Source organism: Athene noctua, chromosome 9 (assembly GCF_965140245.1).
Source record: "Athene noctua chromosome 9, bAthNoc1.hap1.1, whole genome shotgun sequence".
NCBI lineage: Eukaryota > Metazoa > Chordata > Aves > Strigiformes > Strigidae > Athene > Athene noctua.
In genome coordinates, this window is record NC_134045.1 from 13,028,168 (window position 1) to 13,088,069 (window position 59,902).

A 59,902-nucleotide genomic window follows, 5' to 3' on the forward strand; every position below is an offset into this window, starting at 1 on the left:
AAAGAAAATCCTGTGTAACAACAACAAAAAAATCTTCTCTAGAAACATATCAATCTGTAAGCAAACACAATTCAGAATAGTCAAGCCAGGTATGAATGGCAGACAGTTCTTACAGTAGCTGAATTCAGCCTTACCAAAATAAAAGATAAAGCCAAGTAGTGCAAAACCAAAATTTGGTAAACCAAATTGTGAAGCCTTATTGGCTTTAGCCACGTATGTTAAACCATGCAATTACCAAAGGCTATATACACAACCTCCAAAAAACACCAAAGAAACATCTTCTACTTATGAGAAAATTTTTTTTCTTTTTTGCATATCTCTGAACTAGACTAATAATTACAGTCCATGGGACTGTCTTTCCAGTAGCCATTCTCTGCCCTGCCACTGCTTTTCTCCCTCTAAAACTAGTCTCTATTTTCCTTTTAAGCTCTTGACTGCTGCCACACTTGCAACACCAGAGGCAGATATTACCATCATCTACTGAATCAGATTTGTCACACTAAATAAACACAATGATGGAATTTAGGGCCCCATAAACACCAGCCTAAGAAGGAGCAGAGAAGCCACCAGCAGATTGCATTTCCCAATACAGCCATTGCAACCACAAGCTATGTCAAGGAACTAAAAATGAAGAATTTCCCCTACAGACAATGAAGAAATAAGCCTTTGCGCACTCAGATCTGCTCCCTTCAGGCAAGGAGTCTATTCAAATTTCTACCCCACAAATCCATGAAACCATTCAAAGTGCCTTTTCTGCTCTCTCTCATATGCCAGGTCACTAATCTAGTCTCAGCAGACTCTTCTCAAAACTCAGCCTTACTCACCTCTTCTTCAGGAAGCACCCTTTCCAAAGCACCCCAAGCTTGCCCACAGAAAGACCAGGAAGCTATTTTTAGTTTTCTGCCTTTACAGAGACCCCATCCCATCTTTCTCAGCCAGGCACCTGCCACAGCTTTTAGAACCTTCCAGCAGCCCCTGCCTAATCAGGGGGTAACACCCAAAAGACCACACTTGAGGAAAGGCTCGGTAGCTGCTCTCCTAGCTAAACTTTAAGAGACGAAGCTCTAATTAAACACAGCTGAGCTTTTTATCTGCCTGCTGCAAGTGGTGTCTAGCTAGGGCCTCAGGGCTTCTGCACCACTCAAGTACACTTTGCTCCTGTGAGTCACTTTAGGCCTAGCATAGCAACTAGTGCTTTTTTTAAGATCTCAGAAATGGAGCGAAACACAAAAACGGAGCAGATGGGCACCAACGCTATTTATAACTATCGAAGCCTTAGCAATATGGCCCTGAAGAAAAATATATTGGTGCTTGAGGTTAGGCAGCAGGTTGGTGTGTAGGTGCCCCTTGCCCCATGAACTTGAGTGATGTACCTCAGGAACAAGGAGAAACAGCGCCAGGCGAGGGCTCCGGGAAGCACTCACACAGGCGCTGGCACTTCAGGCTTCGAAATGACGGGAGGGGGAAGCTGAGGTTCCTGTTTTCACGCGCAACTCTCTGCCGGATGCTGGTCCAAACCCAGACGGGAGCCCTGTCCGGGCCACCGGCCGCCAGCCCCCGGTCCCGGTCCCTCAGAGCCGCTCCCGCCTCCCCCGGCGGCACGGGCGCCCCCTGCCGCGCCGAGCCGAAACTGGGTCAGGCGCCCGAAGTGGGCCGAGGGGGCGGGGCCGGGCCGCCGCCGGCGCAGGGGGCGGGCGGGCTCCTCCCGCGTCGCGGCGTGGTGACGCCAGGCGTCTGCGCGTGACGTCGCGGCGGCTTTCGTCCTGCTCCCGGTCTCGCCCTCGCCGCCCCTCGGCCCGTTTCGGCCCGCGCCCGCCGCCCGCTGCCGCCATGGCGAACGTGGCCGACACGAAGCTCTACGACATTCTGGGGGTGCCGCCCGGGGCCTCCGACAACGAGCTCAAGAAGGTGCGGGGGAGGGGCGGCGGCGGCCGGCGCCCGGGGAGACCGGGCGGTAGCGCTGTGGGGGAGGGGCCGCGCGCGCCGCCGGGCAGGGCCGCGCGGGGCGGCTGAGGCGGGGGGCGGGCGGTCCCGGGGCCGGCGGGAGGCGAGGGGAGCGGAGCGGAGGGAAAGCCCCGGGGCGCGGGCAGCGTGGCCTGAAGGCGGCAGCCTGCCCGGCCGCGCGGCTGAGGCCTGCGGGGGGGGGGGGGGGGGGGGCGGTGCGGGAAGGTTCGGCGCTGGGTGAAAGCGTCCGGTGCCGCCTTAGCCCCCGGTGTAGGCCGCGCCGCGGAGCCGCTGGGGCCTGGCGGGCGGGCGCCGGCGGAGAGGGGTAGGCCGCGGGCAGGCCCCGGGGAAGAAAGCGGAGGGGGGCCGGCGGGAAGGGGGGAGCGGCGGGGCCCGGCCGTGCTCCCCGCGTTCCTGCCCCGGCGCCGCCGGGTCTCGTCGGCTCCGGGCGCCGCCGGGACTCTGCTCGTCTCGGCCCCGCAGCGCCGCGTCCCTCCCGCGCGGCAGAGCGGTATTCGCAGCCGGTTTCGGCTTTTTGGCTGTAAGTCCTCGTGAAAGACTAGTAGATTCTGGCTGGAGCCATTGTCTGCCCCACGTGTGGGCCTCAGTAAGGTTTCGTTTTCCTCATGTATGTGATCCCTCACAGGCCGAAAGCGACAAGGTAAGGTAAACAAAGGAGCGAGGCGAAGCCTTGGAGCCAGGTCATCAGTGTAACAATTCACCAGTCCATTTCGTTCTGTGGTGCATAAACCACTTTTTCTAAAAGGACTTAATGACCATTTTACACGTGAGGGAGGGTAATTAACCAGACAGTTTACTAGCAATGACCTGCTTCCGCTGATGGGTGGTGCTGGTATTAACAACTATGTGTTACCCATCATGCATGCGGCAGCCTAATTTGTGCAGGGATAGGCAATTGCAGTGTTGAAACAGTGTTAGAGGTGGAAGGCATGCAGTGGGAAGATAGTGCAGTATACCGAGCACAATCAAGTAGATTTTTTTTCTTAGTGAATTCTCTTGAAAGTATCTGTCCTGCAAGAATGAAAACCTGACAGCAGTTTTCCATGCAGATAACTTCTGCTATAGATTAGCCTTATCATGGAATGTAAAGTTTCCAAATGTCTGCAACACCAAGAAGTTCATCTATGTCTGACTGTCACTGAGAGGTCATGTGGATGCTTCATTAATCTGATATTCGAACTTATGTAACAGTATAGGAAAGTGAAAACATAGGTAAACAGTGAAAAGGGCCTGAGAGAACAGGCTTTCACATGGCTTAGTTAAATTAACTTTTATTGAAGTTATATGGTGACAGTGTAGACCTTGGTTCTGGATCAGTTTCTGATTAAATAAGTAGTTGTAGCTTCCTTTTGGGCCATGAGTAGTCTTAAGAATTGCTCTAAACTGGAATGTTGTTATCAGCAAAGATGTGAGTGCTCTCTTTCTAAAGATCACCATTCAAGCCCCTTTTTTCCTGATTAGATAATGTTGTGTAGGTTTTCAGTTTAGTGTTCTGTGGGGTTTTTTCTTCGTTAGACTCCTTAAAATGTGTGGGGAAAATCCATTTTTATTACAGAATATGTAGGTTTGTGGAAGATTATGCGTTGTTACTGATAGATAATTGTCCTGTAAGACCTATGATTTTTGTTCTTTGTGCTTGCTGTGGTTTTGAATATTTGGCTTGTAATACCAATATTCTATTTTTGTTTCATTGGTTCCTTAAACAAACTTTGTCTTGATTGCGTGCATAAATACGGAGTATTTTAAGATAATCAGTAAAGAGAAGTAACTGCAGATACAAAAAAGGAATCTTACTCGATCCGGTACAAAATGGAAAGTTGTGATCTCTGTAAAGTTTTGTGTGTAAAGTTGTTTTAACGTTGTAGTTCCAAAAAGCTAGTTTAGATGCTCAGTTCTACAGAGCTTTTGAAAAATCCACTCTTAACAGTGTTTCAGTTTTTTGCAGCTGCATCACTGTAGCTTTTTTCACATGTATAATTTTTTTAAAAAAACCTGTACCGTGTAATTTATTAATATCTTTCACCAATTGTTACTGGAGGGGGGGGTGTTTGAGGTGGAATGAGGGGAGAGTTGAGGTCTTTACTCTCAAAAACTCAAACTGTAGGAAATGTCTTTGCCTGTCATGTTATTTGCTTTGATCCTCTAAAGTATAAGCAAAACAGATGAAGTACTGTTGTAGAAAAAGTGATGGTCCTGAGAGTCAAAGTACTGGTAAAAAAAAAAAAAAAATCTGAAAGATCTCTTTTGGAGTTTTGGCTGTACTCGATTTTCCTCCTGTTTTAGAAGAATGAAGCTAAATAAAAGCAATGGTCTGTACATTTCTGCACATGTAACTCATATACTTAGTTGAAAATGAGATGAAATCTCCCATTATTCATAAGGAAGAATAAAATTATTATTGTGAGAACTGACTGATAGGGTTGAATGAGAAGCTGAGGCAGCCATTTTGTTGTTAATGTATTGCTGTGAATGAAGTGAAAGACAAATGGGATGAAAATTAAATTGTCATATTTTAGGTTTTGAGTGGGTTCTGCTGAGTAAGTAGTTTTAATGAAGTCCAATGTGATTCTTCCTGTAAGTTAATGAAGACAAACAGGAAAACCAGTTCTAGCTATTGAGGGCTATAGGTGTGTTTAAATCCAAGTGGTAGTTAATTTATGCATGTAGCAGTGTCAGAATTTATTATTTCAATATATGAGTGATTTCAAAACAATCATTTTCTCACTTTGCTTTATTAAGGTTTTCCTTTTTCCTGAAGACACTACTTGAGCTTCTCAGAAAAGACTTGATTAATCCAAATTGAAACTAATCTTGTACCTCTTTCAACTAGGCATACAGAAAGCTGGCCAAGGAATACCATCCTGATAAGAATCCAAACGCAGGGGACAAAGTAAGACTTTCCTTGTTTAAAATCCTGATGTTTGCTATTACAGTAGCATCTAAGGGACCAAACACAGGTGTTGGGAGCTTGCTGTTACAAGTTGTTCAAAAGTAACAACTGAGGGGGAACCCTGTCTACTTCTTCCTAGTCTCAGTTTACCAGTGTACCTTGTGAAAAAATGCAGCAGTTGGCTGAGGCAAACTGGTTGAGAAGGTAATGCTGAGGGAGAAACTGCCTCTCTTCATCTGCTGAGATTATGTCAGATGGCACTGGCTGACATGGGTATTTGTAAAAGATAGAGATAGTTTTCCAGATTTTTCCAATGTGGAAAAATGTATGTGTGGTGGTTCTTGAAACTGCTGCAGCATGAAACAAATTACGTATGTGGGAAGGCTGAATTAGATTTGTTATGCTAATGGCAATTAAAAAAAAAGTCAATTAAGTTGACTCAGCTGATTCTCTAATAGAGCTGAGGCTCTAATGGTTGCTTAGAGGTGAGCAGAAATGACTATGGAAAGATACTCATTTGTTTTGAGGACAAACACAATATGCATTTTAGTAAGTTGCTCGATTGTTAGTTTATTTTTAAGTGCCTAACATACCTTGAAGTCTTTGCCATTAGTATGTAACTGGGGTTTTTTTTGCCTGTTGGCTTCTACAGTATTGCATACCTGGGGGTTTTCTTTGGTTGGATTTTTTATTTGTAAGAAAACTGTCTTATGCTAGGCACAGTAAAGAATAAAGTCAGTGAAATTTTGCACTAAAATGTCATATTTTTGGTGAGGTAACACAGCTTAAGCCCAAGTCTGACTTTTAAGTATTGTGTATTAGAATGAGTGTGGAAGACTGTTCTGTTGTGTACCTTCTTAACTGCGTGGTCATGCTGGGCAAGGAACAGTAGTAAAATGCTCCCTTGAAGTTCTAAATTGCCATGCGCTGTTTTGACTCTGTTCCTCTTCTAGTTCAAAGAAATAAGCTTTGCCTATGAAGTATTGTCAAATCCAGAGAAACGTGAGTTATATGATAGATATGGAGAACAGGGTCTTCGAGAAGGTAGCGGTGGAAGCAGTGGAATGGACGATATTTTCTCCCATATCTTTGGTGGTGGATTGTTCAATTTCATGGGTGGTCAGAGTAGAAGTCGTAATGGTAGAAGAAGAGGAGAAGATATGATGCATCCACTCAAGTGAGTATCTTGATTCTGCCATTTCTACTTTTGAGTGTTCCTGATCAGTACTTGACTCTGCTAGTTTGTATTCTCTCTATGTTTCTCAGTTGGGATATTCTCTAGTCTGCACCTACTTTTCAGACCTGCATGTTGTGTGTAGCCCAGAAGGCAGTCATCTTGAGCTACTTTTCATCATAGGTTAATCTTATAGACTACCTAATGCTTTGCTTTTGCCTAGTTATTAGCCTGTTTGTACTTCATTAGCATTATTTTCTTTGGTTTTGCTCCTTAATTATGTTTGGAAGTTCTAATCTGAAAAAAGCATTCAACAACCAAGTATTACTAGCTGGATTCAGAAGTAGAGGTACTAAGGCTCTGGAAATACTGAAGTTGGCTTCCATTCATAGTGTAATTCCAGCTGGAACTGAAGTTGAACTGCATAATTAAAGGAAAAGTGCATGTAGTGAGTTTGGGTTGGTTTAGGTTTGTTTTTTTAAAGCCATGCTTGGATGTCACATGTAATTGTGTTTTGTAGATCTCTTTGCAGTCATGACTGGCAATTTGCCTGCTGAGCAGGTCCTTTCTAAGTTCTTAAGCTAAGCTGGATCTTTCCTGTGGCTAGCAAACCGTGCTTAGTAAAGTCTGTTTAGTTTTACATGCTTGCCTTGTTTAGTAGCTAGTACTGCATGCTGTATTATTAATCAGCTTTCATTTTGTTATTTGTAAACACTGATGCCAGGCAACCTTTTCTCAGTACATTGAGTTGAAATTTCTGTGTGCTAACAAACCCTTTCAGGAGAAGCACTAAATGTGTTCACAAACTTCTTTCAATATATGAAGGTTATTGGAGTTTGAAGGTGTATTCCAGAGCTTTAAATAAAAGAAAAACTGAACAGATATAAAGAATTAAGAGGCCTTGGGGACATGCTAACCCCTCACCACTAAACTCTCATGTGGAAGGCCCAATGCAGTAATAAGCGTTCTGTATTTATTCTTAAATATGCATGCTATAAATATTGTCAGGACTGTCTAGAGAGGTTTGTTTCTTAACTGCCTGGTAGAACTAAAAAAAGAAAAAAAACCTATGACCATATAATAAAACCTAAAATGCTAGATCAGCTTGTTTCCTATTGAAGCACAAGCAATCCTATTTGGTTTTTTTCTGATTTAAATTACAACTGTTCTCTGAAACTTATATTCAGGATTACGTGTGTATATTCATAGGTATTGAATAATTTTTAGTGATTCCTTGTGAAAGCTAAAATTGCAGTTTTAGTTTTTTTATGAAGATCTGTTTTTCTTCAATTTGTCCTAGGCAAGTATTTTAATTACATGGGGAAAGTAAGTTGTTAAATGATAACTTAGGAGAAATGTTTTATTTTGTAGAGTCTCTTTAGAAGACCTGTATAATGGAAAGACAACTAAACTACAACTTAGCAAGAATGTCCTTTGTAGTGCATGTAATGGGTAAGTTTTTCTTCATATTTTTGAGTTCTCTGGTTGCTTTGTTGGTGTATAGTGTAATGAAGCATCTCCTATATCAGATCTTTATCAGTTTTTGACTTAATGGAGCCATCTCTCAGACTAGAAAATTGTTGAACTTGAATGATACTGTTGATGGAACTGGAACTATTCGAGGGCTTTGTTTGGGGGAAGGGGGGCAGGAGAGAAAGTAATCATAATTGGCACTGCAATTAGGCATGTTAACTGATGCAGGGGTGTTTTGTCATATGTTTCTGAAAAACTTACTTTTCATGCAACTGGTGCTTTCTATTCTAGGCAGGGAGGGAAGGCTGGAGCTGTTCAGAAATGTAATGCTTGCCGGGGTAGAGGTGTACGTATCATGATCAGACAGCTGGCTCCTGGAATGGTTCAGCAGATGCAGTCTGTATGCTCTGACTGCAACGGAGAAGGTAGGCCAAGCTATTCTATGTTACTAAATGCATTTAGTTGGATTCAGCCTCCTAGTTAAATCTCAGGAGGAACTTATCCAGGACAGTTTTGTTCCCATCTAGTCAGAGAGGTCTCAATCTGATGTCAACATGGAGAAACTATTTTACTTGGAACAACAGCAAGACTTAGTGTTTAATGTACTGAAAAGCAGTCTGAAAGCTTGAACAGTAGGGATTGTTTTTAAAAATTTTTAGATGTGAATATTACTTATTGCTATTATTCTTGTGTTAAACCAGAATCTTGGTTTTTACTTTAGGAGCTTTTTGTCTTTTTGAAGTCTTCCAATATACAAGGACAGGTTTAGGTTAAAAAAAGAAACCTAAAGTTGGATTTTAACTTCTTCAAATTAAGAAGATACATTTTGCTGAACTGGTTGTGTTTGGGGGAGCAAGTTGAGCGCATGAGCTGTGTACAGAGTAGTAATATCACCTTGTGGGTGATTTTACTGTTCACAATACTCAGAAATTAGTGTTGTATTTTGTGAGAAGTCAAAACATTTCATAAATGATGCTGTCTCTTTGAACATGGTTTTCAGAGTTTACATGCCTAACCTACATATTTAGTAGTTTCAGCTGCATCATAATGTTATGCTTTGTTTCACAGGAAGATGATTTAAACTGGCAAGTTTAATGTTTTAAGCCAAATGCATCTGCTTGTGTCACATAGAGGAGTGTTGGAAATAAGTACTGAAATTATGCAGTGCATGTGGCCTAATATATTGGTTACTCTGTACAAAGACAAAAGCTTACTTGAAAAATAAAGGTGAAGTAGAGCAGAGAATTTAAGCTCTTTTGAGTAGTCATCCTTCAGTTTGCCGGAAAAAGTCATTGCCTTGCTAGACGTGATGGACAATGTGAAAAAACTATTCAGTTTCAGAGTATAAAAGTGAAATCCCTTATGTGTCAGAAAATGTTTGTTTCTTTTCTTTGGAAAACCTATATATTGCTCTTGCATTAAACTGATTTTACCAGCTATCTTTGCCCCCCGCACCCCCCTTTTGTGTGCAAAACTCTCTAGTTCTACTTGCTGCATTTACATAGTACTTTGTGGAGTGTTATATATTATAAAATGTGGGTGTTGGTGAACAAAAAAACCACCAGTAACACTTTTTTCACTGTTGTTAACAGAAGTGGAATTAAGCTTCCTAAATTTACTGAAATATTTTGAAATTTGTATTCTGACTTTTAAGGGCAGGAAGATGCTTCAGTTTGGTTTTAGCTTCATCCTTTCTTTTATAGCTGTCATCCTCCAGCATAACAGGGAATAGAGAAGTAGGTGATTTTTTTAGGAGTAGTAAGGATACTGGAGTCAATTCAAGACCTAAGGAACACTAGAAGCTATAGACAAAGTCTTGGCATGCCTTTCTTTAAAGCACTGTCACTTCTCAAAATCCTTGATAAGACAGCTTGGAAGGTTCTGTGTATCTTTGTATTTCCCCTTCCCTCTCCCCTTTATTTTTTCCTTCCTCCTCTTCCAGCTAGGGTAAATTGAGCCTTGCTTTCCTCTTGTGAGGAATTCATAAAAGCAACTTCTAAACCACTAGTTATGTTGCATGTATTTTTCAGCCTACTTTAAAATAGTTCTTCTTAAGAATCAGATGCAATTAGGAGGAAATTTCTAAACTCAAAATTTGTCTTTTCTTTAGGTGAAGTAATTAATGAAAAAGACCGTTGTAAAAAATGTGAAGGGAAGAAGGTGATCAAAGAAGTAAAAATACTTGAAGTCCATGTAGACAAAGGCATGAAACATGGGCAAAGAATTACATTCAGTGGAGAAGCAGATCAGGCTCCAGGTGTGGAACCAGGCGATATTGTCCTCTTACTCCAAGAAAAGGAGAATGAGGTAATACTTTTGAGTTTATATTTTAAATGCCTTTTATCCTAGTCTTTAATATTTAAGTGATATAGACGGCTGTTCATTTTAAAGTAACTCATGTAGCTCTGGGAGAGATGGTGAAGAGCTTTTAATAAATAGATTTATAGCAAGTAACATGGCTTTCATGGTGAGCCAGAAAAAACTTTGCAAGACTGTAGCCAGAGGACATGCAGATTCTGGTGCTTCATAATGCTAATAAAAGGTATCTTTCTCAGGTAAGATCAGGCTGACTTTGATACAGTGGACACAGTGAAGAACCATTCGGGATGTTAACTTCAATCTGCTTTGCTTGAGACAGTAATAACATGCTAGGTGTTACTTTTTTTCCAATGTCTTGTGGCATGGAATGGAACTTCTATTAAAATCCCCAGATGGTGCTTTTTATATCTGCTACTGTGGTTGTGGAAATGTAACACAGAATGATGTATTTGATGAAACACACACACAGTTATTTTACACTAGTTTGTTAAGGCTTATGCTTACTGTTCTCTGGAGTACATACATTGCACTTTTGAATTAAATATTGCAATTTATCTTTTCCTGTGTTAAAACTCCCTTAGGACAGAGTTGAGGTGAATTGCTGCCTCTTTGGAATGCTTTTGTTTAGAAAGGCTAGGTATTACTATGATGAAATAAGAAGTAGTTTGTGTTATACTGCTGTGGTTTGAGCTGAGAGGGTGACTTGCGTACCACACAGCTGCTCACTCTCCCCTTCCCCCCAGTGCTGAGAAGGAGAAAATAAAGCAGAAGGCTCAGTGGTTTTCAGATAAGGACAGGGAGAGATGACCTGTCTATTATGGTGATAGGCAAAAGACAGACTCATTAGGGGAAGGAAAAAAGAACATAAATTTATTTTCAGATACTAACAACAATAACACTTAATAGAGTAGGACTGAGAGGCATTACAACATCTTGAAAACACCTTCCCCCATCCCACCTTCTTCCCCAGCTCAACTTTACTCCTAATATCTCTACCTCTTTACCCCCAGGGGTGCAGGGAATGGGGGTGCTGTCAGTCCTGATGCTTCTTCCACCTCAGGGGAGGGTGGAACTTTGGGCCTTCTTCCCCCATTCCAGCGCAGTCCCCCTCTCACAGCAGACAGCCCTCCACAAACCAACTGTGACATGAGTCACTCCCGTGGGTGTGTGAGTCACCCCTGAGTGTTGGAATCTGCCCAGTGCTGGACTACAGCAGCAGGGTTGTCTTCCCATGGAGTCCTGGCCTTCTTTGGGGACTCCCACGGCCTGCAAATGGGTATCTGCTCCACCTGTGACCCCCATGGGTGGTAGAGGGAGTGGCCCTGCCCTCTCACCATGGGATGCAGGGGAGTCTCTGTTCCAGCACACTGCCCCTCCTCCTTTCTTCCGCTGACCTTAGTGTTTGCACAGATATTTTCCTTACAGCTGTTCCTCACAACTCCCCCAACTCCTCCCAGGTTCCCCCTCTTAAGTATGTTATTACAGCACTGCAGCTAATTGACTTGGGCTTGATGCAAAGGCAGGTCCAACGTGGAGCCAGAGGAGCTTTGAGAAGCTTCTCACAGGGGCTCACTGTTGTAACACCCTTCCCTGCTACCAAAAACCCCACCACACACACAAACCAGGACATACACTCTGGAAAAACTGTTGAATTAAGTGATGGTAGTGGGGGAAGTTCTGTTGTGACACAAAGAATAGCATTGGGTACAAATTTAAATTCCAGTTGCATATGAGGGATATAATGTTGCTTATCTGAAAATTAGGTACTTTGTAAGCTTTTCAAAGCTGTGTCAAGGACTGGTAATTTGTCAGTCGGTTTTGCATAGCTTTTACACTTTCCTCTCTTCTTTCTTCTGTAGTACAGGTTGAAACGTGGCATCGTAGTTGATATTAACATGGTCTGTAAGCATACAGAACAGTCAGATGTGCATGACGCCATCAAATTCCAGATGGTGGATGCCACTTCTGTCTTAGTCTTCAACTACATGTAGTTTTACAGTATTAACAATTCTGAGAAATGCTGTACCTTCCGTCCTAGTGAATAAAACTAGACCGACTTTTAGTGAAGCTTTTGGTGTTCTTAAAATGTCCCTTGAGGTGAGAGTCATGGTTATGCCAGTTGATACAGCTCACATCTACTTCGATTAAGAATCCTGAGTGATATGGCTTAAAAATCACTTGTGACAGCAGTGGACTAACTGATCAGTGCCCTGCTGTAGATAAAAGTTAGCTGAAGCAGATATACATGATGACTAGTTAAATGTTGAGAAACAAAGAGGTGTGTGTTGTACTCTGGTGCAGGGGAAGTAGTGTCAAATTGTCATGAGTTTTGTTTATAGGTTGCTTGTGTAGAAGATCTTGGGGGTAAAAGCACTACTGCTATACAGGCCTTCTTGTTTCATTTGAACCTTACATGCGAGATAGATAGATAGATAGAGTGGTTTGCTTTGTCTTAGATGACACTTTCATGAGGCACAATCTTTCCAAGTATGTTAAGCTATTTGAATTAACAGGATCAAGCTAACTTTGTACAAAGGCTCTTGCTCTCACATTGAATTTTAAGAATAAATAATAACGAATTCTAAATAATAAGTCTTGTGGAGAAAAGTTTAGAGGACTAGAAAAGATATCTCTTGGTTTTGTTTTTTAGGTGTTCCAGCGGGATGGGAATGACTTGCATATGACGCACAAGATTGGACTCGTTGAAGCACTGTGTGGATTTCAGTTCACATTTAAGCACCTTGATGGACGTCAAATTGTGGTTAAATATCCTCCTGGAAAAGTAATTGAACCAGGTAAGCTTGACCTGATAAGGAGTTCTTTGACTGTGCTTTTGTGATTCTTGAACACTTCATCCCATCCTTGTCCTGTTAACTGAACCTAGCCTAGAGAAGTGAAGAGAATTGTGTAGAGCAAGATCTGTTCTGAAGTAGCACTCTCCAGCTTGCTTCTCTTTGAATTACAGGTTGTGTTCGTGTAGTCAGAGGTGAAGGAATGCCACAGTATCGCAATCCTTTTGAGAAGGGGGATCTTTACATTAAATTTGATGTTCAGTTTCCTGAAAATAACTGGATTAGCCCAGAAAAGCTTTCAGTAAGTAGTTTTTCAAGCATAAGTGTGGTGGTCTTATTTCACAGTGTATGCAAAGTGTGATTGTTGTACCTCACGTGCTTGCTTTCAGTGCTTAAATTTAGATGCAAGTACAGTTGTTTTTAACATTGTTTATGGGCAACGTGTAACTTGAAAATACCCATTTGGACTATGAATTTATGGAACCTGTATTTAAGAACTGTGCTTACGTTGGGCAGATGAGGGCAGGAGGGAGACTCTTCCTGCTGCTGCATGATAAATTTTCAGAGTGCGACTGTATTTACTGATTGTGCTTTTGGTGGATGATATGAGAAGCTGTTGGTTTTCTTTAAGTGGCATCTTCTAGTTGATACAAACAGTTTGGATACTTTCAAATGAATATGCAGTTCAGGTTTACGTCAGACTTCTAAACCAAACCTTCACTGAGGAGAGAGTCTTGAAGTTGAAGGAAACTGGTTGCTTTATTTAGCACTTGTAGATGCAGTACTGAATACACTTCTTTTTTTGGGGCAGGAACTTGAAGATCTTCTGCCAGCTAGACCAGAATTTCCCAATGTAATTGGTGATGCAGAAGAGGTAGATCTTCAGGAATTTGATACCACTCGTGGTTCAGGTGGTGGCCAGAGACGTGAAGCTTATAACGATAGTTCTGATGAAGAAAGCAGCCATCATGGACCTGGGGTACAGTGTGCCCATCAGTAAACGTTTGTCTAAAAAGTTGCACAAGGATTTTCTTTCAAATTTTGCCTGACTTGTTTTCAACAATCCAGCTGGATTGTATAAGTAATCCAGATGAACCAATGGACATCTATTGCTGTATGTGTAACTTTTAAATTGGTCTATAGTATCTACAGAGTGTAATTTAAACTAACCACAAGCTTACATCTTCATTTTGACTGTGTAGCAGAATAAAGCACTTGAAAGGAAGACGAGACTCCTTTTCACAATGGGTTTTAAGTTTGTCCTCGTATCTGTGCTTGATTTTTACCAGTTTTGTGTAGATTTTAAGTTTCATATTTTAAATTCAAATTCTACATTGTAAAGTTTGTGTACAATTTGTCCTGAGGCTTGGTATTTGGCTGCACCTGCATAAGCTGCTACAAGTAGAATAAAGAATTTCATAGCCTGTATCTATCATCTAGATGCATGGTAAATGGGCTTTGCACATAATGGGTTTAGAGCTGACTGGGAACAATGGAAGACTAAATTAGAAGTGGTTGTAAGTTTTTTCTACCATCTTGTGAACGGTTTCTGAAATTAAATAAAAGCAGTTGGTGTATAAGATATTTCTTTTGCCTTGTAACTTTTACTTTTGCAGTGGCTTTAACTACTCTGTGTTCAAAGAGATTGTGTAGATGGTAGACATTTTATAAACATGGGGAAGCTGAAGCTGCTTTAAGACCAGGTTGCAGTTAGGCAACAATTGTGTACCACATAAAAGTCTTTTCTTGAAATGAGATATTGACTAAGTGGGCACAGGAAAGTCTGCAGCCATGTCCCCTTTGTGTGAAGAAAACACAAGGATATCGTGAGCTCAATCAGAAGATAACAAAACCTTTTAAATGAAAATGATTAAATCCACAAATGATGTCTTTATCATAGACATTGAATCCAAATTCAAAGCCTGATTTGGCCTGACTTTCTAGAGAAATGTTTCCAGTCTTAAAAGTCTTCATTAAAATGAATAATATGCCTGGCAACTTGTGTTTGGATTAACAGTTTGTAAAGAAAATGAGATTAGTATTGTACTTGACAAAAATTTTTGACATGGAAACACACTAAATGTAGATGGTTTTGTTACTTTTCCAATAGTTTGTGCTTTCTGTTTTAACTACTAAGACATTAAGTTCTCCAGCTTCAGTTCTGTTCCTTTTTATGTGCTTTTAATTGGTAAAAATACCACAACAAAGTGAAAATGTGACCTTAAATAATTATCAGGTACACTTAGTTATCTAAGCATTTTGTTACAATGTTACTGTGCATGAACTTCTGTTGGTAAGCTACTTCTCTCTAGTGAGGTTTCTCTCCCTGTTGAAGCAAGGAAGTTGAAAATTGCCTCTACTTTTCTTTACAAATCTGAAGTGTGACTTGTTTAATTATTGCTCAGATAGTTGTTGACACTTTACTGATGAAACTGGAGGGACAAACTCCAGGGGTTTCCATGTGCTTGGGTAGGCATTGGCATTTGAGTGTTGCTGAACATCCTTGTTGCAGACTCTAAAACTGAAGCAAGAATAAATACTGTTTGATCTGTATTTCAGCATTGACTTCTTACGCCGTGGTACTCACATCTAGTGAATCTTTCTTTTCAGTTATTAAAACTCTAGGTTGCTTTTCATGAAGCCATGGTTACATACTGATCCTTTCTCCCAATTTATATTTCCAAGAAGTCAGTCATGTTAACCTGTAATGCATGAATGATTAAAATGTCTGTCTTCTGCTTTTAAGGCATAGCTTTAGCATTTACCTCCATGGAGGAAAATGGATTATGTATTCTAAACTTATCTCCTTACTTGCAAATTGCTTCTTTGGGGGGATAGAGGAAGAGGGTTTATGGTAACTTTTTTGGATAGTGTGCTGACGTGAAGGGGTGGAGGGAAAGTCAATCACTGTATGTAGTGTGAGTTAGTCTAGTTCTGTTTCAGTCCTGAAAGTGCATTAATTTAGGCTCCTGACAGCAGCATCTTTCAATGAGTGGTGACTTCAGAGTTGCCCTTATATGCATCTCCTGTTTTACTAAGAGAGTATCCCTTTACAAAGTTGTAATTTAGAAAAACCTCACATAACTATTGAAACCAAGACAGTGTAGACTGAATTTAAGTTGCAAGTAATATACTACTATGGTTACTAATGCTTTAGCAGTTTACTGACTGTTATGCTTAACGTAGCTTTTAATGCTTTCACTGGGCCAGTGTGACTGCTGTATGAATAATCAAATAAACATTAGTTGAGTGTTCTCAGTAATAACAGCTGCAACTAAGCACTTATGTTAGAGGTGGTACTATAAACTAAGGAGTAGTTGGTATGTTGGGGAAGAAAATGTGATCACCAGAACTGTTTTAGATGAATTTTTGTCTTTAATATTGGCCTCAAGAAGCTGAAAAGAAGAAACCTCAGGAAGTTATGTCTAGCTTAGTTTGTGACATACTTAGTTCTATATATGCAGTGACTAAAACTGACCTAAAGTTGACTGCTATAGAAAGGCTTATCTGTCGTCTGTACATCAAATACACTACAGTGCTCAAAGCAAATATTTGTTTATAGGATAGTGACAGTGGTGTGGTTCTTTGTTCACATAAAAGATGATATGTTCTTTTGAAAAATAGGTTTGCAGAGAAGAAGTCATCAGTGAAAGAAAGATTACTGCTGCTTGAAAAAATAAGTCAAAGATTTATCTATTAACATGCAGCAATTTCTCATCCCTCTAAGTAGCATATAATAGGAAAACTAGTTTTTTAGTTATTTACCCATAACCTTCCAGTGTAGCCTTAGGCTGATGCAAGAAGTTCAGACAATCACTGAAAAGGTGTGGGGAATTAAAATCTTACAAATTTAAAAGGAACATAGTAGATAGAGTGTTGAAGACTTCTTAGCTTGGTGACAATTCATAAGAATGACTTCAGTTGATGGAAGAGTCCTTATGTTTCATTCCAGTGTAGATTCTGTGCTTTTGTCCTTTGTGTCAGGGCCCAGAAACACTTTCCTAGCTCTTAGTAGTAGTCTTTTAGTCACAAAAAAAAGCTAATCTCTAAATTGCACCTCAGACAACACTAAGAGGAGACTGGATTAAACACTAGCAGCTATTTTTGTAATACAACTACCACCCTACCTAAACACCAGCTAAGCTCCACAACAAAGCTATGTTGGCCTGTCTTACACGATACCTTTTCCAAAAATTAAAGCCTAAAGGTTTCAGTACTACACTGCAAATTTTAGTTACATTAGTGTAGTATACTATGTCAGTCCAATTGTTAAATCACTCATGTTGAAATGCCCATTTACCTGCAATAATCAAAAGTTAATACCACATTGATGTGATTGATCTTACCAATTTAAGGGAGAATAGGTGTTAATTCAGGTTAAACTACTGACTTGAAGTAACCCTTCATGAGTGTTCTATAAACTTCATATATAATCTGAATGAGAGGTTTATTCCTGTATTTTCCAGTTACCAAGTGAGAGCATAGTTTGATAGTTTTAACTGCATGTTCTTTATGAGTTTTTTCCCAGGCCTTGGAAAGCTTTCTTTTTCCTTATTTGAAAGTTGTGACTTTTGTTTCCCTAAGTGAAACAAGGGTAAAACCAAGAAAAACTAACCTAGATTTCATTCTTGAACTACTGTTTTAGTTTAACAAGTGTAGGAGTCTTTCATACCATCCTTTACCACAGTGAAAACACTTGAAGTCACCACTGTGAGAGTAAAAGCCAAGTGCATCCTCAATTTCTGAAAAAACTAGAGCACACACAGCATGATTGCTGGACTTGGTATCTTCACCTGGAGGGATGTTAACAGCCTTTCCTACAAATTACTCAGTAATATGTACTTAGAACTCTAGTATGTAAGCACTAGAAAACTACCAGCACAAACTAGAGTAAATCTGGGTTAGTATGTGTCATCTTTCCCCTTACTGTCATGTCAGCACAAGACTAGAAATAAATTTAAATCCTGTGTCAGATTCATGTATGCCACCACAGAACTAAAGATACATGTCTTGAAATGCTTTGCACTTCAGCTTAATTCTGGAGTTAAATTCAGGGAGACATACTGTGAAGACTAAACATGAGTAGTAAACCAACACTACATTCTGCTTGTGTCATGCATGGAAAAAATAATATTATAGAGCTCTATACTTAGGAATAGCTTATGTAAAAAAACCTCAAAAGTTCCATTTAGAATATCAGAGTTAAAACTTAATTCTTGCATCGAAACTGTTACTGTTCATTTTACTGTGAACTGAGGTTAAATGTTAGCTAAGCCTTCTATAAAGAAATTCAAGAAGTAGAACTATTTTCTTCTGCTTTCATATCCTTCACAGAGATAATAGGAATTTAGTAATACACATCACATTGTAAGCTTTTATATAAAAATATTTACTGGGCAGTATACAGCTTTATTAAGACATTACAGACATTATCTAAACACTTCAGAGGCAGCAAGCATATTCTGTAGTCACAAGACAGTTCCATTAACTTGGTTTAGTTGCTTTTCCACATAGTACAGTCAGCTCACTCTAAGGGGGGAAAAAATAATTTTAGTTCAAGATATCCAACAGAAGAGAAGTCACTACTGTTAAAGCAAGCAGTGAGCAAGCACTCCCCCATTCTCTACCTACAGCAGCAGGTCCATGTTACAAAATACAAAACATCTAACTCATACAGCTCCATTCAAGTATAAATACCTGCGAGACTGAACTGATTCATATTTTTTATGTCTAGATAGCCTTCTGGTGCTGCACATTACTGCATGCAAAAGCCCAGGTACCCTTCAGAAGAGTCAGGCACTATGTGCCACAGAGTTCTGTTCAACTTCATTCTGCTTCAAAACAGTTTACTTCCCTGAACCAAAGGTAAGGCAATTACCATTCAGTTGCAGCAGAGAATTAACAGGAGTATAGTTCTTACTCAGCAAGGGATGTAGAATAATAGAGAGATTATAACAAGAATCAAAACTTAGCTGCAGCTCTTTAAGCCTTTGTGAATATGAGATAGAGAATGGCAGTTTGCTCACATAGTAGGAGAGACACCAGAGCAATCTAGAAGAAAGAGTTTATGCTTCTGTGGTTCCCCAGGCAATTACCAAACACACACTTATTTAAGTGCATTTACTTTTACACATTATCTGTGTGCAGCAGGTCTCCCCTCCCTGTTCCTCCCTCCAATTTATGCCAACTAATTAGGCTTAACTTCAGAACTGTTAAAGCATTCAGAATTTGCATTCATAGCAGTATCACACATGAAAACCTGAGACTAGGTGTCTGAGTATTTATATGTAAGCCTAGTCATTTAAGCTTACCACTAAATTATGAATATGCTGTACTGTATCTTGATTTAGTAGTTGCACGTCAATATTATGGAGGTCTCCACCAGCCGTACAGAGTGTCTAAACATAAAAAGAAGCAGTTTTAAGGTAAAAACTATTCTGAAAGTTTTTACTTGCATGGCCTGCTTTTTTGAAAATCATGATTTCCTGCTACACTACAAAACTTAAGTAACCATTTTTCCCTTTTTTTAACAGCAGCTCATTTAGGGTTAGCAAGAACTATTGCTATCAGACTATACACAGTTTATCAGCTACTACAAGATGAAAATGGTTTTATAAAAAAAAAAAAAAAAAGGTTTGATACCTGTCCATCAGCCAGGGGAATGTTTACAAATGGAAGAGTTTTATCTTGGGGTACTGATTTACTTCTTAGCAACATGCCTTGAACTCTTCCACTGGTAGGTACAGTTCTTGAGACAGTCTGTTGTAGTCCAGCACTAGAATACAATAAAAATATTCCTCTGAGGTTAACTTCCTATGCTCTGCAGGAAATTTTCAAACATGAGGCAAATGCAAGTAGTAGCAAACATACTTAATACAAAGACAATCGTATTTAAATTTTCCCAGTTCTGCCAGAAGATTACAGGAAATTCAACTATCACAGCATTTACTAGTACCACTAGGTAACATGACCCTGAAACAATGCAGTAACTTTCTAAGCCTGTCCTACAGGCCAGTGAGCAAGCTGACATTTGGACCACTCAGTAACAAGAATATCCACTCCACTATCAACAGTGAATGCTTATAGTTTTGGAAAGAGGAAACTTCATGCCGCATGGCTTAAGACATGTGCTGTATCTGTCTACTACAGAGAGAGATATCAAGAAATACTGAAGCTGCTAGCTCTCAGAGGTACAAGGTGTGCCTTATGCCAAAGTTCCTAAGCTTCCTTCACGATACAGTTGTTCTTGTAAGATTTGGCTATCTTCTGCATGGAAACACACCTCTGAAATTTATAGCAGGCCAAGGTGAAACTAAGCCACTTACTAGTTTCACAACCCATTGAAGTTTTTCTCCCCCTCAATTCAGCTGATGACTTCTGCCAAAACCAAACTGTAGTGTAGGGTGAGTGATAATAACAGAAAACCTTAACTTTCAATATGCAAAGAACTGATTGTCAGTTTATGTGGTTGGGGTTCTTGGGGGTTTGATTCTTTTTTTTCAAAACACAGCTGTATTGGTGACATTTTAATCAAGCTTGGGCTCTGAGAATTAGTTTAAGCTCTAAACTATACCTTTAAACAACAGTGGGTGGGAGTAGAATTTATACTCTAAATCTGCTTTTTTTAAGCTAGCTTAGTTGTGACATGAAATCCTGTACCTATGAGAACGTAAGTTAACAACCACAATCAAAGCAGGAGGTGTGACTGGTTCACCATCCCTGCCACCAAATTTAGTGCCAGATCATAAAGACCAATTCAATCTAGTTTGATCATGATTAATACCAAGATTGATATTAATGCAGATATAATGTCTTGGTATATAACAAGATTATTTATTAAGAATAAGCTGAAAACCCCTTACCTTTTAGATGTCTTTGGTGTGGCTTTCAAATTTGTGGCACTGCCATCAGAAGCAAGAGACTTAATGGTCTCAGTCACATTTGCAGAAGAGTAAACAGACCTTAAAAAAAACAAAAGAGTGATTGTTCATTTTGTTTTTTTTTTAATTTTCTCCTTATTACTGTAGAGTTTTAGCTAGGAAGAAGATAGAAGACAACTGGTGAATTAGAGAATGCTGAAGTGCTCCATGGTAGAGATCTAGTGTATATACTGTAAAGTAGTCCTCCTGAGATAGATGTGATACGATGGGACCTAACACCATAGGGGAATGAAAGGATCATTTATGCTAGTAGATAAGAGAGGGCTGCAATACCCGAGTTGGGTATAATTAAGGGAATATCCACAGCCTTCTATCTGAGTTTGGGAAAAGTTTCTTGGGAAGTTTGTTTTTCAGCAGGAATTAATTTTTATCTATTACTTCTCAGGGTATTTGTCCTGTGTGGTTGTCCCAAATCCAAAGAAAAATTTTCTTCCAGTTTTGGATTCTCACTCAGTTCACAGAAATCTTGACGATCATTTATCTCACTTTCCTCTTATCTCTTTTCCCACACACATTTTGGAGATATTGTAAGGGCACATGGTTTTGGCCCAGTGTTGGTGTACTTTAATAAAGCAACCTTCAAAGACTGAAAAGTTAGACTTCCCCAGACAAAGCAGCCTTCTCTAGTTTGATTTTGTTGAGCCCAAAATTCTATAATCCTAATTCAAGAATTAATCCTAGCTGTTTTTAAAATTTCTTTTAAGCACATTAAATACTGATAAATTATTTATATTGCATTTCTCTGAAGACAATTGGAATTTATTAAAATAAGTGCCAGTGGGTACAAGTATGCACACCAAAGTCAGAGTTGTAGCAAGAGCTTCTAAAAAAAAATTTCATGCAGATACCCACCAGTTTTTTTATATAAGACTTGAATTTGGTCCATCTTGACTGCAAGTAGCTCTAAGGTGCTTCTGCAAGTAATGTATTTTCCTGCTAATGACACCTCCCTTTCAGCTATGTATGAGGCCAAAATTACAACAGAACAATTCATTAGCCTGAACAGAGCAACAAAGATGTTTCCCTTACACTCTCTTCCATTACATATTGTCTGGAAATCTATACTCATTACATAGATTCAGAACTGCACCATTCAGTGAGTGAGAGAGAACTACATCATCAGCTAGAGGTGCTTTTTTGTTCAGGGTTCACATCACTACAATGTATCTGGTTCAAGTCATGGAAGACATCTTTAGCAGATTCCTATTGGCCTCAAATCCCAGCTACTTCATCTGAAAAGGCTTTTATTCAGCATGCTCAAGTTCAGGTGAGTTAAATAAGCTACCAAAGGTCAGACTTACCTAGAAAGAGGGTTCAGTTTGCTATTTAAACCAGAAGCCAAAGAAACCAACGACTTCGTTTTAGAAACCTGAAAATGTAAGATTGCAGTTAAAAGTGGCATTTTAAGGCAAAATGAAAGATACTTCCAGGGAACAACACTGTAAGAATTTCCTGTTAAAAAAGAACAATCCCCATAGTGCTGCCTTTTCTATAGTTCTACATATACATAAAATAGCAGAAACACATTCCAAACCACTAGTTTCATAATGCTAAAACATCTTTGTTCATACTGAAGTTCTGTACAACCAACCACCTTTACAATATACACCCTTCCAACTTGTAACTCCTCTTATAATTAATGCCTGTAACTCTTACATATAATCTTTTTGTTGTCATCTTGCCACATACTTCAGTGTCTGGCTGAGGCACTGCATGGCACAGACAGACTGAGGTGGTAAAATTAATACACCTGTGCTATTTGGTTTAGAGATAAAGGTGGAAAAGAATGCACAAGTCATTCAAACATAGAAAAGCATGTATGAAAACATGAAGTTGAGTTTTTTCAAAAAAAAAAATTGTTCCTCAAACCATCAAGACTTACTGGCAAATCAAGAGAGAATGGCTATGCCAGTATTTGCAAGTCAGTGTGAATGACTTACTAGAAGTGTATAAATTAAGAAATTAATTTACTATATGGTTTGGCCCTGCTTAATTTAAAATACATTGAAACATCAGTTGGTTTAAATTCAAACAAGCAACAGGCCACTCGCCTACCCATTTATGGATCTAGCAGGGTTCATAACAGGTCAGAACTGATTAAACCCTCATACTGTTTGTTCAGAATAAACTTACTTTCTTCTTTGCAGAAATATGCTTGGCATCTTCATATTCTACAATCGTAGTTACCTTAACTAAAAACACATTAGAAAGACAAGGAAAATAAAAATGTCACCAAGAGCTCAAAACACCAGACTCATTTATTTGAGGCCCTGTTACCCAGTGACAGCTATCTAGCAGCTCTGCTACCTGATGGTCATTCTCCTGGGACAGAGTTCAAAACAAACTATGTGTGTTCGTCACAGACACTGTGACACATGGGACAGTTAAAAGACACAAGATAACCTTTCAATCCCCTGACAAAATAGATTTACATTTCGGTGGTAGTGTCCTTCTTATTGCGTACTTTGGAGTATGAAGAGAAACGGTATTTCCCTTAAAAACCTCAATGGGCAGGAGGTCAAAGGGAAACCTAAGAGAAAATGGGGAACTTTCCCAGCTTTTCTGCTATACTATAAAGCACTGACAAGTCACTTAAATCTGTCTCTTCTTGCCATTTTCAGTGATAAATCCAAAGGGCAGGAACACTTACGTATTAATGTACCTCAACAGTAGCAAAGCCCATGATCCTCCACACTGAATGCTGGGGGGGGTGTATGTTGTACTTCTAGTTATACACTTTCCCTTCCTTAGCATTCACTATACAAATGCTCAGTTCAAACCAATACAGAAAATTTAAGAACCAAGCTATGTATTAATGGATTGACTTGCCTTTTTTGCTGTTGGTCCTCACCGGTTTTGGATTTGGTATGTCTCCTACAGAACAGTCAGTCTGAAAAAAATGTTTATCCGACAAGCAAAAGTCAACAGACTTAGCTAAGTAAATGCATATTATCCTACAAAAGGGATTGAACTAAAAGGGCATAAAAGAAAGTGACAGAATTGGGACTGGCTGAACACCAGTTTATTTTTTCTGAAACTTCTGGATTTCTGCTAGCAGATAACCCTAAGTCTTTAGGTAATGTTGATAACTGAACCATAGCTGGCTGTCCAGCTTTTTTATATAATCTTCTATTTAAACAGAGAGTCAAACAAAACTATTTGAATGAAACATTTACAGTAAGAAGACACCTCTAAGCTGTGATAGAATTTGAAAACGCACACTTACCACCACAGCAGCAAGAGCCATTTCCTCCCCTCCTTGGAAATCTGTAACTCAAGAAAATGTAACTTGTTTATATACTATTACTTGCATAACTGTTATCTGCAGGTTCTCATGGGCTATGAAGCTAAACAATTCAGGATTACTGTTGCTTAAATAGTTAACCTCAGCTAGCACCTATGTTGCCTTTGAACTAGAGTCAAGTCTTGCAAGATAGTCTCTCCTACAAAACAACAATTAAAATCTTAGGCCATTTCAGTATGTTTAATCTTTGAAAGAGATACTAAGCGTCCTCACACAGTATATAACCTGAATTCATACATTGTGCTCCTGAAAGCTAATGCTTTTAGGCAGAAGTTTTCAAGAAAGACATTGAAATACACACTCAGCAAAGGCTTACAGTAAACTTAAGTTTTTCAAGAGTCTTAGGTTTGATCTTTGTGTGGCCCCTGCAATTTCCTGCTGCAAGACAGATTCCAAAACATCAGTTCTCACCAGAATATACATCTGACACTAACTGTACACCACAGCTTAAACTGCTGCATAAATAAGGTTAAAATTAAACTTGTTCAGTTATCATCACAGGTAAACTAGATGAGAAAGGCTCAGTAGTAAAAAACTTCAAGTTAATGAAAACCCAATAATCTCTGTGGCTAGAATAGATTCAGATGGAAAGAAGTGCTTAAGTTTTTATGCACAGAAAATACTAGACTTGTAATTATTCCTTCTCTCGCAGGCTTTAAATACGATGACTTAAGAGCACACATAGAAAGCACCTCCAGATTCTATGCACTCTTACCTACTGGTTCTACACCTTGTGTAACACAAGTCAGTCTACTTGAAGAAGAGCGTTTACTGAGCGCCTGCTGGGTAAGGCCGTTGCTGAGGCGCTTAAAATATTCAGCAGACAGAGCAAACTTCTTCATAGAAGTCACCGAGTTTACAGGTTTTCTCACAAGGGTACACCATGCTGTAGTGATGGCTCCACCCCTTGCAAATATAAGGCCACACACACTTACTAAGCAAGTCTTTTCTTTTCATTTTCCTGATGGCAAGCGGCATCTTCAGCAGCTCCACCGTAAACGCCTTCTCAGCTGTTTGCAAAAGCGAATCAAGGTCTTTCTTCATTTCCTGGATATTTTCCTTGGCTTTAAGACAAACAGGCTTTTATTGCCACACGCGTAGGTGTTTCCAAGTATAAGCACTGGTAGGCCGCATTAAAAACCAGAGCAATGCCTCACCGGGGGCAACCTGCGTGGGGAGCCCGAGCGCCCCAAAGCGGCCGCGGACACTCCTCGGGGTGCCGAGGCACACGGTGCGGGCGGGCAGCGGCGGGAGCCGCGCCCCAGGCCGGCGGCGAGGCGGGCGGAGGGAGGGGCCGGGGCGGGGGGGCGCCGGGCCGCCATGGCCGGGCTCCCGCCGGCGGCCCCGAGCGCTGCGGCCCGCCCGCCCCCGGGCCCCGGCGGCCGCCAGGGCGCCCCCTCCCGGAGCGGCGGCGCCCCGGAGCCGGCCCGAGCCGGGGCTCGGTCGCCCGGCGGGCGGCTCCGCTCTGCTCGCTGCAGGCCGCGCCCGGCCGCGGCCCGGAGGTTCCCCTCGCCGGGGGGGGAAGCGCGGGCGGGCGGGCACTACCGGCGCCGCCGCACCGACCCGCGCCAGGAGCCGCCGCAGCACCTGCGGGCACCGGCCCTACCCTGGTGGTCGAAGTCGCTGAGGAAGAGCGCGATGCGCTGATCCTTCTTCTCCTGGGAGAGGGCCCCGCGGTCGCGCTCCACGCCCGAGTCGGTGCTGCGCCGCTTGCCCGCGGGCTTCTTCAGGGGCATGGCTGCACCCCGCGGGACAGACGCGCCGCTCCGCGCCCGGGAAGCTTTTGTAAGAGCGGGGGCTTCTCCCTCCCCTCCTCCTGCCCCCCTCCCCCGGGCCCGGGCGGACACACCCTCCGGGGCGGTGGGAGCGGGCGACCCGGCCCGTCTGAGGGGCTGCGGGGACGGGGCGTCCCGGGGGGGCTCGGCCTGCGGGGCGGGAGCTGCCCGGGCGGGGGGCCGAGGGTACCCCGGGGGTCGCCGGCCTCTCCTGTCCGAAGGGAGGGCAGGAGGCGCGGGGAAGCGGCCAGGGTGGGAGTCGTGGGGTGCCCCGTGTCGGTGGGGCCGCAGGGCCGGGCCGGGCCCCCGCGCCCTGACGGGGGTGAGCGGGGCAGGCGTTGGCATCCGCCCGCACTCCCGCTTCGTCCGGGCGGCACTGAATTAACTGTGCCTCTTCCCTCGTCGCTTTGAAGCGGCCGCTGCCGACCTCGGCCCCTGAGGAGCGGCGGCAGGGCAGGTGTCGGCTCTCATCCCCGGGGTGAGCAGGGACCGGCGCCGGGGGTGCCCGGGACCGGCAGCGGTTGTGCTGCCAGGGCTTGGACAGGCACTGGGAAACCTTCTTGCTGTGTGGGAAGGACCTTGCTTCAGAGCTCGGTTTGGTTTTAGCACTTTAGCTGTTCAGTGTTCGGAATATGCAGCGCGTCAGAGCTAGCAGAGTCAATAACCTGTTCTGCCTGATGCAAATGGTTACAGGCCATGTAAACTCTAATCAGGCGAAGAGAGGATTTAATAAACATGTAACAACGTGGAACTTCAGAAAGGCATGACTGCACATAGTACTGAATCTATAAAAACTTTCAAAGATGTATCCTTAAAAGTAGAATTCCTTGCAGAAACAATCTTCATGCATCCAAATAAAAAATCACACCAGAGGTATGAGTATCTTAGGTTTTGTACAAATGATCAAACCTGTATTCTTTGTTGATCAGGGAACTGTGTCAAATGTAATTTAGATAATGGTTTAAAACACTAGTGGTTTTCACACAGTGTATGTAGTTGATGTTGCAAGCAAGTTGATGTTGAAGTTAGTAGCTTTTTCTGTATCATGTATCTGGCACAGTATCCTTATCTACTGATCCAGATGGGACTGCCTATGTAGCTCAAAAACTGCAAAAAATCTGACAGTTCATAATATAACCATTTTCAATCGGACCATGTTCCTGTTTATAAAACAACCAACCTACTCCCCCAAAAAGCCAGGTAAATCTTTCTGCTCCAGAAAACACTCAAATACCTGATACAAAGAAGAGAATAGCCTGCTTCTGCTTTTTTTTTTTTTTTTTTTTTAAATTATTTTTAGTGGTGCTTAGCATGCTTTTGCTTTCTTTTAGTGATGCTGGGATATGCATATATGTTTAGGGAAGCAGGACTAGCTTCCCTTTCCCTAAACTTCCTTTTCTTTTGAATTACCAAACAAACATCACTAAAGTCATTCTGAGGTGTCACAGCAAAAAGACAAAATGGTGTTGCTCTGTAAATTTAATCTCATACAAGCCGTGTGAGAAGTTTTTTAAAAAGGAAACAACTGACAATATCAAAAAACCCCTTACTAAAGCTGTCAGGCCACGGTTGTTCAGCCTTAACTGACTGATCTCTCTAGGAAGAAAGAAGCCTAGTTTGCTTAAATCCTGGTTAAAACTTCTTATGTTAAAAGATATGATTAATTATGAGTTTAAAACATGCCTAAGACCATCTTTATGTACAGTTCTGCATTGGTGAGGAATAGTTTGACAAATGTCAAATCCATAAATTGGAGTGATGCAGAAATTTTATAATCTGGTACATTTATAATCTGGATTAAAGTAAGTACTAGTTTGAAGATAAAGTTAAATGCCTTATAGTTCAATCCAGCAAGTGTTGCTTCATTGACATAGGAAATGGAGGACTATAAGCCTTTTTTTTTTTTTTAACATGTGCTTTATTATTTGGAAGTCTCATACATCTGAAATACCATTATAAGGAGCACCTGTAGGAAAATCAAACCTAGAAGCATGCATTTGAAAGTAAGGATTGTCTGTTATTAATGAAATATTTCGAAGACATTGAAAATAAGCCTCTTTTCTGAGCTTTACAGGATTGTTCCACAAAAATGCACATTAACCTTATCACAGTACATACAAATATTGTGGATGGACAATAGAAATCACCACCCTTCCATATGAGATGCATCAAGAACAAAGTGTTATCCCTTATAATGTCAGAAACATAAAAGGCACCATAATAGAATGTTTAGAAAAAACTGAGTTTATGCCATTATAATTTGATTTAAAAGTGTAAGAATTGCTGTCCTGACTTAAAACAAAAAGCCTTTCACACCTGTAAATTATCATTAGAAACTTGTAAACCTTTACATTTTTTTTTCCAGAAGTATCAGGTGCAAATGCAAGGCAAATATAAAATCTATTGACTTATTAATTACAAATACTACCCCATGAAAAAGCTGTAGTTACAAAAATATAAAAAAATATTCTAACTTCCATTGTTAGATCTTAGCTTCAGTCTACACTGCATTATGAGCCCAAAGCCAGATCTGATTTGGACACATTCCTAGATAGGAAAGTGCTGTTTGTCTTATTTTTACATGAATATTCTGACCTCTTACTACAGTTTTGCTTTCTGGATTTTTTTTATTAGTGCATATTAAGGATGCCAAGTAGAGACTGCTAACAGAGAAAAGATTGTATTATCAATGGATAGTAGCAACATAAGTGTTCTCAGTCTGCTGTCCTCCAAGAAGTCCATTTCTCCAAGGATAAAAGTTTAATTTTTTTTTTCCAAGCCTCCATAGTAACTTTGTGTAACAGCGTACCATTTTCATTTATGAACCTGTGACCACTGGTAGGTGATTAAGAAGTACTAAATTCTTCTCACAGACTTCATTAAGGAACTGTGAGCAGTACACCAGCTGCTAACGGTATGTCATAGGCTAGTAGCTGCTGTTGCAAGGACAATTACTGGCAACATCTCTTGTCTTCCACACATAACAGATTGGCACATATTCCATATGGTGATTCTCTAGCCCTTGGCTTTAGTAACCTGGATCAGCATAGGATGTTGAACCAGCTACAAAGGCAGCCTAACAAAGTGCTAGTAGATATTAAAATGAGTTTACTTGTAAATAATAACTTAATGACTAGACTAAATGAGATATTCTTAATGAATAAACTTTGTAAAGTTGAGCCTAAACCTAACAAATGCTAATGCTTTCATGGCTGAATACTGGAAGCTATGTTCCTTCAGTCCTTTATCAGTGCTAGCAGAAGGTGTCCAGCTTCCAGTTCTAGAGAGAAGCCTTCTTTCGTTGTGCAGGGAAACTGGCATAGATTAGTAGAGTACTACGGCTGTACTCCTAGATAGCAACCTTGTTTAGCTGGGTTTTAATAAGCACCCAGGATCATTCAGCCAGCAGTATGACTGTGGAAGATTTATGTGTGAGCTGTACTATCATTATCTTTATGCTTAGTGCAAGACATTTTCCTTTTAAATACCTTTTCTTTCATTGGAAACCACCCCCAGCCTATCTCCTGGTAACAACATTTGTTAGTCCTTTCCAGTTCAAGCTGGATTTTGGCCAGCTAACGGGTCGCTCAGTTATGTGGTTCCAAACAAATGTTCTTCATAGATAAAGTGATTCTGAAATAGTGTTGTATTTTGCCCTGTTTCAAAGGATTGATAGCACTCACACCTGCTTTGAAACAGGAACTTACCACGTTCCATATATAGAGATGTGAGTTAACAGGAGCCTTACGGAGTCGTGAGAGGAAGCATTCAGTGCTCTTATCTTATGCTGGGATAATGTGTTAAATAGCATAGGAATAAGAAGCTAATATTCCTCATTATATTTCAGTTTCATAAAAATAGGGTTCAGGCAGACACCATGTTCATTCCTCTGATGTAAACTGTATATTCCACTCAGATTATGCTGTGATGGCAGGATTTCTTTTTAACAGAAGTTCAAATTTATCTGCACACATCTGCTAAAGATATTTTTTTTAAATAAGCACACTGTACCTACATGCTTATTTAGATTTGGAGAACACTTCATACTTAACAACAACAACAAAAATTAAACCAAACAATACTTATAATGTAGGCTTTTGAATTTTTGTTTAGTAGAATTTTAAGATGGGAAACATGTTCCTAGCTAAACAATTGTTCTTGGCATTTCTGTTTTGTAAAAAAACCCACACAACAGTAGTACTTTTAATGAGCAACTTCCTTCCCCAACCTATTGAGTCAAAAGTTCATGAATGTAACTTCCAATCAAGGCACAAAATCATTTACTGTCTCTTTCTTCTCACTGCTTTCTTCACATTCTCCCCTTCCCCTTTCAAAAATGTTGGTGTAGCAATGTCTTCTATACCAGACATTAAATTTAATAGCCCAGTGAGTTGTAGCAGTATCTGAGATTTGTTCTATCTATTTTGAATTTAGTTAAATTAGATGAACAGCACATTCTCAGCACATCTTTGTTCATTTTCTGCATTCGCCTTGAAGGGGACAGGGTGAGGGGAAAAAGCCACAGTAGTTTCATGCATATTTTTCAAGAAACTTTATGTGGAAGTCTTTCACTTTCTCCAGTAGGATCTTCAGCTTTTCTACTGGAGGAAGAATGGTCATTCTGAAAAATAATATTTAAAGGGAAAAAAAAAAAAACAACTCACATTATCTTCAAAACAAACTAAACTGTGATCTTTGCACAAATCTTGATTACTCTCAGGGCACAGTGAGTAACATGTTAAGCTTAATATCTGTTTTGATGTGATTCTCTTTTCTGCATTTTTGCTTTAATTGAACTATACTATTGGAGCAATTTGTTTCCATTGGTTAATATAAAGGAATTCAAGAATTGTTATTTTCTGTTGACTGGTAAAGAAGGTTATCAGTAAGAAATAACAGCAATTCAGTTTCTATTTTTGGGGCAGTTATGTGAATTTATACCCAGTTTTTTGATCTTTAGGTGCAGGCAGTTATGAGTAAATGTACATTTCTTTCTGAATTGAAATCTTAACTCAGAAGCATTAAAACAATGCAACATCCCACACTGCAGTTGTTAGTCTCTTTCTTCCTTCTTCTGCATAACCTGAAAATCACGTTGAGTATGTATGCAAGACTGCATGCAAGACCTACAGAACAAAATGTTTTTCCCACACTGGTACAGGAATGGACTCACACTAGGTTTTTTCTGGAGCTGCACGGACCCAGATACCTAACCCAGCTATCTGTGCTGCAGACCTATCATGGCTAAAGGTACTCTCTGTTACGTTGCTTCAGATCTAAATGCTATGATAAATACTAGCTATCAGTAGCTTGCAGGAGTGAAGTGCTGTTTATTGGAAGCAAAAGCAATAGACTTTATGTTCACAGTTTTGGTATTAGAAGATTTAGTCCAGTATCTTGTTTTGGTAAAATGAATAGTTATTCAGCATGTTTAAGGAGGAGATTTACAGGGAAGATACTGTATTTTTCATGCAGTTTCTTCATATGTAAACACTGTTTAATCCCCCCTTTCCCCCAGAAGAAAGCAGGGCAATTTTTGTAATGCCTTAGCCAACTTTAAGATTAGAGTATCAGCTATTATTATTGTTTGTGTTTGTGGAGAAAGCATTTCAAATGTCAGTGTATAAAAACAGAATGTCAGCAAGCTGTGAAAACCATAAAAAACTGAATAGCTCATCTAGCAGAACATGTCTTTGACCTCACAGAAAACGCCCAGTAGAACATGAGACAACATAAACTGACATAAAAATCCTTGTATTTAATCAGAAGAGGAAGTACTGGGATGGTACTTATCTTATTACTATTAATTTGATTTTTAAACAAACAGAAATTGTACCTGAAATGGTAGCTTCCTTCTCTTTGGCCGAATCCACTTCCAGGTACAACACATATTCCGGTCTCCTCCAGAAGTTTCATGCAATAGAACATATCGGGTGCCATTTTATGAGCCTAAGGGAACAGATGCTTTGGAATTACTGAAGTCAAAATATTCCAGATATATAGAATTCCATAACTGGTTTTCTTCCTGAAACCTTATCTTACATTATTAGTTTCTTATTCTGTTTACTAAAGAAGATGAAGAAGAATTGCTAATGGGACGCACTGTGAATTAAATAACTACTTTGTGGAGAAACAAGGCTGAAGAACCTACACAAAACACTTGCTTCAGAAGAAAGGGTTTAGATATTTTTTGTTTTCTCCTTGACTTGCTTGTAATTTTTTGTCAAAAATTTTACTTACAAAAGTGTAAGCCACTGACATTTGACAAGATAAAATTAAGAGAGCTGTGTGTTCCAGTTCTGTTGGCAGTTACTATTTTTTTCCCCTGAGTTACCTGCTGACTAGAAAGTCCCTTGATTATTAACTAAGGAAGTTCTTAAATACATGTAGGTTATATGCCTAATCAAATAATCAGATGAAAAACAGCCCTATTTTTGTCCTCAGCTATGTTGGTAAAATTCCCTTTACATAAATTCATATTACACATTAGGTAATAGAGCTCTAGTTAGGATCGAAAAGACTTATCATTTAGTAATGTAGCTTACTGCTCTAAATACAAAAAGGTATTGTGCAGAAGTAAAATTTGTAAGGAAACCTCCCCACCTCTTTCCTACACTTGCTAAATGGGGCTTCTTTTGCAGGGTTGGTAGCACACTGCCATTCACAATCCCCCTCGCATGTGCTGGCCTACCTAACCCGGGCATGGGCAGCAATTTGGAATTTGCAGAGGTCTAGCTACTTGCTCACCTAACATCCTTGGGTAACATTCTCAACCTGGAAACCTTACCACTGTGATGAAATGCTCTGTTTTGTTTTCCTCTCTTAAAATAAAGGTCATGTTATATTTAAGATCATACGTAGTCAATGAAGTACTGCTTTTGTAACTACATGACCTTACTCTATCTCTGGAATAAAAATTCATCATTAGAAGTGGCAGGCACAAGTGTGTGAAGGTTAAAATGGACTGGGGTAAAAATGACTGACTGACCTTTGCTTCTTCAATGGCTTTGGAAGGAATAAAGATCCGTGGGAAAGCATACATAGCTCCTTGAAGAGGATTGCAGTGAATTCCTGGCACCTTGTTAAACATGTCTTCTGTTAGTTTGGCTTTTTTGGCAAGATTGTTCAAAACAGACTCTTTCTCCTGTTTAAAAGGAAGGTGTTCAGTTTGTCATATTTAAAGTGGCAATAAAAACACCAGAGATAACTATGAATCTTGAAGAAGCCTTCCCTGAATTAAGCACTTCTAGGGCTTTGCTGCACTATTAGAGCAAATGATGTTCCTAATTCCAGTCATACTCTTAAAGACAGCAATGCAAAAAGGCATTAGCAGGATACAGCTACAAAGTGTTGTAGACAAACAACAACCTGTAGAACTCTATCTGCATGCCTTCTTCTTAAATTCTTCCTTCTGAGCATCCACTCTTGGTTATCATCCACTCTTGGTTATTTTTAGAGACCATGTTAGCTGAACCTTTTATCTGACTTAATACTGTAATTTCTTAAGCCAGATCTAGTTTCATTTTTACAAGTGAGAGACTATATGTATATTTTAACAGAGAATACCATGTTGTTCAGTATATAGAGGCACTGGATACCTAAGAACAAGGCTGATTTTATAACTGTATTTGAACTTACATTCCTGTTTAGATTCTAGTAAAAACAAATCTTATTTAGTAATTCTTTTGTCATGCTAAACACAGGAGAAAAGTTCAATCAGCAAGAAAGCTGATTTGATAATGCCTTCTTAGCTTTTTTTGGCTCCTAAACAAAGAAACCATGAAAGGAATAAAAAATATTTTTAAAGGTAGTCATATTGAGTTAATTTAAAATACCCTGCATAGTTCTGTAAATTGGTGTTACTACAGGATCATCCCAGAAGAAAGGGAAGAAGTCTGGTCTCTGTGCATATTTTGAGTTCACAATACTTAGGATAGGTTTAGGAAATGCACAAAAGAACAAGCATGTTATTGCTGACCTTTATGAACTGTGAGTAAGATTCTTCTCCAGGTACTGGAGGATTAACTACAATGTCCATTGCTGCTTGTCCTGAGACTGGAGGACAAAGGCGAACAGAAAGCAGTTTAACAAGCTGTCCTTTAATTTCTGGGTGCAAGTTAATGACTTCCATGTAACCACCTCTGTAGCCACATCTGTAATTAAAGTGAACAGAAAAGACTGGTCAACCTCAAGTGCATAAATGCTGGAAAAGCTATAAAAATAACTGCAGAAATGGAAAAACAGTTAATGAGGATCTTACAATATGTAATACACAGGCTGTTGAAACAGCTGCTATACTGATAATGATGTAAGATGGTACTAAATGATATGTCATTAAGCCCTAGTATCCCATACAGAGAAAATCATGTACATGCAGCTTTTCTGTTAGGCACATTAACGATTAACTTGGATTGTTTGCTCTTCAGAACAAGAGCATATGGCCGTAGCAGCATTGACTTAATCAGAAAATTATTTTTCTTCCATCTCTTCCTCCCCAAAAGAATCAAACCCAAACATCTTTAATATCAAACATCCCAGTGATTTTTGAGCTGTTCCCTTGAATGCTGGAGACTATATCTTCCTTTATCACAGGTCCAGTTTAGGACTGTAGGATTTCACCTTTGTGGAACTGAGGCATCAGGTGTCTGAAATAAATACACTTATTATTCAGTACTTTCAAAACCACTGAACTAATCCATTACTCTGTGCTTTAAATGCTTGTTTTCCTTTTCCTTATAGTTTTTTAGTGATTACCTTCAGGTCACTAATATGAAATGGCTGTCCAACCAGATTAATGAGGAAGATGAAATAAAAAACAGACTTACTCGCCCATGTATCCCTTAGAGGTGGAGTGAAAAGAGGCCAGCTCAACATTGTTATAGTACTCAGGTCCCATCTCATACAGAATCTTTTTGAAAGAATGAAACTGGCATCCTTCAGAGTACACATTGTCCTGGTAAACCTGAACAGTCAGAAGACATTAATGTGCTCTGTTCCCCCGACTAAGGATAAAAGATGGCCTTTTAGAGAGCCAGATCTGAACTGAAGAAAGAGTGGTAACACTCAAAACTTAAAGCCCTTAGAAGACACAAGGTTCTTTGTTAAGTAATAATTACTGTAATGATACATTTTATCTCATGTGGCCTTACTTAATAGTTTAGCCTTTGGAAGAACAGTGAGCTCCTTCGTATAATTCAACCTTTACTTGTATGTTTAAATTGCTTTTCCTTCTGTTTCTTTCATTTGAAGTGGTCTGACCAGTTGTGTGGACCAAGGACTTGAGAATGATCAGTGTTAGGTTAATGGTTGGACTAGATGATCTTCAAGGTCTTTCCAACCAAGATGATTCTGTGATTCTGAGTATCACAAAGGTTTTTAGGTCATTTTCAGCAAAATTCTTCCTTGTGTCTCCTTGCTTGTGTCCCCTACACTTTCTAGTTCAAATCCAGGTCAAGCCATGTCTCATATTAAATCTTCTGATATTAAGAATCTTGCATGTTTGTTCGTGTCTTAATATGATAACAGAGAATCTGCTCCCTGTACTTAAAAAATACCAATATCACACATGAAACAAAATTACACCTCGTATGCATACTCTTAGCTATGCTTTTGAGAGAACAGAATATTCCATTACCTCATCAGCCAGAAGAAAAAGTTTCTCTTCCCAGGCAAAGTGTATCACATCTTCAATGCACTTTCTGTTTTGCACCTGTCCTACAGTTTGATTTTTAAAGCAAGAAGAAAATTAGTGGAGCATATATATATATACACAAATCTTTTTGCCCAGACCTAGTTAGACTACTAGTTTTTCAATGAGATAACCCTCTTCCTCAGAAAAGTGATACTGAATTTTAGAATTCAATTCACTGAGTGTGAAATTAAGGAACATTCTTGGAGGAATGATGGTTCAAGGTAACTTAATCCATCTCAAACAAAGTGTAAGATACAATAATCAATCAATAACTTACTAAGAGTACTCTGTGTATAACTGATCATTTGAAATACTCACATGCATGATGGTTTAGTGGGAGCTAGTTTCTCATTAATCAACCTCATCTACTCAAAACCCTAAATTCTTCTGAAGGAGGCAGTGGTTGCCACTGAGTTTAGAGTGTATCCGTAGTCATTGCCTCTCAGAGGCTAGAGGCTACAGGCCATGTCAGAGACAAGATCCTTGATAAAGACCAAAAGTGATTGAAAGTCATTCCACAAGTCTGCAAAAGTTCAGTGGAAGCAGTGGCTTCAAATGGGATCCAGTGAAGTGAACCTGCTCCCTCCTCTCTTCCCAAATCCCTGGAGTTCCATGTTGTTGAAAATAAGTTTCTAAAAGTATGACATACTATCCTACTTAGAGCACTCATCTCTAGCATGCAGCTTTATATATTTGATATGTATTTAAGATTTGCCTGCAATGTCAAATGAATGAAAGAGGGGGGAAGAAAAATTATCTTAAAACTCATCCATTAAACAAAATTGCTAGAGACCTGTGGGATTTCCGGGGTTGATGATGCAGAGGACTTTTGGATTGCAATATGCCTTAGCTTCATTCAAGGAACGGCGAAGTTCATTCACATCTAGAGCCCAGCAATTTTCTTCATCCAAATAGTAGTTCACTTGGATGGCATCTAGTTCAGATATGGCTGCAGAATATAAGGGATACTGTGGTATAGGGATCATCACTCCTGTTCGGGATTTTCCACCTCCTGAGACCAGGATCTTTAAAATTGTCTGGTGAAAAAGTAGGAATTAAAAAAAAAAGTCACACACCAGAATTAATAGTATATAATAAATTACTGATCTTCCTTCCTAAATAATCTGGAGTTAAAGTAGATTTCTATTCTAGGCGCATACAGAAATTTTCTCATATCAAAGGTGCATTTATTTATTTCAAGTTAATTTACTGGCTGAGTGAGGATGGTCTAACTCAGCTTAATGGAATTCCTCTGCATGTCACAGCTTCTAAAGATCATGTCTGATCAACTGCAGAATTTAGGGAAAGTATTCTGAGCACAAGGCTAGAGGGAAGGTTGGAAACAGGAACATCAAGATCATTATTTTTCTACTGTGTTCAGCTGTAAGCAAAGAAGCCTCAACTAGTTGTTGCTTGTTGCCTTCTACTCATTTTCTCTCACTAAACACAAGAGGCCAATAAACAAAACCAGAAATGAGAACTGGGGCCTGTGGAGGTTCTCCTTTGGAACAGAGAGACCTATTTTAGATAGGAGCAGTTGTGGCCAGGTGGGAACAAAGCTAGGGACTCACATTATGGTTTCATTTTCAAGCAATAGAAGAAACCAAAAGTCCGCATGTAACTTTGGATGGAAATGTAATGTATCATGTGTAGGTTATGCCCAGAAGATGCAGACAGAATGACCTTTTGCTAAGGTCAGTCCAGAGGATGTGCCCAATGGCTGTGTGTCTGTGTGCATCTATGCGGAGGCTTTTTACATGTGAATTGAATAAAAGAGTGCATTTGGTGCTGGAAGTGGAGATATTCCTTGCATTTTTAAATGGAGAACTCTGAAGTACAGGTGCAATCAAAGCAGGCATCCTTATCAACATGTAATTGATAGTGTAAAGACAAAAATATCTCTTCAGATATAACAGTGGTATCCTTTAAGTTTCTCATTGGTTCTAGAACAAAATCTGCCTTTCTGTGCCCCTCATCACATACTAACTCAGCTGCTAAGATAATGACTTATAATCAACATAATTTTGTACCCACCACCAGTTTAAAAACACCGAGCATCCAAAGTGTATAATCGGGACCACATGCAAATTTATAAAGTCTTTAACACCCTCTGTCCCCCAAGTTATGAAACAATAGTTGTCTTATCCTTGGAAGTGCCAAATAATGAGACTCATTGTACTTTCCATCACTGACGCGATCAAATAAGCATGGTACAGATCTGATATGCTACACTGCCATTCCTGACCAGCTGCCAGTATAGCACTTGGCATCATAACTCTGGAAAGTCAATTCACTAAAGACATCTGGAGAACTGTTCATGTCAGAACATTGTCATTCTGCACTCTGCCACTAGATGTCATTTAAAAAAAAAAAACAAAAAATTTTACAAACAAAAATAAAAAGGCTGCCTTAATAAAAGCAAAGAACTGCTAGTTGTAATATTAGTAAATGTGTCTATGTAAAGAAAAAATCTAATGGAGACAGTTATTCCTGTCTTAACTGAGGACCATCACTGAACCTTGGTTGAAGCCAAAACCTGAAGTTTTTCCCAAACAACCTGGCTACTGAAATAGATCTCTGGAATTTTCACTGGCATTAATCTGCAGTAGCAGAGAGTTTACTAGAAAGAAGAGCTGCTGAGACTTCTCACCTCGAGGTCATTCCCTCTTCTCTCTGCTACAGATTCATACTCTCTAGTCTTCAATGCTTATGTATCTTTACCACTGAGGACACCATCATTTAGTCTGAATGGTGTGAATCTCCTAAATTTGTATTTAGCTACCTATGTAGTTATACTACCTTTACAAAAGGCACAAGTTAATGTATATTAAGAGACTTTGTCTCCATAAACCTGTTTCTTAGCTGGCATCTTACATCCACATAATTGGGTGTATTGGATATCCACTTAATGTGACTTCCGTATCTGTTAGATCAAACTCACAGGAGTTTGTGAGACCAGATGTTCAACAGAGATTTATATTTCCAAAGATAACTGGTAAATTATAGTTTATACAAAGATGAGACAGGTTTAATTTTAACACTTACAGCAATACCATCACTTGCCCCAGTGGTAAGATATATGTTATCTGGATCTGCAGGGACCCCTCCATCTCTTCTCTCAATGTATGAAGCAACATCTTCACGGATGCAATTTATACCTTGACTGGCACTGTAAGATCCTGTGAAAAATAGAGAATGAGATGAGAATTGAGTATAATGAACATCAGATTTTCTGTTTGCTAGCAAAACTCCTGAGCTAGTATTGTATCAAGTAGTTTGTATATGAGGGCTTTGGATCCCCAGGATTGTTTTTTTTTCTCCAAGGAGTAGGAAAGGGTCTGTTCACAGAGTAAAAGAATTCATTTTGAAATTAGGCAAATATAATAAATATTACTAAAATACAAAAATAGTGTACTGAATTGGTAAAGAGTAGGATTTGAAGGCCGCTTTGCAAACTGGGACAGCAATCCCATTTTGACTATCTCCTAGTTGCTTTCTTTATGTTGAAAACCAGAGTATCAGCCAACACCTATTTAAGTAATGGGAATAAGGAACAGAAGTAGCATGTGCAATCGAAAGGAAAATTTCTTCAAATCCATGAAAAAAAAAAGATTTCTATTTGCAATATGAAGATAATATAATACCATTTTCTCCCACAGTCTGAAATGCAAAAAAATTTGTAAACTGCTGCTCTCTCTCCCTACAGCATCTCCCATAACTGCATTTCAGTTACTTATAGCAGAAACATCTAGGATCACTCCAATCTATAAGCTTCATGTGCAGTTTACAGAGCACAACTAATAATCTTAAATAAAGTAAGATGTTAGATGCCTCTGGGCATCATAACTGAGTGTGTGCAATAATTAAAGAGTAAAAATAAGCCTAAGCCAAGGTGAGGAATGGATTCAAGCTATGAAGCCTGAGAGTGATGGACAATGAAGTGACAAATGTACATCTAATTTAGAACACTGTCATGAAGCTGCAGAATCTTCTTTGCTTGTTGGGTGGAGTGGAATAATTGTGCCAGACTTAACTCTCATCACTCAAGTTATATGCTAGCAGTCTGCATGATAATACTTCTGTGAAAGCGTGATTTATAAAGACAACCTTTGCAAGTACTGCACAACTGCATAGGACAAAATGGTAATTCAGGGCACCAAGTTCCTGATGTCCTGAATGTTTACTTTTACAGGACTAAAAGTTGTACTGGGTCTATATATGGGCCTTTGACCACAGCTAGGAAGCTACTGTTAAAGTAGGAGAACAAACCTAAGCTGTCATTCTGTCTTGTGCAGCCTTCTGAGGGCTGCATCCCGTGACTCGGTGAGGGTATACAGAAGACCTGAATTCAGTTTTCAGGTCTTCTACACTTAACTGTACTCAACTGAAAGCTTTGACTAGCACCCATCTGTTCACACTGCAGGATGCAAATAAATAAACCCAACCCAAAAAGCTGCACATGCATATATTACATATTTTTATATATAGGAGAAGGGTAAGTTTCTCAACTGCCTGGAAAGATATGACAGTTATCCCACAGCAAAGTTACTGATGTCAAAGGAATCCCAGAGTATTTGAACACAACAGAAGCTGAGGACATATATGAGCCTACACAGATGGTCTGGGAGTAAGCAAGACTCATTACTATGAATAAGGTTTTGCCAAATGAACATTCATTGGAGGTGAGGTTATTCTAGTTCATACCCAGAGGTCAAGACATTCATATTAGCTTTGTAATTAATACATTTACATAGGCTGGTATAGATGTGGGTACAACACTTCAAATAGCTTGACCGTATGTAGTGAAGCCACTTCTGTGTTGGATTGACAAATTTTTTGAAAATAAGATTTTATTAGAACACAACACAGCACTTAAAGCTGCATGGAGAGATCAGTTTTTGACCCTTGCTTTTTCCCAAGAAAGCCAATTTCTCCTTCTCAGCCATGAAGAGAACAGCAGTAAGTTGTCAGACTAACAAAGCGATAGGAGTAACTTCCAGTCAGCTGCACATCCACTTGCCTCAGACCACGTGTTTATGGAGTGCTGTGCAGAGGCTGATGAGCAACTGAGGTCAAGAGTAGGGACTGATACTTGATACTGGAGACAGGGAGGGTGGAGAGAAGGCATAAATCAGTAGAGCAGATCAGTAAGGTTTACGGTAGGTTTAGTTTTCAGGAATTTAGAGCAATGGGAATATATATAATATATCATATTATAATTATGATATATAATGATATATGAGAGATATATATCAAGAAATATATATATATATCAGGAAAAAAAATTGTTTAGACTCCAGTTACTTACCAATTTATCCACTGAAATTAAAAGGGTGTATTCAGAATTATCATCTTATTTGAATATTGCAACTGTTTCAGCCCTACTTCCTCAGCGTCTACTGAACTAATGCAAAATACTTGAAATATGTGATCTTCTGCTGAAAAGGGGATTTTGTAGAGTTAATATATTTCTGAAATATCATGCGAGGCTGAATTCCTTTCATTTCACTCCAGCACGGGGCCCAGAGCCAGCATTCTGAGAACTCTTACCATGTCCCTGATTTGAAAATCACTTCAAAGAAAGATTGAGGCAAAATTCAGATGTATCCCCAGTAACTCTTACATGACAACTAGTACTATGTGAATTAATTATTACAAAGTAAGCCAGGAAAGGAATTCATGGAGCTAGAGGAACTTCTCAGTTTTGATAAATGTATTTTTAGTGTTCTACATATAGAAACAAAACCAATGCAAAAAAGGTGAAGATAAAATATGTTCTGTATTAGGCTGCATTGTTAGGAATAGTCCAAAGCTGAAATACTGCTAACATAACCAACTATTGAGGTTTTGTTTATTTTATTAAGTTTCACAGCACCTACTCTGAAAATATGCCAGTGCACATAGGCACTGCAATCACAAAGATTAAGCAATATGCCACTTACTCTAATACATACTCTAAAATGTCACTGTTGGCGTACCTGAAAGAAGAATTAAGTGTGCCAGACTCTTTGCTGTACCCAGCAGCTGTAACACTATCTCCAGAGCAGAAATTCTAGTGGCATTTCCCAGGTACAAGTAGGCAATACAATTGCTAGATGATAAAGAATTTGTCTCTTCCATTTCCTCTCTACTCAATATGCAAAGTTTGTACTTATTTATGTGTATGTTATATGTACACTCTTGCAGGAACAGTTGTTGAAGAACAGAGTCCTTTAGTTCTTTCAAGGGTTATTATTTTACCTTGGAGGAATAGGGCATTGACATCTTCAGTTAAAACTATCTCAGCTAAGTAAAAAACTTCCCCCTTTCAGCTGTGTAGCTTTCCCTTTGCAGAGCATTATTGCCTTGGTACCTGAGTTTCTGATACCCCAGTTCATATTCTGACAAACATACTGGGACTGATGGTTCAAAATTAAAATACAGGTCTGTGAACTAGATCAGCTGAGATGGACATATATTGTTTGTTGATACCATCATTACAGGGACAGTAGAGTCCTTGGCAGAGAAACATCTCAAGATGATAAAATTGTAAACAGCCCCACCTAGACGTAGCAGGAGACATAGCTGTCAGAGCCCAGGATTAACAGATGTCGAAAGAGCAGTAACAAAGCTTCACTAGTGCTCTCTGCCACTTACTTTTCTAATACGAAGCTCAGCATTCTGTTTAGGGTTATGCCTAGATGTTATTGTGATGAGGGCTCCATAACTGTATGATCCTCATTTTATCCTCTTCTGTGACAAGTCTCGTAAAAAATTTGTGCTGTTAGTCACTGCTTATCAGTAGGCCACACCATAAACCCTCCCCCTATCATTTTGCCCTAGGCCATCTCCCATTTGACTTGTAATCATATAAAACACAATTAAGAAATTTCAGCACTGCAGATCTTGAAACTACCTTTGTTGATTCTGATACCAACAGGAGCAATTGAAACAGACGCTTACCTAAGCTGTTTCCTCCACAACCCTGCAAGATCCGTCTGGCTCGCTTTTTGGCATCTTCTGGAAAACTTGGACTGTCCAACAGGTTTGGGTATGTACACAGTGCCACTACCTAGAGTGCCAAGAAAATGTAAATTGGCCGCTTGTCAATGGTTATTTTAATTTTAATTTTATATTTAATTTAATTATTACTGTTAACTCTCCTTGGAAATGGAGATCACAAATACTAGCTAATTTCAAACAAAGGTTATTGATGAAGAGTTTACAGTTGCTTTTTTAAGGGTAGTGCTTATAGAAGGGAAGAAATCTTAGCAGGTTCTAAGTTCTGCTGATAAAAACAATTATAGAATTATTAACTATTTGTGCTATGGATGGTGAAGATTGGACTCCACGTGAGTTATGCATAGTGTGAATACAGTAAAACACAATTATTCATGTGTTATCTCTAAGCACCTATATCCTCCACTCTTTGTGTATTACTAGCCCATTTTATTGACAAGAAATCAAGAGTTTAAATATGGAGCAGAACTGAGAAATACGATCAAATTTTGAAGTCCCAGTTGCACGTTCTAATAATCCTTCCCAAAAATAACTTATAGTTGTTACTAATTTGAACTTGTGGGAAATATTTAATTAAAAAAGAAGTGGTGATATAGGACGTAGTAAAAGTAGAAACATGACCTAGCAGAATTAAGTTTATGAAGGAATGTAAGACACAAAGAATCTAGAGGTCTTGCTTGAGATCAGCTAAATTTTTTCCAGTCTCTCTCTCATTTTTATACTTACATGTGTAATATGGATGTTGTCATCTTGTGGAACAGTGACTGAAGAATTAATTTACTGTGTGCACACAGTCATGGAGAGAAAGGATTTCTCATTTACACAGTATTTTCTTTAATAATGTTAGATCTGAATAATTTGTAAGAAGCTCTGGTCTTCCTAGTTTGCTGACACTTTGATGTATAGCTCAATTTTATAATCTCCATTACCTGGACCCCCAGTCTGATACAGCTTCAGTTTGTCCTGCAACTCACTGAATTTACATTATTATAGACTGAGGATTTTACATGTGTAGGGGATGCTCAGTAAATAGCATAATACTAGTTTGTGTTTTAGAAATAACATACAAATGTGGATTTTGTTGTAGTCTTTCCTAAAAGTTAACCTACCAGTTAGCTTGCCCAGAGGTAAAATGTGCAAAATCAGCAACAGTACAACTACTTGCACCCAACTGCGTACAGATCTTAAAGTACACTGTCAGATGAAGAAAGGCATTTGCTTTTTTATTTAAAGACAAACGCTTCCTTTTTTTGAAGTGCGTTATTGATAATGAATGTGCAGACTGATAACAGAGGAGAAGTGGCAGTATGGATGGGAAATGATCTGAAAAGTAAGGAAAGCTACTGTGTTGAAAGAGGACACTCAGGAAGCCAGGTGACTTAGACTCCATCTTAGACTTCACCTCAGAAATCAAAATTTGTAATTCTTTACAAAAGAACAATTGTAAGTCTAAGTGCATGTAGGGAATAATTTATACTAATATACATATCAGACAGACTTTAAGGCATTCTTGGTAATCTAACAAAAAATCAAGAATAATATTTTATAATATTCTTACCTGACGGAGGAAGGTGATTGGCCTCTGTCCCATTGCATGTGCATCTCCAATGTTGGCTTTAATTACTTCAGTAAAAGGTTTTTTGATTCCCTAAAAAGAGATAATTTACAATGTATTGTTAGGGCTGAAGTAGATGATAAAGAATTCCTCTTTTTTGGTATCTGTCATATGGCTGTAACCAAACAGTGCCTAATCTCAGAACAGAGTGTTTAACGTAAAGCTTAATGCATTTCTCATACAATACTGCCTGTAAATCTTAAATGATCATTTACAGAAATGATGCTGAATGTGACACATTTTTAAATGAGAGGCTGACTTTTTTTTCTGCTAGCTACAAGTAAGAGATTGACTTGCCTAGAAACTACATGTTGTAGTAGAAAAGATTAAAGAGAGGCATTTTGACTTGTCGGTATTAGAGCAACTTGTTTGATACACCTCAGGGAGGGATGCATCAGTCAAGAAGCTAAAAAGATTTGAGGACATGTGAGAAACTCACCAACAAAAGAAACCTCAAGACCTTTAGTACTTTTTAGAGTAAAAAGAGTAAAGATACTGCTTGCTTATTTATTTTCAATTTAGATTAAATAGCCATTGTGTGATGACCCCACTTTTCCATATACAGATGTTATACAAAGTATATCATAGTGAGGCTGTATATGATAAACAGTATAAGTGCTAAATAATCACCATGAATATTTAAAAGCTTCCTAATCTCTGAAATCTGAACAGACAGCCATTTTTCCTGTGAGGAACTGAATACATCATGACAACAGAGGGAAAACAGTTGATGAATGTTGATTAGCAATCACAGCTCTTTAAAAAAGCAAAATAAAACACGGTAAAAAAGGAAAGAAACTGACTGGTAGAAGAAACCACCATTGATTTAAATAAAAAAGATGGACTGAAAGTACAGCCCAACATTACAGGAAGAATAAATGAGGTAGGCAAGAACAAACTTATAGCTTTTCTAATGTATATTTAAGTATGAGAGATAGTAGGGAGGCCTTCTAACAGTGACAGAATTTTCACGAGGACTAGTGCACTGCAAAATTCGACCAGTTAGTTTTCTGTACAAAATTACATGTAACAACCCGCTCTGGCTGTGGCTGAACTCACAAAGCCTCTTCCCGGCCTATGTATTTACAGCAAGTTATTGGCTTTGGATATAAAATATATGTCTTGCAAGCCTTAACTAATTTTTGCTTTTCTACCATAGATTATATGTTGGACTTCAATGACAGACTGGAACCCAGATGTGCAAAGATAACAATGACCAAAATATCAGCAGTGACCAGGAATAAAAATTCCCAGGTATGTCAAGATTTGGAGGTTTACAGCTGCATAATGTGGCTGAGAGGTTATGTGCTAATGTGTCTCAAATCCCCACTACAGATCCAGTCCCTCATATAAGTGATATTTTCTTTTGAAATTAAATAGGTAGTTAGAAATTACATTAAAACAATACAATTGGACTTACATCATCCTCACTCAAAAGTGTCAATTTTATATGGCCTTAAATTTAGCAGGAATTGAAAAAAATGTTCACTTAAAATAATTGAAAGTGACACACTGACTCCCTCACGTCCTTTGCTCTTATCTTTGCTGATCTAAGTGCCTAAATAAGAGGGGTCCGTTGGTAGCACAACATTGTTCCATTCCAATTTACAAATAAACAGGAAAATAAAGATACATGTAGAAAGAAAACAAATTCAATTTGCATGAAATTAAGAAAAATTCCCACAGATTTTAGTTGCATTTGGTTCTTCTTACAGCAAACTGAAGCAGTCTCACTGGATTTGCACAGTAATACAAATTTGTTAAAGAATAAGGCATGCCTTAAGAAGGCAGTCTAAAAAAGCACTGCAGTTCTCAGCAGTAAGGTGGACCAGAAATACCCTGTTTTACCAGATTAAAACCAGAGCAAGTGAAACCCCTAACAAGATAAAATAAACATGCCAGACAAATTAGATGCCTTTTGCACACAAACACTATTGTGATCTGTGATAAAAAAATAGTTGCTTCTTTAATTAGTGAAATGCTGAAAGGTACCCTGCATTTCAGAATGTACCTTTGTAGTTTTTATAGTGGTACAGCCTTTGCAGCAAAGGTAGCACATCTTTTTTGGTGTCTCTGTCAGGTTTATTGAAAATAATGTTGTAGCTTATTAACACTGATGCCATCTAGATATCTGCCACTGCCAAACTCCGTGTTTATGCCATCGCTGCCTTTGGGCATCAACTGCAAATGTATAATCATCCCCTACTCCATAAACACCACCCATACCTTCGCTACTGAAATGACTGATGTGGAGAAAATAGCAAAACGTACATAACAATTATCTGACAGTAAAATCCTGGTAGAGAAGGAACAGTTAGGCTTTCTGTGTTGTACACACTGCTCCCACATACCTGCTTAAAGGCTAGTGGTCCTCTTGACTAACTTGTCTTTTTCTTGGTCTCAGCTACAAGAGCTGTTGCCCTTTTTGTCTTTCAAAAGAGAAATGCTTTTAAATAACTGGGGCCTTTGCCTTCTCTGGCAATGAGTTAATATCAGCAATTGTTCAGAACTGTCTTCATGAGGTGAAGTGAAATCTAGAAAAAAATTGTTATGACTACTTGGGTTTTTTCTCATTTTTTTCTGTGACTTGATTTCCAGTCTTTCTATGGAAAGAAGGAATATCAAAGTTGTTCATATTTAGTTTTGATTTCTCCAGAACAAAATGTCACATCTTACCATTTGAGAAAGAAGGAACAGGCAACAGTAACAGGCAAGAACAAGTGTCGAATGCTAATGAGTTAAAGTTTCAAAGCAAGAATATCAGAAGCTGGCATCAAGGGAAGTCTAGACAGTGCCTATGACTCTGCAGATGAGTTCAGGGTGGAACTCTGCTTAAATCCTTAAGATAGATTGGCATTAGTCACTGTTACTTGTGTCAGGGTTTCTGCTATGGTGATGGCACTGGTGTGCATGGGTATCCAAAGGAAGATTAATGTCAAATACTTTTTGGAAATTCTATGAAAAGATCTGTATGAAAGAAGAAGTGTGAATGGGATGTTGGTAAACTCAACATCAGGTTGTAGAACAGCAGGAAGAGTGCTGTGACAGGACATCATTTGTTAGGGCAAGATTTATTTCACTGCAGAAGGCTAAGCAGTCTTTGACCATGTCAGCAACATGCCTGTGCTGAGACAATTTAAGTCACTGGCAAGCCAAGGAACACACAGAGGGAGCAGAAACTAGGCCATTGGAATTGTTTTGCTTTCTTCTAGTGATGGAGAGCTGCCCCCCCCAGCCCCTTCTTCTCCCTCTCTCATGTTCTCTCTCTCTCTCTCTCTCTCTCTCATACATTCTCTCTCATACTCTCTCCTGTATTCTCTCTCTCTCTGTCTCACTATGGGCAGACTTTCAAGGTGTGTTCCAGGAGCAGTCTGACTAGATTGTAATTGGCCTCTGCCAGCAGGCAGAGATTTGGAAAAGAGAAGCTTGCAGAACATGAGCTCTAATAACAAACTCGAGAGCAGTAAGTACCATATTGATACTCATGTCTCTTGAAGAGGGTATGAACCACATCAAGAAGAAAAAACAATCCCCAGCCCTATAAAACAACCACTGCTACAGCCTTCTGCCTTTGGTAGCACGTCACACTGTCCTAACAACATAATTCATCTTAGGAACAAAGCCAATCTTTTGCCATTCTTTTGAAATTGTTAGCAAAGGGACTAATTGTAGTAGCCATTTTTAAAGCTGAAGAAGCCATCTTCCACTTTCAAATTCAGATGTAAAGCAGAAAATATAAAAATGTGTTAATTTTTTTTCAGTTGCTGTCTTCTTGATAATGAAAGGATTTTAATGGAATAAAAGAATCTTCACAGATTTGGAATAAGCTCTTTGGAAATTACTTCCTTCAGCAGTTACTTCTGTCACTCTCCTCTTCTCAGAGGAAATGCAGTCTTTTAAGAGACCAGATGAAAAGCCTCTGAAACCTGAAGCTGGTCAGACAGGACTATTCTAACAACTGTGTTCTAAATATCACACAAAGTTGGGAGAAGGGATTTTCATATGTGAACCAGAATTTATTAGTGCAGATTCAATACAAAACTTTACGTTGTTAACCAGATTTGGAGAAGCTTCCTATTCCCCTAGACATACCCATGGCCTCAAGAAACTCAGCAGATAACAAGTACAGTATGAAATGATGAGCTCTCTCTCAAGGAGAGAGTCACCATGCAAGAAGTGTTGGGAGAATTATTTGATCAGAGAAACCATGTGATGCCAGAACATACACTATCCCAAAGAACATGAAGGCAATGTACTGCCAGGAGCTGGGTTTGTCTCTCAGGAGTTTTAGTATGCCTGGAGGTTCCCTTTACAACGGTGCCATCTAAGAATGATGGCAAATTGTGAAACAACACTGTGCCCAGAAAGAGTGAAGAAGGGTGCGAAGTAACCTAAAGCTGTCTTTGCTAAAATCTTCATCAAATTTCAACAGAAAACCCTCAGTCTGTAGTTTGTGTGATTTGGATTTGGTAACAGTGATAGGAAATAATTGAAAAGGGTTCCCTTGAGGAGGCCATGAAAATGTGGGTGCTTTTAATCCCAGAATGACATGGTGTTTCAACTATTTCTGAATTTCAGAATTTGTCCACTCTTGGCTGCTGCTTTTCATTGTTTCATTTTCATTGCCATTGCTTTGTGCCTCCTTTTGATGGTTATCAGGCAATAACAACACACTATGAAACATCATGCTAGTCTGTTTTTGCTGTGACTTGCACAGACAAACTGTATAATAAGAGAGCTGGCAAAACCAAACATTTCACCATAGTTGAGATCTACACTGTAGTAGCCAAGTTGCTTGCTTGCTTTTTTTTTTCCCCTCTCTCAGAAGGCCAAGAAAGCACTACCCAGAGGCCCTTAACTAATAGGGACTTGAAGGCCTGAATTAGCATTCCAATCTTTTTATTAAAACAGCTCACAGCAGAAAAATAAACCTGACCTGCTTACCACAAAGTAAGGCTTTGAGTTTGTGTTATGCATGTGTAATTCAAGCTGACATGAACTGTTGTTGGAAGGAAGGAGAAGGCAAATTCTGGATTTTGACTTGAAATGGCAGTGATGACTTGCATGCCCCCTGATATCAGATAAGAAAATCAGTGCAGTTGACCATTAATTGGCAGATCTGATTTGGGGATTACAGAACAGGAGTTGTCCTCAAACTGCTTTTGCCTTATACATTGTTCAGAGTGCATTTGCATTCAGAAATTTTACCTATATGAAGAAAGCCCTAGATTTTAATGTGACTGTAAACATCAGAATTAAAATAATGCTTATTAAAAGAAGATTAGACATTAGAACCCTCTTAACTTGAAGACCTATTGGAAAAGAGCTATTTTGGAATAGATTTTGCTACTGTATGCAACAAGAAAAGATCGAATAACTGGATCTTGTGGACTGTGTGCTTCTGAACATATGATTTCAGTAATCATACTCTTAAAACTGATTTTCTTTCATCGTCATCTGCAGTAGTTTTCACCCTGTTAAAAACCATGGCTTTTACTACGGATTTGCTTCCATATACAACATGTACAGGCAACTGAGGAAGAACCACAGTTCTGTCTTAATGAGGTCAAATGCTTTTGCCTGGAAGATACTTTCTTAGTGTGCACAGAGTCACGTATTCAAAGCAGAAAATTATAGGATGGTAATTTAAACTTAACATCTTTCATTACTGGGTGTACCAGTCAATCTTGTATCTTTTTTTGGCATGTCAAATTATATTTCTGCATGTCATTGTCTAAACTGTGTTTTATCTTTCCACAACTCCCAGGGACACAGTCAACTCACATTTACAATTAAGTTTGGATTCTAAGTCAGAATTTTCTCAATTCAATTTAAAAGCCTTTCTCTATTCAATTTAAAAGCCTGAAGAATTAGTAAAAAAAAAGCTCTACAATCTTTTAGTCAAAATGCTTTAGCAGAAGCCACCTGAGATTATAGCCACGTAAGTAAAAGGGATTTTGATAGTTTTATTATCTAAACAGAAATGTTGGGAGTGAACCAGTGACTTGAAGAGTAAACATGCAACAGGAACCTATTTGCAACAGTTACGCAAATGAAAAACATGGACACAGTAGATGAGTGTACTTTTACTGCAAAAGTAATTCAGACTACAGTGGCTGTTCAGAAAAAAATGGGCTTCAATGTGTAGAGACTGTGTATTGCCATTAAGGGCACGTAGTTCCAGACCCAGTGGTGGAATACGCTAACCACCTGTGCTGATCTGAAGGAACTTTCTACATGGTACCAATATACCTCTGCATACCATCCCTCTACCTTTTTCTGCCCTACAATTCTGTTTCAGTAACCTGAAAGTTTTGAACAGGGACCTAATGTCGTGTGATTTATACTAGCCAGGCACAGTTTCCAAGCTTACATGAGTTGATTTGTGGATCATAAAATGCTGTTTAATATGCACATGCTTTGCAAGTATGTGTGGGCCAATTTAACCTGACAGAACTTGACATAATGTAAAACCTAAACAGGAAATGGGAAAAAAGAGGAGAGTGTAAGTGGAGAGAGATGTCAGAGTAGCAGATATGAAGGGACTTTCCATAACAAGGTCAGTTAAAATTAGCAGGAATACAAAGTAACAAATCAGGTATGTGTGCTGCCTATGTACAGGTAAAGCTAGCTTGTTATTACTGATTAAGTAAAGAGAAGGGCTTGTCCAGAGATCACATTATTCTTGCACTGAATTCATGTTCAGGCTAAAATTTCTAGTCTGCAATGTAAATAAAGTCAACACTTGATACGGTGGCCATCTGTTAGCAAGTCTTTAAAAAGGGGTGAGAGAAAAAAGATCTTACTTGTTTACATTCTGTTGAGAGCATAATCATTTATTAAAATACGCCTGTGCTCTAGCTTGCTTTAAAAAGTTTCCAGCAACACCAAGGAAAATGGCTGAAGTCAGTTCTTTCTCCCTGTATCGCCCTAGTAAGCCAGAATCAGAGGATGATTACTGTTAGCAAAGGGGAAGAGAAATCACTTTTCACTTATGAAGCATGATGCAATTTCAAAATTATAAAAAAAATATTCAGAAAAGTGATTAAAGTAAGTGATTTTGCATAAAGATTTCCAGCTCTAGTCTCTTTCCAGCTCTCTTTCTTTCCAGAAAGATTTCATGTAGATCAAAACCTTGATTTTCACCTACATGAATACAGGTCACAGGCCAACAAAATTTAGAAGTCCAAGTACAGCATGCCCCATGTGTACTCCTGAACAATCAATCTTATTCTCCTTTAAGAGAGTATTCTAACTTGTCACTTCCATTGACTTAATCCTGAAGATATCAGATGAAATCAATGCCTCTTTTTTATTTAAAGAACTATCCCTTTAATTGCCTAGTTGGAGACTTCTCAGATAACATTTTGGTCCTTATTTCTATGTGCACCATGGAGTTACAGCTCCTAGTGTAATCATTTGCAGTTAATATACAAAGGAAACAAGTGCCAGATAGAATAACAGAGGAACTGCTATTCAGAATCTGAGGCAGCAGAACAAACCTCAAAGAAGATAAAACCTTACACTGTGCAAACAGCTTCAAGTAGCTATTTTATAGTCTACGTAACAGTTGTATAAGTTACAAAAGTATGAAGTCTAACTGAATTGAACCAAGTTTAAACAGGGAGAGCCTCTATTGCATCTGATTAGGCAGTGTTTGCAGTTAAGATGCTTTTAGTTTAGAAACAAATGACTCAAAGGCATCTTGGCAGGACAGGACAAATGCAGATTTACCAGTGGACATTTCATTGCTTCACCTCTGCCTGTTCTTGCTACCAGTAGCCATTGCAGCACCTCCACATCATACTAAGGAGTCGTCCAAGCTTTCATTCCTGTGTAAAGCTCCTTCCCCATCATATGTAGTAGAGTTGCTATGGCACAACCCATTTGCTGTTAATGAAGAGTAATCATGGATCTAGAGATGCTGTGGGGCATCAATCCTTTCTCTGACAACCACTTCAGCCTCTTTATCAGGCAGTGTTAATTCTGCTGGCAGTGGTTGACTTCACTCTGTGAGCTAAGGTTGAGCCGGATGAAAAAAGTAGTTGTCCAGTTTTAATTAAAAGGAAATGAGGAAGTGCCATTGACCTGTGATCACACAAAAGTCAATTTTCGACAAAAAAATAGACATGTAGATAACCTACTGCATTTCAATTATGAGGAACCTAGGTACTACTCAAGGTTGTAGCCTTTACCAGACGATTTGATTAAACAATAGAAGGAATAACAGTATTTTTATCGGAAAGGTGAAGACGACTGAGTAACTTGAGCATTGCTGCTTCCTTTGATTAGCTGATTAGTGTTCTCTGCAGATAACACTGTCTCAGCTTTTGAAGTAGTATTGTCCCCCTTCCCTGCCAACAGGGAGGCTTTTGTTTGCTTTAGTCGTTTTAGAGCAGTCACATGTCTACGAATGCTGGTAGCCATTGATAATATTCCATGAACTGGTTCAAGAAAAAAACTTTTAAATGGAAAATGCCACATAAGTGGGCACAAAACTGCTGTAACAATATTTTAATAACACGATTGGCAATGACTTGATCTTGCATGTTTTAAGTGCACTGAAGATTATTCTCTCTGCCAGTGACTCAGCTGGTAATTGAAATAAGCAGGGGAGTTGGGAGGAGTTAGTGAAGGTCATATTATATTTGTTTTGTCAAGTAATATCTCCTGCCCTGTGATGTTAACTTGAAAACAAACACAGAGAGAACACTGGAAGATTTTATACTCTGGAAAATGCACCCACGAGAGAACCTAGTTGCATAAAGTCAATGACACATTTATAAACAAGTTTTAAGGCAAAAGTCAAAACAAATGTTCTGAAATGAAATCTCCATCATCACTCTGAAGCTTTTAAGTAGAATTCTAAAAAAAATAAGCTGTTTTTAATAAGTTAGACGTAAGTAATTTATATATATAATACTCAGTGAGCTGAAAACATGCTTCACCTCTTAAAACAGGGGGAAGCCAGTAACACAAAGACCAAAGAATTAAAATAATCTCGCTAGCATTGCTATGGCACTGGTTTTGTCCAAATCACTTTACACACAAATCAAATCGGTCTTAATCACATTTTAGCAAGACTTTCTAAAACAGTGAAGGCAGGGAATAATATTTGAAATCACAGAGGAGTAGCTATGCCAGATGCTTTATTCAAAACAAAAACAAGTAGTCCTCATGCTGACAGGGGAAGAAGCTGTGATGTGAACAGAACAAGCAAAAAGCCATGCCTGAATTACTAAGGGTTGGTTGGGTTTTTTTCAATGCTAAGTCTTAATTTAAGATAAGGAATAGGAGAATATGAAGAACAAAATGTAAGCACTGACTGTTTTGGATGCTTTATTTAGTACATTTTGGCCCAGACCCTGGGGAGTATCGTGTATCAGGCTTTACCGCCTGAGCCTCCTAGAAGCATTAACCACCTGAAACTTCGGGCAGCGTTACCGAGCGAGCGTCTGTGCTCTGAAGGCTTCTTGTCCTCAAGTATCTCAACTTGTGCAACTAGAAAAGGCGCAGCACACTATCAGGTGGTCTCCTCAGAAAGCATCAGTCCCCCCGGCTCTGGAAGACCCCGAGGCGGGGGGGTGCTGGGGGAGCCTGCGGAGCGGTGCCCGGGCAGCCTGGCTCCATCTCGCCTGCCAGGAGACCGCCGGCTGGAGTGGGGCCTCTCTGCCCCGGCCAAGGCACTGTCTGCACAGTCCTCGGGAAGGTTTTCAACGCTCTCTCAGCGTGATGAAAGCTGGTCAGTCACCCTCTTGTATAACACGCAGGACGTGCGCCTGGAGCAAAGGGCCAAAGTGGCTGAAGAAATGTAAACACTGCTTTATGGGGGTATACCGTATTTACCTTACGCAATCGGTGACACGAGATAAACAGTAGCCGGAGGGCGGGTTTCTTTGTTTTGTGCCTCTCCCGCCTCTCGTGGGAAAGGGCGCGAGTGGGGGGGCGTCCGGCAGCGGAGCGGGACCGGCAGGGGCTCGGGAGGCGGCTGCCGGCCCCCGCCATCCCGCAGCCCCCCGCGGGGAGAGCGCGTCCGGACGCGGCTTCGGGCAGCAGCGGGGATGGGGGACAAGCTGCTTGTGGTCTGCGAGTTTTTAACTCGGAACGAGGCGCTGCCCGGCACCGGCAGCGCCGCCGCCGCGCCTCCCCCGGCCGCCCGTTTTCCCCAGGCTTCTGCAGGGTCGCGAATCGACCCCGCGGGGTGTCTGCGGCCCCGCCGGCCCCACCGCCTGCCACGTCGGCCCCACCGCCGGCCGCGGTCCTGCCGAGCCCCCCGACGCCCCAATCAGGAGCGGCAGCGGCGGAGGAGTGCCCCGGGGGCAGGGCCAGTGCGGGCGGCGACGGGCACGCCGCGGGAGCGGAGCGGCGGGGAGTCCGCCCGGCCCTGCCCTGCCCTGCCCTGCCCGGCCCGTCCCGGCCCTGCCCTGGCCCCCTCTGTCCCGTCCCGTCCCTGCCCTGGCCCCCCCGCCTCACCTTCCGCAGCTCCTTCTCGATCTCGCCGGCTTTAAGGACGATGGGGCCCCGCACGGCATATTCCACCGCCTTCACCTGCGGGTTCATGGACTCCAGCGTCAGGATCTTCTCCCTGCTCGCCTTCTCGTTGATCTTCACGGCGGAGGCCTTGGCAGCGCTGCTCCAGCGCACCGTGCCCCCCCGCGCCGGTGGCGGGAGCCGGGCACACGGCGGCCGCCCCCCCCCCGCCGCCGCCAGCGAAGCGGCGCAGCGCAAAGCCGTGTCTCTGCCTCCGCGCCGGCGGACCCCCGGCCCTTCGCAGCCCAGGCTCGCCGCAGCGCGCCTGGCAACCCAGCCAAAGCGATGCATGGTCCTTCGGGGAGCTCCGGCCGCCAGATCAAGGCTGCTGGTGCCGAGGCTCGGTGGGTGGTGCGGCCGGAGCCGGGCGGCCGGCAGCCGCGCGCGAGCAGGAGATGCAGCCCGAGAAACGCCCGAGCGCCGGCACAGTTACACGGGCACGCTCGACCCTCCCATGTCCAGATCCTGCAAACTTAATTGCGGCGGATACAACTGATCGTGCAGTGTTGCGATGCCACCGGAGGAGCAATCGATCCCGCCGTTGCATCAGAACAGCGCTGCAGGCCCCCTTCTCCCCAGCAGAAGCGCCCGCGCTAGTGCTCCGGTAACGCGGCGGGTACCGCCATCCTCGCCGGCCGCCGCCCGCCGCCGCTGCCCCGGCCCGCGCCCTGCCGAGGTGCGGATTGCACCAGCGAGACTGCCGGGCGCGCTGCCTGGCGGGCCCCGTAGTTCCTGCAGCCCTCGGCTGCGCCTGCCCACAGCATCAGGTGATGGGCAGGGAACTACCGCACCCACAGGCCTCCCCGCCCGGCCCGGCCCGGCCCGGTCCCGCATTGTCTTGCCGCCGGCGGCGGGCGGGGCGCGCTCCCGGGGCTGGAGGTGCCGGGGGCACCCGCGGAGGGGGCTGACCCCCGGGGCGTTTCCCAAAGGGGCGGCGAAGCCGCGTCTCGCCGATGCGAGCCCCCGGAGCGGCGCCGGGTTGGGCCGGGCCGCCCCTGCCCGCGGCAGAGCGCGCTGCCTTTGTCTGCCCGCGGCTGTCTGCCCCGCGCGGGGGACGTGCGAGGCTGCCGCCGCTGGCCCTCAGTGCCCTTGGGCCAGGAAGCCCCCGCTGTCGTTGCCAGCCCCGCGCGGGCGGTGGAGGCGGCGTGCGGCTCGGCGAGCGGCGGGGGCCCCGCGGGTGGGTCACCTGTTGCCGCAGAGCGACCGGGGCAGAGCTGGGGCGGCGGGGCTGGGCGGCGGGGCTGGGCGGCGGCAGCCTCAGCCCTCTCCCTGGCCCTCTGCCAGCGGAGCGCTCTCTCCTGATCCTCCCCCCCGCAGGAGCAAGTCGGTCCTTTCACAGTTTCCTCATTGTTTCCAGATGATGAAAATGTTTTTATCTTTCGGGTCCGGTTCAGCTTCCAGAGCAAGCGACTGGAGATCTGCCATGAAATACAACGGCAGCAGAATTCAGGGGAGAGCGAGAGAAACGCTCTCCCCTCCTCGCTGCCCCTAGGGAGGAGAAGGCCCGTTTTACCCGTCCTGGGTGCCCAGAAGAGACTCCTTGTTTGTGCTCAGAGAGTGGAATAAGGGATCATTCACTCAGGAATATTCCTATGACCTAATGTTACCTCCCTGAGTAAGAGCCTGGGCTGTAAATCAGGCTTATTTGTGAATTGTTTTTGTAGAACCTTCTTTTTACTTTCTCTTTCTCCACTGACTTAGAGAATAGAGAAAACCAGCTTCCTATTTTAGGTGCCTAAATTAGATGGTTTGAGACTTGGGTTCTGTTCTGCATGTTTTTATATCTTCCCTTGCTCAGTTAAGAGAAAAAAAGCTGCCTTTACCAAGTTGGATTTCATTTTGTCCCATACAGTTACATCTTGAGTCTTTTTTCTGTCTTTAATAATTTCTTCCGTCTAACAAGCTTCTGCTTGCCATAGTGTTTAGTTTCATAAGTAATTTGTTCCAGTCCTTATTCTATTTCAAGTATAATAGTTTTAGCTCTTGCTCTGCGCTAATTTAAAAATGGTTGCTACTTGACAATTTCAATGAATTCATAGTTAACAAAATAACAGAAATGGGTTGGTTTTTTGTGCTGAAGAGACAGTCTCGAGGTGGTGCAGAAAACTAGTTTCTTTTGCTCAGGAATTAAACCTCGTGTATTTCCAGTCATTGTACTCATTGTACTGAAAGCTTTTTCTTGTTTACTGCTCAGCTTGTGAAGGCTGAGTATGTCTGGCACTGCTTATTCTCACTCCAAAATTCTGCTCACAAAGTTACCCAGTGAAGCACTATATGTTACAAATTTAAGTTCCAAGAAGGACATTTTTGTTTATTTGCAGCTTCAATAACTGTTTCAGGACACTGCAGTCTGCATCTTCTTACTGATATTTTTTTTTCCCCCCGTATTTAAAATCTTTTAAACTTTTGAAATGTCAAGTTTTGGGGCCTGTATATTTCAACACTTTAAAGTTGGCATCAGTCCTGTATCTGGAAAGCTGAGCGTTACCTGAATCTGGCTTTCTGACTGACAGTTAACAAGCAGTGTCATGGTGCTTTTTTTCCAGGTTTGATAAAATGCAGTTCAGAAGAAAAGATTTCAAGCTGTGGTAAGACTTGTCAAGGCCAAATTTACCACAAAAACAAAACCAGAATTCTTTCTGCAGTAAGCTTTAATCAGATCACCTTGAATGTTCTACTTATTTTAAATTCTAATATTTACATTCACTGTATACAAGTACACATCCCAGACGTCTTGGTTTGAGTGTGTTTCAGGGCTCATTAGACATCAAGGTTGAAATGCTACCCAGCGTATTAAAACTTGAAGTCCAACGGATTTGGAACCACTAATTTGTCGGGGGAAGAACGCAAATTAACCTTTGCTCTTGGTCCACACACTACTGTCCCACCCACCCATCCGCCCCCCAGAAACAGCTGGTGTAGCAGAAAGTTTCCAGCCAGCACTGCCACAGTATCTGTGACTGATCTCCCTGGAAGGAAGGGTACAGACTGCCTGGCATCTCTGTTTCTGCCTCTAGCTGACATGGAACCTTGTTTGGAAATTCTGTAATGCTGCTTGTTAGCACATAATGTGGCATGGCAGCATTGGAATAAAGCTAACAATCTTAAAAAGCACGTTGCACAAGCCAAAGCATACATTTTTAGCAAAACATTTAAGTTAATATATGTAAATTTGAAATACAATAGTCTGATTAGTTTCCTAAGTTTAGAAATGCACACAGGAAATAAATAGGATGAAAAAAAGTCTCTCCAGGTTCAATATATTATGAAGTAGTGTTTTGTGTTACAGGAAAAGTATCTGTTGCTTTGATTATGATTAATGTATCTCCAAACATTATTTTAATACAGATACTTTCAGGAAAGCAAAGAGTGTATGATGAACTTGCAATGTTGAGGCAAAGCTGTGCCTATCTTCTTGCTTTTTGAAGTTAGCAGCAGAGCTCCTGATGACTTCAGGAGAGTCAGCATTCCACTCTAATGCCAGTGTGACTGGTTTTATGCCACTTTGACTTATGGTGGCTTGGCATATCTACGTATCATAGGAGGAAAAGAAAACTTACCTCATGAGCTGTGAAACTGGTTAATGCGTGTTTGTAAAAATCTTATGCAATGGCCTATTAAGGATTAAATATCTTTTTCTATTTACTTATGGAAATCTTCCTCTCTCTCCACCCTGCCCTCTGAATTTATGTATCCTACACAAGTCATATGAACACAAATTTCAGACAAGCCAGACTAAGAAGGTGGCAAGTACTGCTTACTGAGGGCAGTTCCTTGATCCCCACGTTGCATTCCATCTTTAGTCATAAACATATAAGATGGTTTTCGTGCAGTCATAAGAAGCTAAAATAATAAATTTCATATTGATGGTAAGGAGTTGGAGAGACAGAGCAACAGCAAATGCATAAATACACAGAAAGGTAGGTAGAGAGTTGGAGAAAAAAACCTTAATAAACAGACTAACAGCTGCTGTCACATGTTTCCATTCTGACAGACCTTCAGCAAGCTCTTTGTCATGAACACTTGCATGGTTTAAACCCCATGATTACGATAATGGCATGTGGTAACTAAGCATTCATTTTTCTTCTGCTGTTTCATTTAAATAAAGACACCAGATAGAAAACTACGCTTAATAGCTTAAAATTGTGAAGTGTTGTTAATGATATTTAGGAATCTTTGAGGACACTAAGTAAATGGAAACCACGTTACAAAAACTTTGGGTTTTTAGGTAAAAAGGGCAAACCCTTTCTGTGTTCTGTGTTATACAAGTATGGAGGATGGTTGTTTCCTGTGACATACTGCTGACAGTAGCAGTTCAGAATATAATGAGCATCTTCAGAGAAATTACTGTTCCTACTGTTCTTCAGACTGAACATAAACCTTTAAGATCTGGTCCAAAGCTCAGTGCAGTCAGTGGAAAAAGTGTCAGTTCAGTGACTTGGTATCTTAATGTTTACCAGCTCTCATTCTCTCATGAAAAGCAAAAAAAAACCCAAACAAAAAGCCCAACCCCCCTACCCAAAACACAAACCTGAAATGAAATGTGTAATATAACTATTGAATTCTCTTTGTAAGAATTAATTCAGAAGGTGCTCTATGAAAATAATATAGTTTTATTTTGCAAGGCATTTTTTATACAAACTACATTCAAAATAAAACTGCTGCGAAGGTTTTTAGTGAAAAATGATGGGTTTGTTGGAACCAAACTGTTCTGGACAACATGGATTTTAATAAGGTTTCACATGAAAAAGGCCTGATACATGAGAATAAAATGTTGGGAGCCTTTTTTTATGGAATGGTAGGTGCTACAGGCTTTAAAGAATTTAATTATTACTATTTTAATATTAATTAAATATTTATTTATAATAAATAATAAATTTTAATCATAGCTTCTTTTAAAAATCTCATCTGAAGCTGACTTGCCTCACAAAGCAAATAAATATTTTTTAAAAACCATTGTTGACCTGGGCCATAAGAGTCATTTTGTAGGTTATGCTTCAGCTTGATTAGAGAGGGATCTTCTCACCAAGTTTTTACCCCTAGAAGGTTTCAACAACATATAACTCACTGATATAAAATATATGTACAATATATCCACCATATTGGACACATTTGCTTTAAGAATCAAGTAAAATCAAGGAGTTGAATGGAAAATTTTTTTTTTTTCCCATTACTAATATAGCAGCTTACTAAAATACAGGAGCTAGAAATTAAAATGTTTCAAGAAGCACAGTAAAATTATAGAAAAGATACGACTTCTTCAAAAAATGCAAAATGTCATTTACTGAAGTGGGCTTCACTTTGATTAGACTTTGTCGCCAGGGATTGTGGTGGACAGTGCAGTGACTGTAAAGCACAAGTGGGCCTTGATTGCCTGGGCAGCTTGGTGATGCTGTAACGCTTTCAAGCTGGCTCATCACTATGTCATAGTTGTC

General features: G+C 40.4%; 3 protein-coding genes across 3 annotated transcripts; 1 reads left to right on the top strand and 2 right to left on the bottom strand.

Annotated features, from left to right (window-relative positions):
* Positions 1-1,721: 1,721 nt before the first annotated feature.
* On the top strand, positions 1,722-15,166 carry DNAJA2 (DnaJ heat shock protein family (Hsp40) member A2). Its single transcript, XM_074913242.1, has 9 exons — positions 1,722-1,908; positions 4,796-4,855; positions 5,809-6,032; positions 7,401-7,481; positions 7,794-7,927; positions 9,613-9,809; positions 12,472-12,616; positions 12,787-12,914; positions 13,425-15,166. The coding sequence occupies exons 1-9, from the start codon at positions 1,831-1,833 to the stop codon at positions 13,611-13,613; spliced, it is 1,236 nt and encodes a 411-aa protein (XP_074769343.1). The 5' UTR covers positions 1,722-1,830; the 3' UTR covers positions 13,614-15,166.
* Positions 15,167-17,984: 2,818 nt separating this feature from the next.
* Positions 17,985-25,637, bottom strand: LOC141963926 (borealin-2-like). Its single transcript, XM_074913661.1, has 10 exons — positions 25,464-25,637; positions 24,793-24,921; positions 23,780-23,820; positions 23,383-23,443; positions 22,687-22,745; positions 21,855-21,922; positions 20,476-20,574; positions 19,256-19,388; positions 18,925-19,011; positions 17,985-18,142 (listed from the first exon to the last, which is right to left on the bottom strand). Exons 1-10 carry the CDS (start codon positions 25,591-25,593, stop codon positions 18,098-18,100), a joined length of 852 nt encoding a protein of 283 aa, XP_074769762.1. The 5' UTR covers positions 25,594-25,637; the 3' UTR covers positions 17,985-18,097.
* Positions 25,638-27,515: 1,878 nt separating this feature from the next.
* GPT2 (glutamic--pyruvic transaminase 2) lies at positions 27,516-55,179 on the bottom strand. Its single transcript, XM_074913660.1, has 11 exons — positions 54,411-55,179; positions 43,881-43,970; positions 42,266-42,374; positions 38,369-38,502; positions 36,117-36,360; positions 35,267-35,346; positions 34,458-34,594; positions 33,611-33,785; positions 32,621-32,776; positions 31,469-31,581; positions 27,516-30,253 (listed from the first exon to the last, which is right to left on the bottom strand). Exons 1-11 carry the CDS (start codon positions 54,756-54,758, stop codon positions 30,163-30,165), a joined length of 1,677 nt encoding a protein of 558 aa, XP_074769761.1. The 5' UTR covers positions 54,759-55,179; the 3' UTR covers positions 27,516-30,162.
* Positions 55,180-59,902: the final 4,723 nt, after the last annotated feature.

What these genes read in the sequence shown, in the direction of transcription:
- DNAJA2 (XM_074913242.1), top strand. Translation starts at nt 1,831, where the DNA reads ATGGCGAACGTGGCCGACACGAAGCTCTACGACATTCTGGGGGTGCCG. An exon ending in CTTTGTAGTGCATGTAATGG is followed by an intron (nt 7,482 to 7,793) that starts GTAAGTTTTTCT and finishes TTTCTATTCTAG; the next exon opens with GCAGGGAGGGAAGGCTGGAG. An exon ending in TTAGCCCAGAAAAGCTTTCA is followed by an intron (nt 12,915 to 13,424) that starts GTAAGTAGTTTT and finishes TTTTTGGGGCAG; the next exon opens with GAACTTGAAGATCTTCTGCC.
- LOC141963926 (XM_074913661.1), bottom strand. Translation starts at nt 25,593, where the DNA reads ATGCCCCTGAAGAAGCCCGCGGGCAAGCGGCGCAGCACCGACTCGGGC. An exon ending in CAGCGACTTCGACCACCAGG is followed by an intron (nt 24,922 to 25,463) that starts GTAGGGCCGGTG and finishes TTTGTCTTAAAG; the next exon opens with CCAAGGAAAATATCCAGGAA. An exon ending in TTCCCCTGGCTGATGGACAG is followed by an intron (nt 19,012 to 19,255) that starts GTATCAAACCTT and finishes TTTTATGTTTAG; the next exon opens with ACACTCTGTACGGCTGGTGG.
- GPT2 (XM_074913660.1), bottom strand. Translation starts at nt 54,758, where the DNA reads ATGCATCGCTTTGGCTGGGTTGCCAGGCGCGCTGCGGCGAGCCTGGGC. An exon ending in GGGCAAGTGATGGTATTGCT is followed by an intron (nt 36,361 to 38,368) that starts GTAAGTGTTAAA and finishes CTTTTTCACCAG; the next exon opens with ACAATTTTAAAGATCCTGGT. An exon ending in TTTTTCTTCTGGCTGATGAG is followed by an intron (nt 34,595 to 35,266) that starts GTAATGGAATAT and finishes CTGACTGTTCAG; the next exon opens with GTTTACCAGGACAATGTGTA.